This window comes from Nomascus leucogenys, chromosome 1a (genome assembly GCF_006542625.1).
Source record: "Nomascus leucogenys isolate Asia chromosome 1a, Asia_NLE_v1, whole genome shotgun sequence".
Taxonomy (NCBI): Eukaryota; Metazoa; Chordata; class Mammalia; order Primates; family Hylobatidae; genus Nomascus; species Nomascus leucogenys.
In genome coordinates, this window is record NC_044381.1 from 35,384,031 (window position 1) to 35,456,119 (window position 72,089).

The following is a 72,089-nucleotide window of genomic DNA, read 5'->3' on the forward strand; positions in this document are numbered from 1 at the left end:
TATCCAGATGGGCCCTGAGTAATCACATGGCCCCTTAAAAGCAGAAGAGGGAAGCAAAAGCATTAGAGAAATGCAGTGGAAGAGACAGTGGAGAGATGAGGCAGAAGGGGAGATCAGAGAAGTGCAAGGACGATTCAACCCATTGTTGCTGGTTTTGATGATGGAGGAGGGAACCACGAGCCAAGGAATTTGAGTGGCTTCTAGAAACTGACAACCACCCCTGGCCAACCTGTCTTACAACCATATGGAGCTGAATTCTGCCAACAACCTCAACGAGCTTGGAAGCCTATTCATCCCGAGCCTCCAGAAAAGAATGTCGCCCAGCCAATGCCTTCATTTTGACCTTTTAAAATACGGAGCAGAGAACCATCTGAGCTATGTTATGCCCAGACTTCTGAATTATGGAATTCTGAGATCATAAATGGGTGTTGCTTTAAGCCAGGGCATTTGTAGTAATTTATGGCAGCTATACAATCATACAGTCTTTTCTAGTTGTACACATATCCACCATTTCTGGTGCTCTTCATTTCATCCTGTGGATTCAGGTTACCATCTGGTGTCATTTATTTTGTGTGTGAAGGATTTAGTATTTCTTGTAAGGCAGATGTCCATAGGCAACAAATTGTCTTAGTATTTGTCTGGGAATGTCTTTAATTTCACTTTTTTTCCAACTTTCAACAAAAGCTTCATATCCTGGTGATGTCTTTATTTTAAGGAAAAAAAAATCCCTAAATCCAGCCTTCAAATTGAAGTAACTATCTCTAATGTGAGAGCAATCCTACTCACAAAGCCCCTCCCCAGAGTCAGTCAAGGGTTTGGGGACCACATCTCATCATTTTTCCAGTTCTCTTGTAAGCCAAGTTTTCATCCCCAGGAGACTAACAAATGTGCTGACCCAAAGGCAACAGAGTTCACCTGTAGACAGGTCCATCATGCCCCACTGGAAGACCCACACCCCTAAGCATGTGGAGAAAAGCCCCCAGGCACAGAGACACACCTGCAGACAGGAGGGCACTCCCCAAACATGCTATAATATTGTAACTTCCACTAGATAGGGTTAGAAAACTTCTAAAGACTCTTGTAACTCAAAGGTTCTAGTTGCCATCTACAGCAACTACATATGGCATGACTCATTCCAACATATACACTTTATTTTAAAATATGCCACTGGCACTTGGGAAAAATGCAATTTATTTGCACTGCTTCCATTCTTCTACTGTAGTGTTAGGACTTAACATAAGCATCACTCTTCTATTTCCTATTTACATTCATTTGGAATATTACTACAAATACAATATACAATTTAAAAAACTTATGGGGAAACACAGCTTATGTTTTTTTCTCCTCTTTACAGGCTTCTCAGTATCATTCGACTTAAATGGAAATTTATATGGAATTTTCTGTACATATCTTAAAGGGCAGAGATTACACTGATAAAGCCAAAAGAATTCTGCACAAATACAATACAGAAAACAGAAAGTACAGATGATGTTATTTGGGGTACAAATATAAACAATACAGTACCATTTGAGTAACTGAGCAACATAATACCCATACTTTATAGAAATAAAACTGCAAACCTGGAGAATGCTCTGACAAATATTAAACATTATATACACAATGAGGTAAATGTACCTTGGTCTCTTGAGAGGTAATTTAAGTTTAAAGCAATTGACATTTTGAAGCATCTCCTTGACATATGAAGAAATATCAAACACCCCATTCCGTTGGCACAACGTGAAAAAGGGGTATCAAAACATGGTTCATGATATTCAGTTCACAAATCTTGTTAAAAAATAAAAACAAATTCACTGAAGTTCCTTCTAAGTTGTAATAAACAGGTTGAATGCTATTAACCATATTTTTAAAAGTTAACATTTACAAACAAGATTGCATAATGGGATTGAAAAGTTTAATGTACTGACAATCATCATAATGTTCTAGAAGTCCAGCATTCTTGAGAGAGAGGGCCCATGGGTATTCCAGTAATCCAAAACAGAGACAAGAAGCTGCAGTACATGTCCAGAGATAATCCTTAGTATCTCAAAATATCTGAGTTGGCATTTTCTGCCAAAGTGTTAAGAGAACCATTATGTGGAATCACTACCATTTGGCGCCAGAACACTGCCATGGTCAAGAAACAAACAGTTGACTTACGATTCTTCCAGTGCAAGAATAAAAATAAGCTTTTGATGATGTGTCTAACAGGATAGTGATTTTGTTGTGCACTCTAATGATCTCTTTGCCATCTTGTTTTAATCTGACAGTTCTCAGACATAGAGAAAAAAGGTAACTCATGCATGGACTACAAAATCGCCAAGTGACCACTTACAGTTTGTAATAAAAACTGAAATCTGGGATTCTTGATAGCCATGGCACTGTACACCAACTCAAGGCACTTCTTGAGCACTATCATTATTACAGCAGAATTACAGGCTCAGCTCTTCAGACCTTACCCTGTCTTATAGGGGATACAACTGGCCACTGTTTCTGACACAACTCCACTGCCACAGGAGCCACCTTGCTGCCATCCCACTCCTCATCCATGGCCGAAGTCAAAGCAGGGGCATCCCAAGCCTCATCTGCTTAATCTCCAAACTTAGAGACCCCTCCCTACCACCTCTAATGACTGAAGGAAATGGAAGTAGGTCCCACAACTTCCATCAGCCGTTTTACTCTAAAGCGTCTCCAAAGCAGCTTTTCAGTCAAAAGGCTGTGGGGGAGGCAATGGTCTCTGTGTCAGGGACCAGCACGCAGGAGGGCAGGTTGCAAGAAACAGCTGGAGACAGGATGGACCAGGGATGTCTATGCCCCACTAAGTCGTATTTCCTCCGTCCCCATTCCTCCTGGCTACTGACAAAATGAATATGGACACACAATTTACTAGAAGATGTTTTAGGCAAGTTGAATCTTGGAAGGTGAGCATCCTAGGATGGGCAGTATAAACGACTGTGTTTTTAAACGACAAAACTATTACTCTAATCAAATTTATCTGCAGTTATCGACAGTAATCATGATCCATCCCACCTTTTAAGTTACTTTCATTTTCAATATCAGCCAATTGTGGTTTATCAAACCATCCCTAGCCAAAAAAGGAATTAACTGCAGTAATATGTAGAGTCAATTTAGAACTAAACTCCAACTTTAAAAAAATTCCCTGATTCATCAGAAGTACAGTTTATCCACTTAGGTAAGAAAAGTATAATTGTAACTCAATCTTTGATTCAGTAAAAAATATCTTCAGCAAAAGTGGATAACCTTACATGAAAGTGAGAAATCATGTATTATAACTTTAAATCAGACAACTTTTGGTATATTCTTAAAATTATATAAAAATAGTTTTAGTGATAAAATGCATTGGTCCCCTGGATTTCATAAAGCAGATCTGGTAGGCTTAGAAATGGCCCAGGAAAAACAAAAAACAAAAAACAAAAAACCCCACAAAAAAAGTACCTGATCACAGAATTAGAGATTATTATTAAACAAGTAATACAACACAACTATAAAAACAAACCTCTCAAACCCATTCATTTGCTTCAATGAAATTATGGTATCTACAGAAAAAAACTCAACTTTGTAGTCAAAATAGTAACCTCTAAGCATTTTTCCCATGATGTTTTTAAACACATGAAATTGACACTAAATTCCTATGTAATATGTCACTCATTCTAAAATTACTTTGGTTTTAAGACCAAATAGTCTTTCAAATTTATTCTACATATAAGAGATAAGACATTATCAGAATGCAACTCATTCAGTGTAAATGGCCACTTTCTCTTCCTGACCAAAATACTGTATGGGTTACTCTGACCCTGTATCGGGGAACTGATAGCACTATGAAGTCGAAGTCTTGCCTCACAGCTATGATAGTTTTTTCTCCCCTCAGAATAAGATCACAGTGATAAAAGGACTTCGAAAACTGTAAAAGCCCTGCAGAGACTTCACAGCATTGGAAGTAAAAACCAGTTATTATAAGCTAGTTTCAACTTAATGTGAGAAGATCATGACAAGTTTGCTTTCAATATTTGACCAAAGACATCTGTAAATGGAGAAAAACCTATACTCAGAATGTTCTTTAGCTACCACCTCTCCCAAGTATCAAGGGTGCACTGAATGCATTACATAAATTACATGTAAAGTAAGCAATTGCAATGTATGCACACATAAGGAAACACTGAATTAAAAGCTGCCTTCCTCAAAGTGTAGTGAGACCTCAAAACCACACTAGCTCTAACCTCAGTTACAAAGACAGAGGATCCACCGAATGTTTACTCCTACATACATAACAAATGTGACTTTCTTGCACATCTGTTACCTATTCAAATTATTAACTACCTTTGCCTTCCTAGAAAAAGGCCTATTATTTAATATTAACCATATTCTAATTTTAAATGTAATTCATGTCTTTAAAAAATAACACTGTCTTTGAACAGATAAAGAAAAAAATGGCTTACAGAATACCACATAACTTTTCACAAGCAGCTAGACAAACTTTCCCTTTTAGAAAAATTAGTCTGTATGCTACAAATATTAAAGTACTATAAGCATCTAGAGTGCCACTTGATTTTTTAAAAGTATACTTAGACAACACAATTAAAATGCAAAAGCTTGATGTGAGAATATTCAAACATGACCATGCTAACAATTTACTAATTAATGCCACTTCATTTCTTTAGTGGCTTAAGCACATTTTGGTAGGAGAAAGGCATTTTCAAAATAGAATACCAAATGACATACCACAAAAACTCTTCCAAAAAACAAAACAGAAAAAGTTTGGGTTACCCAGATAAATAAGCTTTTTGAATTCAAACACTATAGGTTTTAACACAGAGACTTTCAGCAATTCTACTCATTTCCATTAGAAAGACACAGAAGTGGCACTTACTGGTATAGTACAATCCCATTCTGAAGGCATGTAATGTTCTGAATAAGTGAAAGAACAATAATAGTATACAAAATACTATTGCATAAATTATGTTCCTCACTACTATATGAGGTCATTTTTAGACTCAAGATAAGAGTTTTATAAGTGTTAGTTTTAAGATCCTGAAAAACTATAGAACAGTACATTCAAAGTCTGAATCAAGGAAACTCTAGTGGTTCAGAATCCTCTGAGAATGTACTAACCAGGAGTAAATCACTTTCTTCAGTAATAAGAAATGTTTCATTATAATTCAGCAATCCAACTCCTTTGCCCTTAAAGATGATCTCCAGCACAGCAGAGTTACCTAAAGTTAAGACCAGCAATCATCTTTTTAAAAAACAAGTTTTGTTAATAAAAAATAAAGGTAGACTACACAACATTTTGTAACTGTCCTGGGAAAGAAGCGTTCATAGTGCACAGAAAGGACCCACATGGCTGTTTCCTGGGTCCAAAGAAATCCTGGGAAGTTTTTAATTGACTTTATTACACTGCTGCAAAAGGAAGCAACATCCTTCTGTTCCCTCTCAGTGAGGTAGAACAATTGACCTCCCAAATTAAAACCCAGGAGCAGATCTGAAGAAAAAAGTAGAGTTCAGGCAAAGCTGTAGAATTACATTTTGATGCCTTCCTGTTGACTGAGTTGTGATAATGTTTTCTTAATCCGCAATGCTGTAAGCCTAGCTGCTCCATTGGCATACCAACATTCTCTCATAATTTTAGCCATTACTCTCAAGGCCTACAAGAAAATATAAAAAAAAAATTAATGCATGCACCATTTTCCATTGGTCTGGATAAGAATTTTTACTGGTAAATTTTCTTTTTAAATGACATATACACTTGTTGTTTAAGCATTATTTGTAATAGCAAATGAGTAGAAATTACATAAATTTCCATCAATAGGGTACTGGTGCCAGTGCTGGAAAGCAGGTGGACAAAGAGTGACTCACTTAGCAAACCTGAAAAGGCCGAATCCTAAACCAGAGCTGGGCAAAGCAAAGAAGAAATCTGACCTCACACTGAAATTTTAAGTTTGTACTTTGAAGTATCCAGATCAAATTTTTCTTTCCTTTTTTTTTTTTTTTTTTTGAGACAGGGTCTCACTCTGCTGCCCAAAGTGGAATGCAATGGCATGCCCTCAGCTCACTGCAGCCTTGACCTCTCAGGCTCCAGCAATCCTCCCACTTCAACCTCCCAAGGAGATCAAATTTCTAAAAGACAAAATCTAGCAGCACTCTCATTTGTTAAACTATGTCACATGCAAATTCCTTAAGCATGCTGAAATACATTTTATTTGGGCCTGGAGACGTGATTTTGTTGGAGGCAGCAAGCTCTCTTGCTTATCAGAGGTTCTGCTGAGTCCTACAATAGTTTAAGATGTAAAATCAACTACTGAACTGAACAGTTTTTTAAGCTACAAATCTTCAAACCTGGAGGAATATGCCCTGCTTCACCAATATTATAATAGTAACAGCTAGCAATTAAGGAGAGGTTAAATAAAATTCATCTTACGAAATCTTTAAATTTACAATTACAAAAATGTTTCTAAAACTTTTTGTTAAAGCTGAGGTTGAGAAGCTCAGATACTGCTGGGAAAAAGCATTTTCCCTAAATTCCTGGTTAACGGTTATCTGGGCAATCAGATGAATAAAATGGAAAATCATTTGAAACATCTTTGTGATCACCTTATCTGAGTTCCTCACCTTACAAAGGGATATTAAGGTCCAGAGAACTAAAGTGATTTGTTCAAAGTCAGACCCTCGAAATGGTAGCCAGGCTGGTCTAGAATACAGGTCTCCTCATTCCTGTCCAGTAACTGTCTACTATTCTGGGTTGCCCTGGCTGAAGGGAGGCATTCATTTAAAAAGTATGTGCCTTAGTTCGCCCAGCAGATCTAAACTATGTTCTGATACACTAAAGGCCACTGCAAATGTTCCATGGCCCTTTCAATGTGCTTACAATTGCATATGAAAACCAAATTATTCTGTTTTTACACATTGGTTTGACTGCTATGAAAAAGAAAATTCTTAAAGAAGTTTTCCTTAAAGAAAAGTAGCAAACTTTTGCTTACTAAGCAGAAGCAGTTTAGAAAATTGCCTAATATCAAAAAGAAATACTCACTTCACAGCTCTGCCATCTGTTTGGGATATTTGGCCTTAACTTCTGTTCACAAACAACTTTTCTCATTTCTTCAACTGATGGGTCAGAAGGTACAAGATCATAATAAGGCAGTTGGTAATCTTCATGAATTCCTGTATCAGTTTAAAAAAAAATTAAATTTTGATCAATTTATTCAGCTAATGCCAAAGCATTAAAAAGATCACCTGAGAGACCTATTACAGTGTTTCATTACTAAAGTAGGTATGTGGAATAGAGATTACAGCTTTCTCTATCTCATCCACATCTGTATCCACAAGCCATTTCCCTGAGTTGATATTCCACCCACACCTTGAAACTAAGTATTGCCATGAGATCAATAAAGCCTATTTGAAATGACAGTAAACTATGAGCTGTGATGACCAGATTGACATTTTCCCCTAGAACCCTACTGTGCAGCAAATGAGATTCTATTTTGTAAGTGCACAGGCTCTCACTTGCACAGGGATATATATACCCTATCAGTGAGACTTGAATCCTACGAGGCAAGTTTAAGGTGCCAAGTCCCTTTCTCTACTTGCATCTGTCAATAATATATCCTATTTACTACAATACAGAGAAATACTCTGTCCCTCACTGCTTCAAAAACCTAAGGCACTAGGTCTCAGCCAAGTCTAGGTCCCCAAGCCTAAGAGACTGTTTCCTGAGTAAACATTAAAAGTACTCCATCTAAAAAGCTAGAAGTTAAAACAAAGTAACTCTGGAAAACAACACAATGGTAACATAATTGTATTCTGTGTATGTAATCTATAACTATCAAGTTGGAGAAAATAACCACAATCCAAAGAAAAAAAATAAGTTTGATACCCAGGTACATGCTACAAACAGCTTCCTAGGTGAGCCTCTCAAACAGCTGTCCATTCTAAAGAACTATATTCCAATATAACAAGGGGTTGGGTTCTGATGAGTCTCAAGATTCAAATGGAAACAGGAAGAGAATACACTAGGCTAGAGCTGTGCATGTGCACACCATGGCACTGTTCCCTCCCAAAGGTTTCATCGCCTTTGTTTTCTCTGGCACTCGGTGACATCCTGTTTCAGATAATGGATTGTACATAATTTCATTCAATTAAAAAAAGAAGACAATTCTTGAACAACTTCTGCTCATGACAAACTGTTGGGGGAGAGGGGAGCAATTTACCACCAATGGAACATCGTCGAGCAATTTCCCAGAATACTAAGCCCATTGCATAGATGTCAGCACGTTTGAAGGATTCAAAATGTTTCATATTTATGGAATCATCGAGAACTTCAGGGGCCATGTACCTAAAAAAAATTTGCAAAAAGAACTTTGAAAATCATCCCCTTATTGCCACATTTGGATGAACATCCTTTCAGACATTTCTCTATACATAGACATATGCACACAATATTACATAACAAATATTAGACTCAACAAAAATATTAAATATCCACACTGGTTTGCATATTAATGATGTCAACTAAATCCCACAAAATGCTAAAATAGCAGTTTCACGCTATCTGCCTCATGATCTTGGTTTCCAATGAAAGACGTATGTAACAACTGTGACTGTTAAAGGTGTCCTAATATACACCACCTATACATGTACTAGGTAGAAACCATGCATTTTAATCTAGAAGTCTTCTCACTGAGGATGAAAGGAAGGGCACGAATATACTCCAGGGAAGAAAATGATACAAATGAATGCCAGTCCTCATACTGAAGCTTCAAAAACCTACTAAAATTATGGGTCAGGACCCACAGAGACCTACAGCAACCACTGACAAGGACCCCTTAGCTGGTTGAGAATTGAGAGTCGTCTATGGCCATACCACCCGAAACGCGCCCGATCTCATCTGATCTCAGAAGCTAAGCAGGGTCGGGTCTGGTTAGTACTTGGATGGGAAAATTGAGAGTCCCCAGGGAATCCAGAAATCTCAAAATTATACATGCAATTTGAATAGACTAATGCTGCCGGCTCTCCGGCCGTCTCCAAGGCCAAGGCAGTAGTTTGAAGAAATGCTGTGACAGCATGTGATAAGGGGTTTGGGTCAGAAATGCCCAGGTTCAAATCTCAGCTCTTTGGCTTATCATCCACATGAAGCTGGCCATATTATTTAACCTCTTCAAGGTGGTTTCCTCATCTGTGAATTAAGGGTAATAACACCTACCTAATTAAGTTCTTTTGAAGACTCATGGACTCAACAAATATCTACTGAGGATCTACCATGTATTAGGCACTGTGATGGATGCTGGGAATACAAGGCTGCTCTCAAGCAGCTTGCACCTAATAGAATATACAGGCAAATAAATAAACAGTTACAACATAATGCACGAGTGCCTCAACGGTCCCAGTTCAGTGTGCTATGACAGTCCCTGGCAGGGACTCCTAAGATTTTTGAGGACTAGAAAAAACTTCCTACAGTGGGTATGAGGCTGAGAAACAGTAGGGTAAAGTATGCTCCAGGAGACAGCATGTGCAAAAGTTCTAAGAAAGCAAGAAAGTCATATTTTTAGGAACTGAAATATGAAAATAGCAGGGCTAGCTACTGCACAGTATTTGAGAAGGGATTAAATGAGGTAATATATGTAAAAGACCTATTAGACGACTGGCACATAGTAGGCGCCCTATAAACGTTAGTTACTACTGTTATTATAATTAACATGCCTAATGAAATTTTCTGGAAGGGCAACCTTTCATCAGCAGGCATCTTTTTAAGTCAGGTAACTTTGGCTTCAGAGCAGGCAAGACCATGAGATCTTCTTGCCTGTTGGCAATCTAATAAAGTGCAAGTTTAAGCTGAGTTTCAGCAATGATATGTATATATGAAAGAGAAGGGAAAAAAGGTGATTTCAGAAGATATTAAATATAGTTGTTCAAAAGTATACCTTTTTGTTCCCACTCTGTGGTTTGGAGCAATATCAATGGTATCTGTGGCTGAATCATGTCTTACTGCCAGTCCTAAGTCTGCAATACAGCAAGTTCCATTCTTCTTTACCAAGATATTCTTTGATTTCAAATCTCTATGAGCAATGGCTGGCTTTCCTAAAGAATCAAAAATTAAACATGACTGCTTAAAAGGTAATACCAATCACGACTCACATCTTTAGGTTCAAAAGTCTCTTCTCCTAACCCAAATTATCAAAGCATTTCAGCCCACATGACCTACAATACTTATGGCATTATTAAACTCAAGTGAATCACTACACCAAAAGTCAATGAAATTATATTTCGTTAAAGAAAATGTGGACAATAACATGCTTTAAAAGATGAACAACTCAAAGACTGGGGCAAAAAAAAGTTATCAGTTTATCTGTTGGTGCCTTATGAATTCTTTTTAAGAAACTCAGCCATAGACTGATATTCCAGCAGCCCAGGAACCAAGCATGTAGATCATCACTTCCCTATCAACTGCAATGTACTCAGTATTAAGTATATTATCTTTGATGCTAACCACTAGAAAATGTTATTAAAAAATAATTATTATAACGTGGAAAACTTGGAACCTTCATACATTGCTGGCAGGAATGTAAAATGGTTCAGGCACTTTAAGAAAACAGTGTGGCAGTTCTTCAAACCATTAAATAGAGTTATCATATGATACAGTAATTCAGCTCCTAGGTATATACCCAAGGTAACTGAAAACATGAAACTACATACAACTTGTACACAAATGTTCACTGCAGCATTAGCTACAATGGCCAAAAGAAGAAACAAACCAAATGTCCATCAATGAATGGATACATGACATATGGCATATCCATACATTGAAGTATTCTCTTAGCCATCAAAATGACTGAAGTACTCATACATGCTACAACATAAATGAACCTTGAAAACATGCTAAGTGAAAGAAGCTAGTCACAAAAGACCACATATTGTATGATTCATTTATATAAAATGTGCAGAATAAGCAAATCTATAGACAAAAAGGAGCAGTTGTTGCCTAGGGCTAAGGAGTTTGGGAGGAAAAGGGAGTGACTGCTAGTGGCTACAGGGTTTCTCTTTGGAGTGAAGATATTCTAAAATTGACTGTAGTGTTTGTTGGCTGTACAACTCTGAGTATTCTAAAAACCACTGAATTTTACACTTTAAGTGGGTGAACTGTATGATGTGAATTATAACTCAAGAAAACTGTTACAATCAATAATAAAAATAATTACAAAGATGGAGCAAAGATGTGAACTAGCACTTATGCTGTATGTAAAGTGGGGAGTGGCAGAGCCATTGGGTTGCAAGTGGACAACTGCTAGAGCAGAGAGCTATACTGGCATCTGAAATCCTACATGGCACAAAATCTATAGCATACAAATGTCATAACTAAAACTGAGTATTTAATTTTTCAACTGTAAAACTATCTCATGCAGTCTCCTTATCTCAAGGTCAAATATAGTTATTAGATGGCCAGATAACAGTTACATAGCATGCTGATGTTTACAAAGCACTTTCACACTTCATTTGATACTATACATAAAAATATATTCACTTGGACCTGAATTCTGAAACTGAGATCCTCAAAAATCATAAGATTGAATGCTACTTTTGAGAACTCAAAAAAAAAAAAAAATTCAGTTTTGTTACAATGATTAGAGAATCTCTAAACAAATTTCCAGATTCCTAGCTCTACTTGAAATTTTGAACTAAAAGATAAAATGTTCTCATCTAAAAAATTTGTTTTAAATATCTCCAGTTAGGCACCCACTGTTTTCTTTCTTTTTCTTTTTTTTTCTGAGACAGGGTCTCACTCTATTACCCAGGTGGGAGTGCAGTGGCATGATGTCTGCTCACTGCAGCTTCTACCTCCCAGGCTCAGGTAATCCTCCTACCTCAGCCCCGAGTAGCTGGGACTACAGGTGCACGCCACCATACCCGACTAATTTTTTGTATGTTGGCAGAGATGGGATTTTGTCATGTTGCCCAGGCTGGCCATGAACTCCTGAGATCAGGCGATCTGCCCACCTCAGCCTCCCAAAGTGCTGGGATTATAGGCGTGAGCCACCAGGCCTGGCCTCCACCTTCTATTTTCATAGACATTATTTATGAAAATTTAAAGCTTAAATAATAGAACTGCTTATAGAATTACCTTGGGTACCAACAATCTCCATGTGAAGATGGGCAAGACCGCTCGCCGTGGACAGAGCAAGTTTTATCATTCCTTCCACAGTAACTGTGTATCTGTTTAAGTAATCAAAAAGGGATCCATGCTCATGATAATCTGACACCAACCAGAGTTGAGTCCAAGTACCATTGTCTGTAAAACAGAATTAACATTTCAGTTGGGCTGCAGACCATTTATGATTTATTTGTTCAAAGGTTATTACTTTTCACTCTCAATCCTGAGTCACACACTGCAATATAATGCCACCGTAAGTCTGTATGTATTTCCTTCACATTTTCTTCTACATTCAGTTTGTTTTATACTTTTATGTACACATCCTTTAGTTCCTCAGAGTAAGCCCCTCTTGAGATAAGGCAAGTATAATTAATCCCATTTAAGAGACAAAGATGGTGACTTTCTTGAGTCTTCACAGATAATTAGTATCAGAGCTGGCACTCTTAAGTGCCTAGAAAAATCTCTGGGTTGGGTTGGGTGCTCAGTGGCTGTTCCTGGAAGGAGAGAAGGTTAAAAAAAGGAGGGGAACAGAGAGGGAAGGAAGGAGGTGAGAAGTCTTCAGAGCCCAGTGTGGCCACCGTGGGAATGGAAGAGTATGGGACAAAACTGAAAGTGAGTTTCAACGAAAAATGACAAGCTTTAGTGACAGATTGTGTACACAGTTCACAAAGACGCAAGAAAAGATGATTATGATTCCAAGGTTGCTAGCTTAGAAAAACAGAAATAGTGATACCTCTAACACATGGGGAAGCTGAAATAGGAACTGAAATGTCAGGAGAAAAACTGGAAAAGCTGGGACTAAACTCAAACAAATAGGAACATGGGTTCCAAAATTTCCTGTGTAAGCCAAAACACGAGTTTAAAACATGTTTTCTCATAGGAATAATGGTAAAGATACTAGCTAGGCTCCTAAGCTAGACTGGTCCACGACAATCTAATTTAACCTAGAAGTAGCTGGAAAACCACATATTTAATTAAGCCATGAAGAAAAAAAGCACTACAACATTAGGAGACAGCACAATCCCAGTAAAAGATGGACGCTTAGAGTCATTCTGACCTGGTTTGAATCCATGGCCTGCCTGTTACTGACACTTTCTTAGCCAAGGAGCCTCTGTTTCTCCTTTTATACAAGAATAACATCTTACTTTGTAAGACTGTTAAGATTTAAAAAACAGAATACTAGATTCTTTAGGTAAGAAGTACATAAACTGCACTCTTTCTTTCCCTGCTGGTTGTAAAACAAAAGAAAAAAATCCATATTGACATGAAACAGCTTCTATTTTGAAGGTATTTGGCTGAAGAAGAAAACCAACTCTGATTAGAAGAGATTAAGAAAGGAATAGAAACTTTTCAGAAGATTCTGAAGGAGATTTCTGGGTACATTTAAAAGGACTTAGTATTAATTTGTTCTTCATGAACTTTATAAACTGATTCTGTCCAAACTAGCACCCTTGCTTTTCCTTGATATAGGCACATCACTAGCTTATTTGCATGCTTCTTAACCATTACTGAATTTTGAAAAGCTCACAAATACAAGAAACAAAGTGGAAGACAGGCAGATGGAAGAAAGTTAAACCGCAGGTTACGGACAAGGCAGAAGGAAGGTTATATGTAAGGGGCCATACATATAAAGGGCTGCCGGGGTGGAATTAACTAAATCAGGAGAAGATAAAGGAACTGGGGTGGAGGGGCTAGGCTCAGAGAAAGTACATTAACCCCTGACAAAGAAGAAGGAAGGGGAGTAGGGAAGAGCCAGTAGGGTCAGCTAGTTCTCACAGTGACCACCAGATGACAGCATCAGCCTGGTTAGAAGTTCAGGGCACAGACTCACCAACATTTTGTGCTGCTGTGTTTGTAACTTGGAATGTGACAAAATCCAGACCCTGGGTGAGGTTTAAGCTTTCAAATGGAGATTTGAGTTGCCAACATGGTAGAGTTTGAAACCATGAATGTGGCTATGTTCTTAAGGAAGAAATTACCACTTATAAAATCAGTACCTTCATATGAATCAGCAAGAAGAGTAAAGAGTTGAGAAAACAAAGACAACTATGAAGAAGTAAGAAGGAACAAGGAAAGTCTAGGGTCATCAAACATAGTAAATAAAGAAAAGGTTGTTTTAAGAGTTGGGCGAGGAAATAAGTGGTGTTAGAGGCAGAAACGAAAATGAGAACTAAGGATTCGGTCAGACTGATTACTATTTTTTGTTGTTGTTGTTGTTGTTGTTGTTTTTTGAGACAGAGTCTCCCTGTGTCGCCCAGGCTGGAGTGCAGTGGTGCGATCTCAGCTGATTGCAACCTCCACCTCCCGGGTTCAAGCAATACTCTGCCTTAGCTTCCCGAGTAGCTGGGATTACAGGCACCTGCCACCGTGCCTGGCGAATTTTTTTGTATTTTTAGTAGAGATGGGGTTTCAACATCTTGGCCAGGCTGGTCTTGAACTCTTGACCTCGTGATCCACCCGCCTTGGCTTCCCAAAATGCTGGGATTACAGGCGTGAGCCACTGTGCCCGGCCTGTTTTGTTTCGAACTTAAGAGGTATTGCATTGTCAGGTGCCACTGATAATCGCTACCTACATCCATCATATACATCACTGCCCCGTCTTAATCAAACACTATATACCTCCACATATGATGCAATAGGATGTATATAATATCCTTAGTATGTATTTCGAGAAAACCAATAAAACTCCAATTAGGTTTAGCTTCTAAATCTAACTGCCAGTTTTTAAAAAAGATAGAAGAACAAGTTAAGAGACACTATGGAAATGCAATTAGCAAAATCCAGAATGTGATAGGCCCTTCAGGACAAACAATCCCATTTCTTCAACAAATAAACTGCGAGAGGAGAAAAAAGATGAAGGGGGGACCTAAAGATTTTAAGACACATAAGAGAAATATCAACTAAATATAATGTGTGGACTTAGAATCATAATTTGAATAAATAATTTTTTTAATGGGAGACAATTATAAAATTGAACCTAACTGGATATTTGATAACATTTAAAAAATTGACAATGGTAGTGTGGTTGTTTCATAAAAAATTTCCTCATCATTTGAAGATACAAATTACATTTTGTAAGTGTTTACGGATGAAAACATATTGTCTGGGACCAGCTTCAAATAACACAGTTAGGGCAGAGTAGGCGGGATCAGACATCAATTATGATTGGCAGTGACCTGACAACTGTTGAAGCTGGACGATGAGGGATCACTGTAACTGCTCCGCTTTTCTACATATTGGAAATTTTCTACAAATAAAAGTCGTCAACAACAACAAAAAAAGCAGTACATGCTTGTAAATAAATTTGAAAACCCAGAGAAGCTAAAAGAAAAATCATAAAAATCACCCATAATTACCAACTGAGGTTAAACACTGTTAATATTTGAATAAATAAATATTGCTGAAGTAAACGGAAGGTGGGAGAAGGAAAAAGATGACTACAGGTCTGGCCAAGCTAAGAGATAATGACAGCATTTTTTTTTTTAATAGGAAAGCTGGGAAATACATTTGATTCAGGGGTAGGGATGACAAGAGTGGAGCTGAAACACAAGTCTCTGACAGAGGCAGTAAAAAAAGGAATCGTGGGGGCTGGGCACAGTGGCTCACGCCTGTAATCCCAGCACTTTGGGAGGGCGAGGTGGGTGGATCATGAGGTCAAGAAATGGAGACCATCCTGGCCCACATGGTGAAACCCCATCTCTACTAAAAATACAAACATTAGCTGGGCATGGTGGTGCATGCCTGTAGTCCCAGCTACTTGGGAGGCTAAGGCAGGAGAACCACTTGAACCCAGGAGGCGGAGGCTGCAGTGAGCCGAGATTGCACCACTGTACTCCAGCCTGGCTACAGAGCGAGATTCCATCTCAAAAAAATACATGAAAAAGTAGGAATTGTGGGCATAAAGGTATTAGCGGAAGCTAAGAAAGTGGCAGCAGCACAGTCTAAGATCACTGCTTGCAGTCCCCACTCATTCTGACTCCCTGCTGACAGGCTTCCTTCCTTCTTCAGCATCTGACCTGACGCTGGGCCTCAGGCACCAGCATGATAGGCAAAAAAGTGTCCGTACGGTTACCAATGGCAGGGTGGTTGAAGAAACAATTTATCTCTTTGAGTTTGCCAGAAGATTCATCTATTTGGCCCTTGGCAACTCAGAACACTGACAAGTTATTTTTACTCTCCCCATAAATAAGGTCAATAGTCTATATTGAAACATCCTACTGGTCAGGAAGAGATTAAAAGGAAACGCCTATCTGAGCCCTATTCTCAAAATTTTGAGCAAGTTTATATATCTTTTCCATATCATGAGTACTCTCAATAACTAACTGCCCTAAACTAAACCAACGAAGTACATGGCTTTTTAAAATAGCTCTTTTATATTTTATAAAACAATAAGAGATTTTAGGAATGCTATCAAGAGTCAAGAAAATCTTTAAGAAGTTCCTAGTTCTAAAAGTGACTGATATATTGTATTTGACTTAATGGGTCTAATCTACATGACAGACATCTATGTCTCATCTACTTTGATGATGGTTAGTCACCATATCTGTAAAGACTTAAAGAGATCTTGTTACATATAACATAAGGAAAAGAAAATGTTACAGACCTTTATTGTCTGCTGCTATAAATCCCAGGATGTTTTCATGACGTAACATTACAGTTTGATAAATCTCTGCCTCACGGAACCACGAACGTTCTTCTCTAGAGGAGAATATCTTAACAGCAACTTCTTCTCCCCGCCACTTTCCTCTCCAAACTTCTCCAAATCGACCTTTGCCAATGCTTTCTTGTAACACAATAGTTCTCGCAATTGTTCTCTGAACAAGCAATGGTAAACCTAAAGGTAAAAATAAATAGTACTCAACACAATCAACAATATTACATGTTTCAAACATCATGATAGGCACTAATGAGTGACCCAGAAAACTGACACTTTAAGCTATTCCTTTAGGAATTTATCTCACCGAGGAGATATGTATTATATTTGCAATAAAATAACTAATTAAAAAAGGAAAATAAGATAATAAATATAATAAAAGAATCCAAAAACTCCTGCTAGAGGGTCAAGGTAGGCTTTGTAAAAGTAAGTTGAATTTTGACTATCCCTTAAGTACGGTGGTTAGGCAGGAAGAATGTGCAGGCAAAGGTAGAGGGAAATGAATGACACATTTTTAGGCAAGCAGCTTGGGCAATCAGAGAGAGGATATATGTGGCAAAGCAGTGAAAGAGAAAGTAAGCTGTCACCAGAAGATAAAGAGTACTGAATACCAAGCTCAAAATAACCAATGAGAGCTTTAGGTCAAAGAGGAACCTTTGAAGATTTCTGAGAAAAAGGGCCATGGCTGGAAGCAAGATAATTTTAAAATCTTATTTTAGAAAGATGAATCTCGTAACAGTTTCACTGATGGGAGGAAAAAAGGATGTGAACGCAGAAACACAGAAGTACATTCTGGCTTTTTAATAAATCAGTAAAAATCACCACAGAAACTATTTCAAGGAAAGCTATTTACTTGCTAACAACTGGCCACACAGGCAACACCAGTATCTTGAAGAACAAAGCTAAGTAACTTACCTTGGTAATGGAGCACTGTTTTTCCACTAATGGAATCTGGCTTTCTCCAAAATATGTATTTTTAAGTATTGCCATTTACTTCATTTAAAAAGGTTGACTAACTTACCTGCAACATTTAAGTGGCACTATATGTGAGACAATCACTTAATATCCTATCCCCCATCCGGTAAGTGTCATTTTAAATTACATTGACACTAACAAAGAAAATGCCAGTGTACATCATGTTCCTCACTAGTATCTTATTTATACAATCTATGTACACATAAATCGGTGTCATTTATAATCTATACTCAAAGCTGCTTACTAGATCAAATTAACCCAATGACAGTAAATGAAATTATCTGCTCTCTTTGGTTCCCTGATGTGAAATGCTTATAAATCCAAACGTTGAATCTTTAAAGCGATCAGAAGCTCTTCTTAAGTTTCTCAAACAGGTCCTTTCTTCCTCTTGCTCTACCCTCCCCACCTCCTGTAAAGTAGTTAGCAGTCTAACTATAAATAACTGTTTGTGTTTATAAGGAGGCTGCTAGTTAGAAACAGATCTGTCAGAAATCCTTATTTAAATCATAGAGCTCTTTCGCACTATGAATAATCAATTCTAATTATGTTGTTTAGTGTAGATACTAATTTATTACATTTTATGAAAGCCTTGCAGAGGGCCACACCACAGACTTAAAAGTACACTTAAGAGTTAATTTCAGGAGACTAATCTGGAAATTGCAAAGACAAGTAATAAAAAAGAAAAAGGAATCACAAACACAAATTCTGAAAACACCTGACAGGTTCAGGACTTGTGTAAATGGTATGGTCAAGAAAGGCCAACAGGACGAGGAAAGTTTTTGTCTTCCCCTTTATCACTGGATTCTAGATGTCAATTAAAATTAAAAAGCAAATCTTGATCCATTGTATTATCTATATTGGGTTACTTCACATGAATAGTTCAGCATTTTTAAAAAGTTAACAATTGGCCAGGCACAGTGACTCACACCTCTAATCTCAGCACTTTGGGAGGCCGAGGTGATTGGATCACTAGAGATCAGGAGTTCAAGACCAGCCTGGCCAACATGGTGAAACCTGGTCTCTACTAAATATACAAAAATTAGCTGGGCATGGTGGTGCGCACCTGTAATCCCAGCTACTCAGGAGGCTGAGGCAGGAGAATTGCTTGAACTCAGGAGGTGAAGGCTGCAGAGAGCTGAGATCCCGCCACTGCACTCCAGCCTGGGCAACAGAGTGAGACTCCGTCTCCAAAAAAAAACCAAACAAAAAAAGTAACGATTTTCTTCTAAAGATAAAACTGAATAGGCCTAATTTAGATCTCTATATTCTCTGCTTTACTCTTCTATACCTTTAGAACTGTTTGAGAGAAAACTTCAAAAGGGAAACAGGGACTCCACAGCCTCACATGCAGTGAACAGGAAATAAGACCTGAACAACATGCATATATTACAAGAGCTCATAAGCTGCACAAGCCCTAACAAACACTGGCCTAGAAGACTCACTTTCAAAAGCTGGCACATATGCACATGTGCACACTCACACACTTGGCGTACAGCTGCCAGAACCCAGCTCTTCATTGTATTCTCTGAAGTTCCCAAGTTAAAAGCACAGTCTTTAGAGGTAGAGACAGGGCCTTTCCTTAATTATGGTCATGGTACTAAGTAATAAACATAAGAATTCAGAATGTGAAATGCTTATACCTTTTCCTCAATTAATGAAAGAACTAAAAACAGAGTATTACAAACACATATTTACTTATTCACAGGAACTAGTCTCATGCCTAAGGTGGCATTAAGGATTTATAATGAATAGAAGGGAAACAGATGGCATTTTCTGCTATTATTCACCAGAAGATGGCTTCTGCCTGGATAGGTTTGGAGGGAATTCAGTACACAATGAACTATGACAGGCAAAGGAGGCCTTAAACTAAGTTTTGTACAATGCGGTCAACTGATACCGTATGTTAGATTTTTCCTCCAAGTATGTTTTCAATAAGAGTAACACTTGTCATTTGGACATAACTTTACAATTTACCAAGCGCTTTCATGCAAACATTTTGTCTTGTTTGAACTCACAACAATCCAATGATGTGCAAAGAGTCCATCACTTTCATTTTAAAGATGAAATAACTCAAGCATGAGACATTGGTTAACTGCCCAAAGCCACAGAGCTAGCAAGCAATGCAGACAAGTTTTTGCGGGGTAAGGCATAAAAGGAGGGAGAGAAGCTTTCAGAGAACAGAGAGCTATGGTCCCTCATAGATCTAGAAATATATATATATATATATATAAAATGGAAACAGAATTATTCCATTGTTTTTCATGTTTATATCTAAAAGGTTAATGAAGATACGCTTATTCAGTAATCAACTGCCACCCACACACCAATTCCTTTAATCAGTTAGGTGGGCTTATTCCACTGTGGCAAGTGGCATGAGCGCTGTGACTTTCTGGAGTATAAGTTTAGAAACAAGAGAACAGGTCTGAGGGATTAATTCCAAATATCTGTAGCCATCCTGATTTTCTTTGACTCTGGTCCTTGATTATCACAGTTTTGAGCAGGATGACTTCTAGAATGAGCAAAATCTTTTTGAAGATCTGAACTGAGAATAAATGGGAAGTCCCAGGAAAGCTCTAAAATAACCTCTGTCCACCACTCCTGCCCAAAGACTATCACACCTTCAGTACTAAGACTGCTTCATCTAAGTCCAAACTCTCATGTCTTCCTTGCACAACTGTTTCAGGAATCCCTAAGCTTGCCTTCTGGGACCTGAGCTCCAGTGCAAGCCTGTGTGTGTCCTAGTAGTCAAGGAGAGAGCTCTCTTACTGAATACATATGGCCAAATTCTATAGAAGAATAATTCAGGTAATAAAATCAGTTTCTTCATTCTTAAATGAATGGATATACACACACCAATATATACTCATTTCCTTAAAATAAATAGACATTTGTCATTATATGAGCTTTCTGCAACATTAGATGTGATTTTATGCTTCAGAATTATATTCTTACCCAGTCACAACTTCTGCTTTAATATTCCTTTAATATCACTCAATTATAAAATTAGTAATTTTTTTTTTTTTTTTTTTTGAGATGGAGTCTCACTCTATTGACCAGGCTGGAGTGCAGTGGTGCGATCTCAGCTAACTGCAACCTCCACCTCCCAGGTTCAGGCGATTCTGTCTCGGCCTCCCAAGTAGCTGGGACTACAGGCGCATGCCACTATGCCTGGCTAACTTTTTTGTATTTTTAATAGAGATGGGGTTTCACCAAAATTAGTGAAATTTTCATTATATACGCTTTCCAAATTTTCACTTTATTCATGAATTTAGTCCTTATTTGAAGATGACTCATACTTTTCAAAGGATAGTACATCTCATTTAAAAGTCTTAACAAACCACTTGAAGTGTTTTTTATCAACAGTATGGGTTCCATATTTTTGATGAGGAAACAGAAGCCCAAAGAGGAAACATGTTGTAACCAAGGTTATACAGCCAATCAATGACAAAGCTTGCCCTGAAACCTAGATCTATTTATTCTTAGCCAACTGTCAAATTCTAAAAACATAGGGGATAGGAGTGTTCCTCTCTTAATATTTTTCCAAATCACATGCAAGAAAAAGTAAAAGATAACCCCCTTTCAGTTTAAACATGAAGCACTGCTATGCCAAAATCCACCTTGGGATGACTCTGACAATTAGCTCATCTACTTCTGATGCCACAAATATCAACAAATAGAACTGAGAAAAGAAAACCTCATTAGGGGCCAAAACCACATTAAATAATAAGGTGGTTAGACATTTTTCTCAAGTGAGAAAATGACATAAGAGTTCATTAGTTTAATTTTAAAAAACCAGGCCTGTACGAAAGACAATTTCATATAATGTTTAAAAAGCAAATAACCTTCACAATTCTGAATACATTTCTGTCATGCCTGTTTTCAAATTTAAACATCAAGCTGCTAAACAATCCTGAATAGAATGGGTTAGCTGCAGATCATTTGAACATCTTTGACCTTCAGCTTCATCTATATGAGAATAATTGTTCTTATCCTTTCTACCTCACAGTGATGAAAAGCAAATTAGATTATACAAGTGAGAACGCTTTGAAATTTATACCACCACGGAGCTGACTTACTGACTTGCTTTGTAACAGTTAAAATTAGTAAGTTCTAATCTATTTTAAACCAGCCACAGTCATATATACATCAAGCTTAAAGATTTTTATTAGGTTCAAACCTGCAATATTATTTATACTATCTCACATTCTAGCAAGTTGGCTTATTAGCAAACTAATAAAATAAGTATCGCTTAATTTTAAAAAGATGTCTTAGGAAAAAGGAGAAACAATTACATTACCTGAGCCAGAACCTGACGTTGTCATATCATAAATTAAGTCTTTCAACGTAGTACCCTCTGAAATAAAAGGGCGATCTAATGAAGGGTCCTCTTCATTTGGCACTCGATGGTGAATGACAGTGCGGTTGTGGCAGATATAGACCATCAACATGAGTGAGATGCAGACGAAGCACACTGGTCCAGCAATGACAGCTGCCAGTTCCACGGGACCAAGGCCAGGTGATGACTTTACTGAAAAAGGGCCTTGAGTGAAATAAACATCAACAACAACAAAAACACTGTAGGTGGCAACCCCCATTTTCCTAATCCTACACAATTCCTGCAGCTGGCCACTGCCACCACTTAGCCAAAGAGTCTCATTACAGCAGTTTATAGGGCTCAAACCCAGAACAAGTGAATCATTCAGTCTTCTCCCACTAGGCCTCCTTTTATGCACATCAGCTCTGTCAGCACCCACTTACTCCTTCTGTATTCTTCAGCCATCATTACAAGGCCAGCTGCCGCCAATATCATAGGACCTTCCCCAGTTATCACATCAGGTCACTAATACCAATAACCTGTAACAATACCCATTAACGTCTCCTTAAAAATCATATATTTTTTTAAAGTATGTTTGGCTTGTCTTCTTGTTCCAAGGCCAGTACATGCTCATAGCAAGAAAAACAACAAGAAACAATAACAAAATATCAAAAGAAACGAAAAAAAAAAACCACACATACATCTTCATCACTTCCAAACAACTCACATTTCAGTATATATATCTCTCTACCAATTTTTTTTTTTTTGAGACGGATTTTCACTCTTGTTGCCCAGGCTGGAGTTGGCTCACTGCAACCTCCGCCTCCCGGGTTCAAGCGATTCTCCTGCCTGAGCCTCCCAAGTAGCTGGGATTACAAACATATGCCACCACATATGGCTAATTTTTGTATCTCAGTAGAGACGGGGTTTCACCATGCTGCTCAGGCTGGTCTCGAACTCCTGACCTCAAGTGATCCACCCACCTTGGCTTCCCAAAGTGCTGGGATTACAGGCATGAGCCGTGCCCGGCCAATAGCTCCACCAATTTTTTAAAGGCAGAACATATCTTTTGCTTTTTTTTTTTTTTTTTTTAACAGAGTTTGCATATATATACTTTTTATACTATCTTAACCTCCTGGACTTTTAAGTCCAGATCATTTTCTTGTAACTTCTATTAATAATTAAGATTTTCTGGTTGTTTCAGAAAATTACAATTATTTTGACATTCATCCTGAGTCTTACTGGTTTACTGCTTACCACCATTTCTTTCATATCACATCTTTCCCATTCTTAAGATCTTCAGTGGATTAATCTCTTATCATACAGAATCCTATTTCTAGTAATTTCTTTCAGCACAGTCCATGCATCCTTGTACACTGAACTTAGTTGTGGCAAGAAGGCTGTTGCCTTTGCATATGAAAAATCTTGGCCTATTTCAAGAATTTTAGGTGACTGCAAAAATGTTCCATTTGCCCTTTGATATTTAAGCAGAAAATCTGAACCTTTTTTTTTTTTTTTTTTACCTTTTATAGGTAACCAATGTTTATGTGTGTTAAATGCTTATATAATTCTTTTATTCTTGAAATTGATATTTTTTATTATGTGTGTTTGGATGAATATTTTTTCATTAATTTTGCCTAGTATTCTGTCTTCTTTCTGGTCTCATGCCTTTTTCTGGAATTCTGATAATAAGCATATTGGATCATCTAAATCTGTTCCCTATATCTCTTAATATGCTCACCAACTGTCTTTTCTCTGAATTGTAACAGTTTCGTAAGCTTGTCCCAAACTTGACTATAAAATTATGGCATCCAGTCTGTTGTTCGCTCTCAATAGTGCATTTTTAAAAACATTCATCAGTTGGGCTTTTCTTCTGAAAGCAACCTTTAACAACTGTGAAATGTTCTCATTTCATAGTGAATAACTGAAAATAGACCCTGGACTGTTTGAAAGTTCTTCCCTATCATGTGGTAAACCTATTTCATAGGATGACATCTAGTCTATCTAGTTCAGACTACTTCTTTTGAATTCCTAACTTTTCATTAGTAATTTTTTGCTGTTTGCTTATCCTAGAGCTGGAAATGAGAAGCTTATATATGTTCATTAGAAACATGAGAAATGAGGTGACTTCTTCACAAGGTTTTGTAAATATTTATTCAGATATGTCAAGCTCGGATGAAGGAAATGGGAAATTCTGGAATTATCCTTTTCTTTGCCACATTATAACTGCAGATGCTTTCATCAAAGTCACAAAGATATTGCAGTCCGACCAACCCTTACCACGGGGGAGCTGCATTATCATGCTGAACAGGGGGAGGACTGGCCTTTTCCTTCTGCGCTACGGCAGTGCTTCCTCCTTTAATTAGCACAATGCCTGGACCAACTTGAGTGGAAAGTGAGCAACTGTGTCTGCTCCTCTGAGCACTGAAGCCACGTGCTTCCTAAAAGGGAACTGAGAGTTTGCCCCTGTACCCTAACCTCACCCCCAATCCCTTGTCTAAGTTACTGGTTGGACTTTTCTATGACTAACCTTTCTTATATGGCTAGTCAATTCTTTACTAGTCTGGTGTCATCTGTACTGTAAATTGCAGAAGTTCCTCACAAGTGCTGGCATGTGGGTGGCATTCTACCATTAATCCCACTAGCATTAATACAGGTTGCCCTCATTTTTATATTCCTTTGGGATCTGGGGAAAGAGGTAAGAGTTAAATACATGTGCTCAGACTTCCATATTAAACCGGAATCTTAAAATTAAAAAGTTTATGAAGCCTTCAAACTGCTGGTTCTGCCAGGAAATTTTATTTATTTATTTATTTATTATCTTTTTTTTGAGACAGAGCCTCACTCTGTCACCCAGGCTGGAGTGCAGTGGCACAATCTCGGCTCACTGCAACCTCTGCCTCCCAGGTTCAAAGATTCTTGTGCCTCAGCCACCCAAGTAGCTGGGATTACAAGCATGTGCCACCATGCCCAGCTAATTTTTGTTATTTTAGTAGAGGTAGGGTTTTGCCATGTTGGCCAGGCTGGTCTCGAACTTCTGGCCTCAAGTGATCTGCCCACCTCAGGCCTTCCAAGGTGCTGGGATTACAGGCATGAGCCACCGCACCCAGCCCCAGGAAATTTTAAATGTAAACTACAGGTGAAGGACCAAAACTCTAGAAATCATGTATAATTAATTTATGCAAAAGATCATAAAACAAGCTGAAATTACAAAATGAAAACATCTAGACTGTTTAGTGCTGCTCTGAATCCCCACTCATTAAAAGACTGTGATTGCTTTAAAAGATAGGAGCATTATATAAGGAAGAAGAAATTCACTCTGAGAACAAAGTAGAGACAATCCGAAGATGTTGTTGTGGGCTTTGTCAGAGTTTGCTTTTATCTATCCTTTTAGGTATAACAGACCTCAGAGGAAGTCCACCCTGGAACCACCTTCTTAAACAACACATACCCAGGAGGCAGGATCTTGGCTACTCTTATAAGTCTATAACAATGGACAAGTCACTTCTTGCCTCTAAACGGAATGAGTTGGATTAGACAATTTCTATGATCCCTTCCAGTTCTAAAATCACAGAGTATGAAGAGTTTGTCTTGTAGTATCTAGGAAAAAAATTTTATACAACTTACCAGTAGTTGGAAGTTCTATTTTATTGCAATGGTCCTGATTGCAGCAATATGTTGTAGTCACAGACCCAGTTTTTGAAGAGGGCGCACATACAAACGGCCTATCTCGAGGAATTAAGTCAATTTCAGCTATACACATGCTGTTGTGTATAACTTTGTCTGTGGTCTCTGTGACAGAGACAAAGCAGAGCCCATCTGTCACACAAGTAAAATTGTCTTTTGTACAGAGGTGGCAGAAACACTGTAACGCTGGAAAAAGAGAAAGATTCAATTAGAAAAAAATCTCAAGGTTAACAGTTTGAAATTATCAAATATTCACTCTAATAATACATTCTTGATCCTATTATCACACAATTTCTATGCACTGTTCAAAAAACAACTATTTGTTGCTCTTAGAAGTTTCAAATTATATTAAGAACCACATACACATAGAAGCCCAAGGAAATGTAGTAACACTTGGACCCAGGTTTTTTCCTGAAGTTTTTTGCTTCCAAGTATAGAAAAATTTTGTTATGCTCAATTTCATCAAAGCAAGGCAAGCATTTGCCTTCCCATTAGAAACAAAGTACATTTAAATTTGTAATGGTTATACTTTTATTTTTTTTTTTTTTTTACCAGCCCCAAACTAAACATTCACATACTCCTCCTTTGAGAAGCAATGTGTGAAAACACCACCACCCATTAACTGTAGGCTAATGCCATTTCAGTGGCTTTCTGGATAATGGAGTAACGGAAACAGATTTGTACTGAGCCAGACCCTCTCTATTCCCCTTGGTGCAAACCCTAAAAAAGACATGTATATTCTGGCCAGGACTGGGGCATTCTCTTAGGGAAGCCAAGCAGACTACACCCGTAACAATACATACATGCTCCAACCACAGAAGCAACCTAATTACAGAAATGACTGGCGGCAAAACACTAGCTTCATGCCCACTTGTATCTACTTGATCTTTATGGCTCAACCCCAGGAGTGACCTCCTTAGGGAAGCCTTCTAATTATTACCAACACCTTCTCATACACACAGATACACCTTCAACCATGCTCTCTGATGAAGTGCGCTCCAAAACGCACATTGCTTACCAGAATTGCTAGTTTTGTTTTTCTTTCTCCTATGAAACTGTAAACTCCTTGAGGCCAGATACCCGTATTAGTCATTTCTGTCAGTCTGCCATCTAACACCATGCCTCATGCACAGCAGCATTCAAAAAATACTTGTTGAATCACAATGATAGAATGTGTGCATAATTTCACCATGGTCGCATGAAATTGCAAAGCACAGGCATGTTCTTAAATCCAAACATTCCAATTACTTGTTGGCAAGGGAATAAAAAGGAGTCTAGGTACACGGAATGGCCATCTATGACGAGAGCAGCGAGGTCTACTCTATCTAGAAAAGGAGTGGCTAGGCAGACAGGGGCAGGATAGACAGAGCTAACTCCCTGAACAGCTAACTTGCTGTACAAGAAAGGGTTAACTCAGCAGGACTGAGTTGCTCAAACCCTGCATATGCCCAAGAAAGACTTGTCTTCAAAACTGGCCTTGGCTAGCTCCTGGTAGATGAGCTCTGAACCTTTGGAATATTCTCCCTGATAAGAATATTTCTGTATGCCTGAGGCCTTGGGTCCCATGGTACCAATTTTGTCAGACAGCTTATTCTAACAATGTGATTTACAGTGAACACCTATTACTGCTGGGGGGCCAGGTAGAAGTCTGAGGGGCTGATGCCTGTCATGCAGGTGCTGCAAGCCTAAGTGACTGACCATCAATAAAAACCCTGGACACCAAGGCTCAAGTGAACTTCCCTGGTTGACAACTTCGTGCATGTTGTCACACATTGTTGTTGAGAGAATTAAGGCCATCTATGCTATGGCACTGGAATGGGACACCTGGAAACTTGTGTCTGATTTCTCCTAGACTTCACCCCGGGTGCCTTTTCCTTTTGCTGATGTTAACTGTATGGTTTTGCTGTAATACACTATAACCATGACTGTAATAGCTTTTCTGAGTCCTGTGAGTCCTTCTAGCAAACCAAGTCTGAGGGTGGCCCTGCAGACTCCCAACTCACTTGCTCAACTCAAATTCAGGAATGTCAGGTTCTCCTCAAGTAGCTGTTTCTTGGTTGCTGGCTTAATTCACATACTTGTCTATTATCTTTACAGACCAGTAAAGTTTTACCTTAATCATTATTAAAAATGCTTTCTTTATTCATAGACAGGTCAGCTATTTGCTTCCTAAGTATGAAAGAAACTCAAGGAAATTACAAGAAAGAGACACAATCATAATAAAGACTGCTAAAAGAGACAGTAAATTATTCATGACAAGGTGTGATGGTGATGGCTGTCTGGGTATAATTTCCTAAGGAGGAATTCTGAACCAGGAATTCACGGACTGGCTTCAGAGGTACACGAATCCCATAAAACTATAAGCCAAATGTATACGTATTTACATTTTCAAGGAAAAGTTTTCAAAGTCACTCACAAAGGAGTCTGTGACCCACAAAGCATTAAAACTACCACCATAGAAGATTGTCATAATTCTCTCCTAAATCCTCTTTACTCATGATTAGTCATTCAACCCATGTTTTCTAAGCATTACTTTTATCAGTTACTCTACCAAAAGCTTAGTACACAAAGATCAATAACTAATGGTCACAGCACTTGAAGAGCTCCAATGACAAGTGAAGGAGAACACTGTAATACAATGTGGTAACTGATATACATAAAAAATATTTCCCTGAATACTCTCCTAGTTCTCAGATCACCATGGCTCCCCTATGCTGATGAGATAAGGGCTAAACACCTAGTCTAACAGGACTTTTAGTTTGGGGTTCCAATTTACTTCTCACATGGCAAATGCTATCTAGGGCCACACACCTCTCACCTTTATAATAATCATGTCTTTCATGACCTTGGTCTTTACACATACCACCTCTCTGTCTAGTTTAAACCTATCTTCTTATCTGACTCATCCTTTAAGACCCTATTTCAACAGGATCTTTGCCATTATGTGCTCTAAACCTCACCCTTACCTTCACAGTAATTCGTAGCTCCTTTCAATATGTTCCATAGTGGTCTTTGCATACCTTTAGAACAGTGCAAATCAATCCATTTATAGCTTGCTGTTAAAGGGTCTTTCATTGCCTTAGGAAGGGCCAAGCTTGTTTTGTTTTTCACATCTCTGAATCCTGGCTCCTTAGATAGTGATCAGAAAAATATTTGCTAAACAATGTTTCCCAAATATGCTGGGAGAAAAAAGGTTGTATAAATTGGGTACAAGGTTTGAGAACATATTTTCATTTCAAAGATATCTAAAAACAAGGATAAACATTCAAGATCATGAGTAGCCACTGTCTCAACACTGGCACTAGGCTTTCACTGCTGCTTCTTCAGTTGTGTGAAGATCCTCTTCAGGCCAAATGTCCTTGTGGCACACTACACACAGCATAAGTTTCATGGTCATTGTAAAAGAAAGAGTAAAAAATAAAGGGAATTTGAATCGAGCATATGGCAATACAGGCATGGCATGCATATTCAAAAGCCAATAGCCTAACAGCCAATACCATATATGTACTTTATTATATGCAAGTGTTATATGGGTCCTACATGTGTAGTACAATTTGCAAACATTTGTTAGCAGTAAATATAATTGTAGGCATGCAATGTTTTTCCATTCTCATTTCCAGCAATAACTGGTTTAGAAAATCATTTAATGAAGATTTCGATAATGTCAAAAAATTAACCTTATCTTCCAATGAACAAAATGGATGATATCTCAGTAAAACTTATAAACCTGTATTTGAGGAATGCTTGCTGTCAAGTGTTTTGGTTAGGTATGATGTCTCATCCTGAACTTACCAACAAGGCCTTGAAGTCATTAATACCCTCCTGCATAACATTACTGATGAGAAGAGGCACTACTCACAGCTTTTATTATCACTGAAGTTAAAATACAGAAACAGATTTAAAATGGAATTAGACCTAAAGCTATTTTTTTCTACTGCAAAACCTAAACATCATCTGTCACATGGAATAATTGTATTCATTTGAATTTTTTTTTGTAGTTGTCTTTGTATTTAATTTGCAGATTTGGTTTATAGTGGTGTATGAGCCAAGAACATAAGGGTTTTATATCTAGTTTCATGTCTACAGAATTTAAGTAACATTATGAAAAATACACTCTGTACTTCTCCTTTCAAAGAGGTCATTACATTACGGTAAATTTGAAAAAGTCAGTGCTAAAGGGTTTTTCTTAACTACTCTTTCAATAAGAAGTCACTAGACAAATAAAAACATGAAGATAACACAAAGCTTAACTAGGTAAAGATTTCTCTCTCCAGGGAATTAAAAAATTCCATTTCACCACTTGAAGCCAGTCTTGATTGACTACAAGACTGCTGTTATGTGATACGGCAAGATCATTTAGGGAAAAACTAAAACAGGAACTTAATTTTTTCCATGAACATGAGTTTTAATTGCCATTTTAAAAAAAATTCAAAGTTACTTTAATTAATAGATAGATTTGGCCCCTGGTTACCGACCCCCCACCCCCGCCTTTTATTCAACTAGATTTTAAATTTTTAAACACATATACATGGCAAAATTTCAATCTAAAAAATGTATACGATGACACCTCCTTCCGCCAGCCCAAAGCCCAAGCTCTCCTCACTCTGCAACACATCACCTTGACTCTTTCATTTAATTCTGCAATTATTCACTAAGCATCTCTATATGCCAGGTACAGTGTGGGCTATGAGGTGCAGAAATGAGTAAGACAAGGTATTTGAACTTGAGTAGTTCACTAGGGTGGAAGGGAAAGGCATTAAACAGATAATTAAAATCCTGAGTCCTGAGGAGAATGATCAAAGTGTTTCTACTCTGCTGCGGTAGAAGAGATTATCAAGAAAAGCTTCACCAGCATTCAAGTCAGAACTTGGAGAATATGTACAATTTGTTAGATAGATAAGGGTGAGAAAGCTTTCCTGACTGGGTTTTCTTTCTCAGTGGCAGGATTTCATCCTTAGTGGCTGGCATACCAAGTAAGATGATCAAATTTAAATTGTTCAAACCACCATGTTTTATTTCATCAGGAAAATAAACATAATATCTCTCTGACCTATTTCATCATCAGATTGAGCTAATCAAATGAGATACTGTACATTATTAACACATTTGGAAACTAACATAAATGATTATATAAACACACAGAATTATCCCATATGATAAATGGCATTGTGCCAACGTGGTTTTTATTCGTAGGCCACCAAAGGTAAACTTCTTGCCAAAAGCGGTGACAAAATTCCACTGTAGAATCCCAGACTAACAGAACCACATGAAACTCTGAATATCATCTAGGCAATTCAGTTCTGTCATTTTATTAATGAAGAAACCAAAACTTAAGAAAACCAAAACGATTAAAAAAATTTTAAAAAGAAAACCAAAAAACCAAAATGATTCACATAAATATTCTACCCAGATTACAGGTGGATGTGAATCCTCACTATATTATCACCAGCCCACGAGTAAAATCTATGCAACTATTTGCTATACCACTATCCCCATGCTAAGTAACCCTAAACTTTAAAGACTCCCAGGTGGACCTGATTTGGTTTAGACTCCTACAGTTTTGACTCTTCTGCTTGATAGCAAAAATAAGAACCAAATCCCCTGTTTAGGACCTTTCTACTACACTGTCCAACTTTGTTTCCATGCCCCAATCTTTAACAGTGGGCATAGCTTTCTTAATTTTGAGACGCACATTTCTCTAAGCTTTACATTTCTAAAATCTGAATACAATTTACAATCAAAGTAAAAAGAAAACTCCGGCCTCCAGACTGAAAGGTTAAGACACGATGGGTTGTTGTAACCTATGTATGTGCAAACTTGGCTATACATAGAAAATATTACAAGTTGAGTATACCTCATGCAAAATGCTCAGGACCCGAAGTGTTTTGGATTTGGGATTTTTTTCAGATTTTGGAATATTTGCATATACATAATGAGACATCTTGGGAATGGGACCCAAGTCTAAATATAAAATTCATTCACGTTTCATATATGCTTTATATAGATTGCCCGAAGGTAATTTAATATAATATTTGAAATAATTTTCGGCATGAAACAAAGTTCGTGTTAAGTACTTATGTGCACAGTTTTCCACTTGTGGCATCATGTTGGTGTGCTCAAAACGTTTTGAATTTCAGATTGGGATGTTTGACTTGTATTCATTTCACCATCGCTGTAATTATTTGTCTTGATAGCTCCCTTGCAACTATACTTTAACTCAGGTTAAACAAGGATTTCAGTATGATTCAGCACTAAAAGGAAAAGCTCCCTTAGATTCGAAATAAATCACACAAGTACAGCATAAAGATCTGGTTAGCAGACCTGAGGAGTTTAACAACACATTTTAAGAGTCAGAGCCTTTAAAAAGTATCTTTTAATCCATTAATTCTACTACTTAGAGTTGTCTGAGGAAACAATAGGTGAGAGCAAAAATCTAAACTTGCAGATGTTCATTACAGTTTTTTATGATTGAAAATAACCTATGTGAATGACAAGACAATGACAGAATGAATCCTTATACAATCATAAATGAAAGACTATATAGCCATTAAAACTGGTATTTTAGAAGCGTTTAAGGACAAGGAAATGGTCCTACTACTAAAGGGCAGGAAGTAAAGCTGTAGAGTGTGATTACAATTATAGTCCTGTCAAGTGACCTTATTTTTGTTCCACTTCAATGAGTTGAGGGGATATTTTAATATACAGAGCAGATGTGTGCACTTTGCCTTACCGCAGGCCCTGAAAAGAAATGGAGAAACTTCTATGTCTAATGGTGAGTGCTAAAACAATAACCGAATTTCTCATTTCCTCTCAATCTAAGTAAGCTTTTACAGTTTCTTATTAGATTTTAATTTGACTAGTGGGTAGGTATTATAAGGATACGGTAGTTAAGTTGATGGAACTCAGAGACAGAAAGACTTAAGTTAAAATCCTATCTTTGCCAGTTAGGCACTGAGTAATCCTGAGGAAGTCACGTAACTTATTTGAACCTAAATTTCTTCAACTTACTTCCTAAATTTATAACATACTAACAAACAGTACCAATCTCAGAAGGTTTGAGGGTTAATGAAATAGCATACACAGAATACTTAGCACAGTGCCCAGCACATAATAAAATGTTCAAAAATTAGTTTATGCACTTTTTCAACAAGTATTTCTTTAGAGCTCCTATCACGTGCCAGTCTCTGGTCTAGATGCTAGACAGAGAATCAGAGCTAATGTTGAGACAGCTCTGGTAGGCAATACTGACATAGAACACAATATAAACCATATGCACATAAAACAGTTAATGTTCATGGTACCTATCATCTCTTTCTCCTTCATAAATATTCATGCAGTTTTTCAACAATATGACTGAACAGACCTGGCTCAAGAACTTCACTATAGTAGCATTAGGCACACACAGAAAGTATATTTTCAGTTCCAACCCAAATTAACAGTGTAGGGACACATCCAGTGTGTATATGTAATATCCCTAATAAATAAGTTAATATCTAATTAGCCATAAAACGTTCATGCTGGAAGGAATGTGAACAGAAATATCAGATCCCAGCTCCTTTAGAGATGAAGAAACAGAAATGTCCTAACAGTTACATCAACATAATCTAGATTTATTCCAAAAGTACACAAAGAAAAAAAGGATTACTTGATAATCTACAGTGATTTCCACCCCTACTCCCCACAACCCCTCACGTAGGACAAAATGAAAAATTTCAACCTTTCCCTTTGGAAAGCACGAGTGGCTGTAGGAGAGACTGGCTTGGCTGCACAGATTATAAGGCATAATAATGAATGTAAATGAAAGTGACTGATCATCCTGGGCTAGGGGAATGACATACAAAACAGAACTGTGGTAGAGAAGGAACTGTGGTCAGAGAAGGAAGTGGTAACCACTCCCAGCTGCCATTGACTCGGGGCAGAGGAGAGCAATACCTGGGCCAGCAAACAACGAAAGATTTGTTGGAGCCACAGTTGAAGAAATGAACTGATGGTCCTGGGCAGTTAGTAATTTTAGAAGCAGAAAGCAAGGCCTGAACACCTTTTCTCAGAACACAACAGTCAATGTAACCTGTGTAGGAAGAAAGAAAAAACCTTTAGGAGGATAGAGATAATTAGGATGAGATTCCTGCCCTCAAGTTCACAATGCAGAGAACACGCCACTGATAAATGATGATGCAAAGTGCACAGATCAGAGGACAGAAAAGGGAGATTTCTCTGAAATACGACACCTAAACTAAGACTTAAAGAAAGCTAGTGAAGAAAGGAAAGTCATTTTAGGTAGAGGATATACAAAAACATTGTACAAAAGATGCCAAAATAAAAGTTTGAGCCAGGCGTGGTGGCACACACCTGTAGTCCCAGCTACTTGTGAGGCTGGGGCAGAAGGATCACTTGAGCCCCAGGAGTTTGAGGCTGCAGTGAGCCATGATCAGGCCATAGCACTCCAGCCTGGGCAACAGAGTGAGATCCTGTCTCAAAAAAAAAAAAAAAAAGAAAAAAAGAAAATAGTAAGGGAGTTTGGCAGTTTAGATGATGTAAACAAAACCAAAAAACTGATAAAATTCAACAGCTATTCATGATTTTTAAAAATCTTAGCAAACTGATAAAATTCAACAGCTCTTCATGATTTTTAAAAATCTCAGTAAACTGCAGAATTTTAAAAAGATTCTGAAATAATCAGATTAAATAAAAGGCATAAAAGCAGGCATTACATTTAATGTTGCATGACTGTCATTTTCCCTTGAAATCACAAGTAAGAAAGGGATATCCATCACTACTTCTCAACATTGTATTAGAGGTCTGAGTGTAATAAGTCAGAAATAAACAAAAGGAAGATAGACTGGAAAGACACAGAACTATCATTACTTGCAGAGGACAACTATGTACATGGAAAATCCAAAAGTGACCTACAGATCAACTATTAGAATTAATTAGTAAATCTAGCAAGGTCACTAATACAAGGTTATTCACTATTCCAAAAAAAAATTACATTAAAAAATCATTCTTAAACCAGCAATAAATAGAAAACATTTTTTAAAAATCTAAAAACTAGGAATAAACCTAACAAAAGACAGGTAAGACCTCTGCAGAGAAAGCTTAAAAAATATTACTCATTGATAGAAATTACAAAGGAGATAAAATAAAATTTTAAAATGTTATTTATAAACGGAGAAAAGTGACAAATTCCTAACTGGAAGATTCAATACTGTAAAGAGGTCAATACTCCATAAAGTGATCTGTAGATTCAATAAAATCAAATCAGAATCCCCACAGGGTTTTTTTATTCAGTGGGAACTGACAAGTTGATTCTGAAATTTATATGGAAAAACAACATCACAAGAATAACCAAAGTAATCTTTGGAAGACTTACACTACTAGATATCAAGACTCCTAACATCATAATAATTAAGACAGTATGGTAATGGCACAAGGACAAATGGGCAAACAAAACAGATTACAGAGAAACAGACCCTCACATATACAACCTCTTGATTTATGATGAAGGTGATCTTATTGTACACTGGGGGAAAAAAGGTTTTACCAATAAATGGTTCCGAGTCAACCAGATATCCATATTTAAAAAATAATAAAAATCTCATACCATAATAAATAAGCATCTCCAGATGGACTATACATCTCAATGTGAAAGGTAAAACCAATCTTTTAAATGAAAACACAGGAAAACATTTTTAAAACATTTGGGTCAGAAAAAGTAAGCAAACAGGATTCAAAAAGCACTTACCCTTAAAGAAAAAAATTGAAGGCCGGGCACGGTGGCTCATGCTGTAATCCCAGTACTTTGGGAGGCCGAGGCAGGTGGATCACCTGAGGTCAGGAATTCGAGACCAGCCTGGCCAACACGGTGAAACCCCGTCTCTACTAAAAGTACAAAAAAAAAATTAGCCAGGTGTGGTAGCGGATGCCTGTAATCCCAGCTACACGGGAAGCTGAGACAGGAGAATCTCTTGAACCCAGGAGGCAGAGGTTGCAGTGAGCCAAGATCGCGCCACTGCACTCCAGCCTGGGTGACACAGTGAGACTCTGTCTCATCTGAAATGTTCATCTCCCTTGTCAAACAAAATACCAAAGCAAAGCAGTTAAATTGTGGTTGCAGTCTCCTAGAAGAACACAGCTGAATTAAACCAAGCAAGGAGAGAACAGCCCGCCAAAATGAAGGAGCTTTTGTATAATTTCTATATTTGCATTTTTATAATATTTTTAATCATTAAATTTTGGACTCCCTTGGAGCCTAAAGATATAAGCATCTAGTGTTGACTGAACTCCTTTCAGGGAAACATTTGCCCTCTGAGACTAAACTATGTGTATATGAAAACTTAGGCTTGAGATGTACCGTAAGAAAGCTAATAAAGTTTTCAGACCTCAAAATCTACATGCCGAGACTTGGCATTAGGAATATGGGTTTCCAATTGCTGGTAGCATTGATACAGTAGCATCTTGGCTACTGAAGAAAGTGGTGGGTTGGTTACTAAAAGGATCTATCAGGCTCAGAGGCATAAGGGTCTTGATGTTATTTATCCCTTGGATAACTGATGATACAACACAGAAGACTATCTTGCAGAATTATGAAATCTATATACAAGTCAATAATCACTAGGCTCTAGATAATAGTTTAGAATGGTTCACAGGTGATTATACTCATTTCTTCCACGAGATTTTCCTTTTTCCCAGTTACAGAGACTAAGCTAAATCAGATGGAAGCACCCAATCGCTTAGGGCAACTACACTATCTCCTCAGGGACACACCATCTGTTTGCAGTGCACAGCTAATTCTGAGCCTGTTGGTCCTTGCAGAGTTTCCCTTAAGACTTCTGCCTGATGCCTAAAATCCCTTAAAACTCCTCCCTCCTTTCCCTTCTCCCATGGTAAGGCAAGAGCAGGCTGGATCTGACAAAACTTAAATGATAGATGAAATCTAGATAAAATACTTATGTGGCCTTATTTATTTTTTTTTTTTAAGAATAAAGTGAAGAAACAATTATGATCATGGGGAGAAAGAGAATGTGAGAGCAGAAAGGCTCAAGTTTATACATGCATCGAAATAAGAAGGAAGAAAACAAAAGGAAAATGCACCATGGAAAGAAGGAAAGCAAAATAATGGAAAGGGAGAAAAAAGGAGCATCTCTTCCTAGGAAAGTAATCTACAATGCTGTGTTAATCTGCCAATGCTTTGGTGGCACTGGCAATCAGAAATTGTCTTTCCTCATTGACAAACATGACCAGACTCTGGCCCCTGGTTTGTAATTTTTTTCCTAAGTGTAAAATGAGACAAAACAACTAAAACTACTTTAACTTGTTTATTTTGATAAAATAATTATATATAATTATTGTCGAAGGAAATCTACAATACACAATCTTGCGTGTTTTTATTTAAATCTATTGCACATTGAATAACAAAATTAAAATGTCAGTTTTTCAATTGGAGAAAGTACTCAAATCAACAACCATGTGCTGAACAAAGAGACCCAATTAGAGCACATTATAGTTTGATTTGGAAATGAATACATCAAGCAAAAAATAAAAAACCCATACATATATCGTGTACATGCATACAAATGAAAGGGCAGTTGCTGCTTTTCTATCTCTGTGTGTCTCTTCAAGTTTAACTCTATCCTCCATATTCAGTGCTCCTAAATATCTATATTAGTCCTAGTTTCTTGCAGAAAAAGCCATTTGTTTTTGCCTTTTCCCTGGGGACCTATTTGTAATTCAATGCATATTTAAGGATCTTATAATGTAGAAATGTAACAGGATGCCTGAACAAGGTGTCCTAGAACTATAAATATACACTATTATGTAATCAGTGAGGTTTACACCTAGGAAATCTAGATGGAACGGTTTTCCTGAAGCAAATGAACAAAAATAAGGAGGTTCAGTCTTGGTGGTGAGAACAAGGAAACACTGGAACAGACCTGAAGTAGCACAGCAACTGCAGAAAAAAGGAAAAGTGAATCCTTACAAATCATGAGAGTGATAAACCTGAACTGTTCACTTTATTTTTCAATGGCCCATGTACAAAGACTTCTATAAAAGCTTTTGCTCAAGAACAGAGAGAAGCTTGTTTTTCCCAATGAAATCAGAACGCTTCTAACCAAAGAATGCCCTCATGCTAATGTACGTGCCTATCTTTTCCATGAATACTGGGATTACTGTGAGACCAGTACAGTAGGGCCACACTCTCAGAATCTAAGTGTGGTCTCTCCTAAAGTAATCATTCCCAACATCCATTACTCAGAAATGAAGCAGTTCTTCAAACAAGAAACCCAAGCAAAGACACTCTGGATCTTACTGACTTGCACCTGTTTGAAGGTAAATGTCTGGCTCTGCCTTTGGTGGCAGTACTCAGATGAAGTGTATCAAATGGAGACACACCAAAAGATAAGGGCATGAGAAAAATGTCTTTGTAAGCCAGACTGAATAGTTTCATGTTGCTCTCTATTCATTATCCTCTAGCTTTTAGCAAAGCTTGATTTAAATGTCCTAGTCTTACATCAGCTGTTCCACTGGCATTAGAGAAAGACTAATGTGTTCATACTTGGATCAGAGACTTAAACTGGAGAAGATGGAGGCAGCAGCACTAAATTGAACCCTCAATACGTGTTAAAGGGGGAAGCCTCAGAACAAGAATCAGATTACTGCCAGATCCAACAATAAACCTTTACCACTTGGAGATTCTCCCTGTATTACAATCTTGGCGTTTGGGGCTCCACTTAATTATTAAGGAAGGTGGCAGCCTCCTCATGAATTCTCGATAGGTGATGAGATCTATGCAAATTATCAGTCTTCCTTACTTGCCTTGGTTACCAGAAAACTCAGAGCTAAGTATTGTGTTCAACTTTTAAAGCTTTCCTCAGCTAAACTTACAGATAATTGTTCTCTTTTTCTTTCGCTTTTTGACTTACTGATTCTTATCTTTTGTGGTCAGTAGATTTGGTCTTACTGAATTTGCTATTATTTCACGCTTCCAAAATCCTTTTTTGGAAAATGACCAGAATACAAGCCAATCAATGGATAAACTAACTTTTCTCGTATAATACAGGAGCTACAAGATACTGCTCATCTTGAAGCCATGAATCCTAGGGATATTTAGACTATATTTGGCTAAAATCGGTAAGCAAGGAAGCTTGAATTATGCCCAAAAGTATAGAATTCTAGAGGAGAAACAGAGCTTACAGATAAACAAGTCCCACCTCCCACCTAATGTAAGAAATTCCTTCTACAATTTCTCAGACAGAAGCCTATCTAGCCTCTGCCTGAATAGTTCCAGTGTGACAGGGAACATACTACCTTACAATGTTCCATTTTGACAGCTATGGTAGAGAGTCATTCCTTACACTGAGCTGAATTCTGCCTTTCAGTCTACCAATTAATTCTAGTTCTTCATTACACAGACATGTATTTCTTCTTTCAGAAGACATTCTTTCACTTACTTAAATATATAATAATTCCCCTTTATTGAACACCTACTGGTGTCAGGCTATGTACTAAGTGTAAATACTACTGTACACTATTTTCACAATGATCAGGTAAATTAGGAACTATCCTCTTTTGAAAAGTGAGTCACAGATACACTGATTAGACTCTAATTACAGCCAGATATGTTGGGGCTTATATACTACTCCTATAAACAAAGATTTCATTAAATTTCTGACAACCGAGTCACATGAATTTAATCTGCCTTCAAAACTGAAAGAAAAACTTAAGTTAGATCAATCCAAATAGAAAAAGAGAGATGGTCTAGGGATACAACTGCACCAGTGTTTGGTTCATTGAGAAAAACAACAGGAAAAGCATTTAAAAGGATAGCCATCAGGGAGCTCCAGGAGATAATAAAGCTGACACCTGTAACATCAGCAACCATGACCTGAGGCCTAGGCCGCAAGCAGGAAACTTCCTCTCTTTTATCTCAGCCAAGAACCACACTCCCAAGAGATCAAACGCATTACTGCAGAGAAAGCAGCACTGTCTGAAGGTTAATTTCAATACAACCAGAAGATCACAAGTAATTCTGAATATATACATCTTTACTAAGAGAGGTAGGGGAAAAATAGAAAGCATGAACCTGAAAAACAGGAGAGAACCATATCCCAGCAAACGGACCAGGACTCCAGATACAAGCTAGGACTTCAAGGTCTAAATAAAAACTCCATTTAAGGTAGCGTTTTAGGACACTAGAATCCTCCCACCCCTAAAAGAGAAAGAGAGAGAGAGAGAGAGAGAGAATATGAGGTGAATGCTAGATGCTAGTAGCCATTTCTTTGCTTAAGGTTCTCTCCCATTTCCAACTAGGTTCCATTTTTTTTATCTTTGCTGACTACTAAGCAATTTTATTTGGCTACCTTCACCTCAAACTCAACATGCTTAAACCAGAATTCGTCTCCCCTTAATCCTCGTGCCAAATTACTCACTAAGTTAAAGGCATTATCCAGCCTAAAAAAGCTTGGGAGTCATTCTTTTTTTCTTTCATGGAGTCACTCTTAATTTCTGTACTCCACCTCTTTACAGCTAGGACCTACTGCCACTCAACAAATATTTAGTGAGTGCCTAGGATGCACCAGGCACTTTCTATACACTTGAGATACATTAGTGAACAAAACAAAGACATCCACTTTCACAAAGCTTAGAATGATAGGAAGGAGACAATAAACAGTAAATAAGTATATGTGATAAGTAAATAAATATAATATGTTAGAAGATATTGTTACAGAGAAGGAAAGCACTGTAGGATGATGACAATATTTTAAAAGGTGGCAGGATAAGCCTCACAGAGAAAAAGGTGTCATCTGAACAAAGACTTGCAGGAGGTGAGGGAAGAAACCATGCAGGTATGTGAGGGAAGAGCACACAAGCAAGGGAACAGCCACACACAGGCCCCTACTACTAATTCTTCTGATTTCTTTGTTTCAAATGTCATACAGTCACCATTTCACCCCGTTTCTCAATGCCATCAAACCAACTCCAAAATTTCCCTGGGTAGCCACCCTGATCCATTCCCTCTGTGGCACAATTAGACATTCTTTTTCCACATTAAAACCTCTCACCTGATTTTCAAGGCCCATAATTCTCTGAGCCCACCCTTTACACCATGAACTTCCATTTCTCCCCTTAGAAATCCTGAAACTTAGAATGCTCTTTCTCCACACATGCCATCCTCTCCAGCCAAGGAGTGCCTCCTTTCCACCACACATCCACTCAAAGCCCTACCCTCCTGCAAGGCACAGAGATCAAGTCCTACCTCCTCTGTAAAGCAGTCGCTGTGGTTGGTAGTACTGAGTCTGTAGTCGTATTTCCTCAGCATCAATTTTTTGAAAAGCAAGACTGCCTCTTACTTTTCCTGTATTTCTTATCATGTTGATCACTACTAAATATTTGCTAAGAATAGATGAGCCATTTCCGCTGTAAACTGAAGCTCTTTCCTCTGTAAACTGAAGCTCTTTGTCAATTTAAACACTTTCATTAGCTTTCATAAACTGCTGAAATAGAATGATTAAAGAATGGTTTGTTGCTTTTTTTTTTTTTTTTGAGATGGAGTTTCACTCTGTTGCCCGGGATGGAGTGCAGTGGCACGATCTTGGCTCACTGCAAACTCCGCCTCCCGCGTTCAAGTGATTCTCCTGCCTCAGCCTCCAAGTAGCTGGGATTACAGGTGCCTGCCACTATGTCCAGCTAATTTTTTGTATTTTTAGTAGAGACAGCGTTTCATCATGTTGGCCAGGCTGGTCTCGAACTCCTGACCTCGTGATTCACCCACTTTGGCCTCCCAAAGTGCTGGGATTACAGGTGTGAGCCACCATGCCCAGCCCAAGAATGGTTTTTTATACTCAAAAAAAAAAAAAGCATGGGTGCAGGATATGCCAAAATGTTAATAAGGGCTGGTGATGGCTTTTTTCTTTTCTGTAATGCAAATTTTCAGTCCTGTGCTTATGTTACTTTTAGAAGAAAAGAATTTGCTATGAATATATGTATAAATCAATACAAATAGTAAGTGATCAACTATCACTGGACACATCAGGGAGATTCAAATTACCTAAAAATATGATGTTAAAGAAAGACTGTTAGTATCTGAATAGCCTGCAGTTGCAAAGAAACAGTAAAACTGTAATCAAGACAATCTGAAGCAAGTTCTCATGGTTTGCAGAAAAGAGAAAAACTTTCCTGCTGAAGTGGCTCTAACAATGTATTTACTCTATATGAAAGTAGCATGGACGTATGTGACCCCACCATAAGTAGAGGAGCATCTGTATAGGAAAAGAGCACATATCCTGGAGTGCTCAAATGCAGGCTCCACCTTTCATTAACAGTGCAACTTCAGTTTCCTGGTCTATAAAATGGAAACAAAGAGGGTCTTCTTTCATAGATATGAACTAGCTTCCAATCTGAGCAAAATTGTGTCAATTCTGCCTACCCAGGCAGATGGGGTTTATGGTAATAAAAAAGCATTTGAGTCTCAGTGGTTGAACTACTGTTAGTCTACATCTGTGCCATTCAAAGCAGTGTCTTTCTTTTATATATGTATTTACGATTAGAGGATGAAAAAATACTAACACCTTTAGATAATGTTTAGAGTTGAAAAGAATCTTGGGGTAGAGCTGATGTTATCAAAACCTACAGTTATCTTCTGAGCACTGGCCACCTGTATCTGTGAACAAATGGACTTAAGAGTTTGGAAATTAACCAGCAAATAAGTAAGAAGTTTTGGTACTCTATACAACTACCATTCAAGGTTGGTTATGAGAATTAAATGATGGCATATTAGCCATGGTCAAAGAAAAAAAAAGAGAGAAGAGAGAATTAAACGAGACAAGACAGGTAGAATATGTAGCATATTCTTGTAACCCTTCAAGAAATTTCAAAGCAACCTGTGTGTATACTCTGCAAGTCAATTTTTTTTAAAGTTAGATTAGAAATTGTTCTTTGAGGGAGCAGCTTTACAAAAGATTTGATCTGATCTATAAAATTGGACCATAAAACCAACTGGACTTAGTCCACTAGTATTTAAGAAAGTGATGTCTGAGATGAATAATTACAAGTCTACCAACCAATTTTCTTCATGATGAAGAAGGGTAGCCACAAGAAACTTACCTGGAAAGCAATCAAAACACATAAAATTGGATCTAATTCAAAGTGGTAAACAATTTTAATGTTTATGGAGACTGCCTGGATTTGACATTGAGAAAATTCAGTTAAGAATGGCATTAAATATTATCCTAAGTATTGGAGTTAGGTTGGGTCAGAACAGACCATACATTTTGAGAAGACTCCAAAACTTTCCTCAAGCTAGTTCTATGGGACAAAGCATTAAAAAATCCCTGAGAAATATGCCAGCATCTGCCCTCAATTCCAGAAGCAGGAAGCAAAGATGTGACCCAATCACATGATATTAAACCACAGTCCATCTGTTCAGAGAACTCTGTGTTACGTAAGCCATGACCAAGGAGAACTGCAAAAGGCAAGAGGTTTGTCGACATTTATAAGGGGCTCTGTGGTTTGAAGAGACACGTTCTCACATCAGAAGGGCCATCCATAGGATAACAGCATTTTCAAAATTCCATTTATTACACAGGAACATATTTGGTGCAATAAAATGACACTACAAGAATGGTGTTGAGTCCCTGTAACTGCTCAACTAAGGCCTAGAACCTTTCAACAGGGGTCTTCCCTACATAAGCGGCCCTCCTCACAGGAACAAGATTTATCTTCCTCTTGATTATTTGTATGTCAACTCCTCTCTTAATTTCAACAACAAAGCGGATCATCTAATATTCTAAACCAAGGCCTTTAATTACACCCCAATTCAATTAACCGTACTTACTCAAGACCATCTTCCAAACTACTATAGGCCTGCTTTTCTCAATCAATAAGTTTATACTAGGTCCTTTTATCAGCAATTAAAAAAAAAATTGACCTTTCCCTTGAGGACTTAAAGGCTTTAATCATTCCCCCTCCCTTCCACCTTTAGAATTCACTTTTCATGAATTCTGTGAAGTTCAAGGCCTACTTCACTTAAGTAAGTCACTCACCCCTTCGTGGATGCCAACCACCTATCCCAACCCTGTCCCACCCCCACCTCTGAGTCCTTCACATTTTAAAGCACCATATAGGGCACGAGATGTGGAATCAGAAAATCAAAGTTCCTGTCTCTATTCTGCCCCTGAGCCACCCTAAGAAATTCACCTGAGTCATTTTTTCATCTGTAAACTGAAGTGATAATATACTTAAGACTTTCACCATTTGAATGCCCAGCCCTACTGGGCATCCCATAATGTTATTCTCCCTCATTCATTCCACTTTGATTACTTTTATGTTTTATTTCCAGCTATGTACTATAGCTTTTAGGATTGGGGAAAAAATGATAGAGGTTAATACATCCAAATTCCACAGTACAGAATAAGGAACCTAACTCTGAAGAGTAACTTGCCAGTCTGTCAGTAAAAGCCTTGTTTCCTCCCTTGGAGTAGGCCCCAGGACAGTTGGGGACACAACTTTAAAAGAACTTTCACACTCATCAAATCCCACTCTGAATTCTACCCACCCTTCAAAGTCAGTTTAAGTCCTAAAGTGTCCAGGAAGCCTCCTGCAATCATTCCAGCTTACGCTAATCATTTCCCTTTTTGAATACTAATGCCTCCCTATAGAGATGATATTAAAAATATTTAACAACTGGCACTACAAGGGTACCAACCAATCAGAAAGGATGTTTAACCAAAACACACATGGCCCAGTGGGAACTGCTTATTGAACATCAGTCCTGCTCATTAGTAACAACACAGAATAGCAACCTCAAACTCAAATACCACTTTCTCATGTGATCTTCACAATCTCATGAATTAGGCAAAAGTAGGTATTGCCCCTGTTTTCTGCATAACTGCTGGTGAAGGTGGGACAAATAACCAATTGCTTTCAACACACCATACAACTTTTCCTGATTATTTATACGGAATTATAAGTTAATATTGCATAAACTGGACTTACATAAAACAGCATAAATATTAAAGGAATGCTTAAATAGAAATCAACAAGCATTTATGTGGAATAGAATATAAAACACAGTGCTAAGTTCTGAGGCCATAAAAGAAAGAAATGGCATGAATCTTGTCCTCTGGGTACCATAACACATTCAAGTAGAGTTAAGTAGCAGCACAGGCAGTAGAAATGGACAACACAAACTGTTAAGTGTTGCAGAGTTCTGGAAGACAAAGAATTCAAGAACTAAACCAGCACAGCAAGTCAGGGCTGAGAACTTCTCACACTCCCAAAAAAGGGGCAAAACTAAATGTGTAGTGAAAAGGCTGAACAGTCAGGAGTCAGTGAGAATGAGAAATTGCTTGAAAGTCTGCAGTAACGGGAAATGAGATCCCTGGTAGGATACTCAGAGATGGCCCCAACCATAAGCTGCTAAGTGTTGTTGTAAGTGCTGAATACAAATGGCAAATCTTACAAACCTTCGTGGGGATGGCTGAGGAAGATTAGTTTGGCAGCAGCCATAGAAAGCCCAGATGAGAGAAACATGGGAAAGCAACTAGATTTGGAGGATAACAGGCAGGATTAAGCTGAAGGCTGCATACCAAGAAAGGAGGAGACATTCAAGAGGCATTCATAGAAGAGTTGGATTGGGGGCATGTTTTCAAAGAAAAAAAGTTATGAAATGGCAGAAAGGAAGCAAATAGCATTCTCAGATGCGATATACATATAGACATAGTGGTACTAAAACTGTGTACTAGGGACAAGGAATCAATTTCCCTACAGAAACCTATGTTGGAGAAAGAAGTTGGGCAGAGAACAATAAAACATACTCAGAACATAAAAAGGTGCAAGTCTTTAAAAGGGAAGCCAAGTTACAGAGGAAATAAAAAGCATTTGACCTTTTTCAGAATGTCTTTTAAGAGCGGACTGAGGCATCATCATAACCAACAGGGAAGGCAGACAAGCTGAGGCAGTCTGGACTTAGAGTAATAAGAGGACAGCTTTGTATTTTGTGCATATCATGGAGACTGTAAACTCCTCCAGGACATGGACTGAGCAATGTTCTGTATCTTCAACTAAGTCCACTACTGTTACTTGAATACATGAACGCTTCTTATGCTACTTCTGGTGCAAAAGAGTGCACTCTGTTATTCAAGTTAATAGTGGTGTGGAAATGTTACCTGTGTTTCATGCCTAACTATATTGATTCTCCCAAATGTCCACACAGTTACCTTGCCTTCCTCCCTAGGCCAATGTCAAAAATCCATTGTTTCCTCTAATGCAGGCCCACGTGAAGGGACTCAGGAATGTGCTAAGAGTTGGAATGAAGCCTATGTGATATTCAAATCATGAGGAAAGAATCCAAAGTGAATAATAAAGACCAATTGCTCATGAGACGACTGAAGAAGAAAAATGGGCTACGCCAGATAGTATGATATATACATATTTTTATATATATATATTATATATATATGACATACAGGTTTTGGAAACTGAGATGAGTGAAAATCCTAGCTTTAGCACTTAAGTTATTGGGTACTTAACGTGTCTGCACCCCACTTTTCACATCTGTAAAGTGGGGCAAATGCCACTACTCCCGAGAGTTTACTTGTGGTGATTAAATAATGTACTTATACAATAGGGTACTTTATGCATTTACATCGTAGTAATGCATAATACATAGACGGCAGCTATTAGGACTAATTATAATCGTCATCGTCAGTCTTGATTTTTAAAACAAATTTCAACATCTTTTGTCCAGTTTCAGAAACAGAAATGTACTTTCACTGCATTTTAGTTGCTAACACTGAGGCTGTGTATTTTAGCTTCTAGTGTCTCAGTTCTGCTACTAACGAAGTTTTTCACTCATTCCTTCGTGGATGCCAACCACCTACCCCAACCTGATTTACTATTTTGAAAAATCCAGCGAACATTTTTCCTTGAAAACCAGCTATACAGATGTCTGATTCAAACTATCAACTGTCACTCAAGAAAAGGAACATCGCGAGTGATGTTCCTTCGAGGAAATAAAAAGCGTTTAATCAATTCACAGTCATTCCCAAAATTTCCAAAACCCGCAGAATGAGCAAACGTTCAAGTTTCCACTACGAAAACAATCCGTAGCCTTCTGGTTACTGGACTCACTTCAACACTCCCCAGACGCACGAAAGAAGAAACATTCCGCGCATCTCCGCGCTTCCTTCTTCTCACACAAAGCCCCCCTGGCTGGAGAAGCAGCCCCTTCCAGGAGGGTCGGCTCGGGTCGAGCCAGGCGGGAGTCAGGGCGGCCTGCGGACCCGGGGGTCTCACCACACGTCGCCCCCGACTCCCACTGGACGAAGCCCTAGCGGCTTGGAGCTCACACCTCGCCCGGGAGCCGCCTTCCACACCAACCTCAAACCCCGCCCCGGGCCCGGCAGCCTCGGGCACGGATCCTCTTGGGGCGGGGGTCCCCGGAACAAGGTCACGCCGTGCCCAGGGGGCGGCGGCGGGCAGCCACGGCTCTGCCAGTCCCCGCCGGCCTCGCACTCTCCGCCCCTGGCCCTCGCCCACTCACACCCCAAAGGGCAGCCCCGGACCTCGGACGACTCCGCCCGACTCCACCTCCCCGGGGAGTCCCGAGCGGGGCGGCCTCGGGCAGCCGGACACGTCCGCCCGCGCCCGGACACACGCCCCTGCCCCGCCTCCCCTCCCCGCTTGCGGTTCGCCCGGCGGCCACCGAGCCGCGCGGGGCCACGAGTGCCCGGCCCGGGCCCCGGCGCCGCCACCTGCGCCCCCGGCCCCGCGCCATGTTTGAGAAAGAGCAGGAGCGAGCCAGAGGCCGGGCCCGGCCCGCACGCCCCGCAGTCACCCGCCCGCCGCGCCGCCGCTCACCCGCCGCCCCCGGGAGCAGCGCCGCCGCCGCCGCCGCCGCCGCTGCCAGCACGAGGAGGAGCAGCCGGGGACGCGGAGCAGCGGCCGCCGCCTCCATGGTCCCGCCGCCACTGCCTGTGGCCCGGCCCGGCCCGGCCGCCGCCTCACCCCAGCAAGCCTCGCCTCGCCCCACCTCCCCCGCCGCCGCGGCGGCCTCGCTCCGGCCCTTTGTAACTGCTCGGGGGACGCGCGCCCATTGGCTGCCGGGCTCCCGCCGGCCCCGCCTCCCCGCCGCCGCGAGCGGCCAAGCTGGACCCAGCCGGGAGCCCCGCCTGCGGGCCCGCCCGGCAGCCAATCCGCAGCCGCGAGCGCCGGTTTCTGGCCACGCCCCACGCTCCCCGGGGGCCGGGCCGCCAGACCCCAGCCCCGGCCCGATCGGCTCCCGGCTCCGAGAGGCCGCGTGGGGGCGGGGTCTGCCAGCCCGAGCACCGTTGAGCCGCTAGCCCTGGAGGGCCGGGTAGAGCGATGGGTGTGTCAGTGTGAGTCTCTTTCGGAAAAAGGCTGTGGCCGTTCGACGCTCTTTTCTTCTAACCTCCTCTAGGCGCGGAAGATCTGGTACTGCCTCAGCCCCACCCTGACCCCATTCACAGCCCCGCACCGGCAGTCGCAGCACATGCCACCCAGATCCGCTGCAGCGCCAGGCCCCTGCATCCACTTCAACTTCCCCTCTCCAAGTCCACGCATCAACTTCAGCATTCCCCCGAAGATCCCTCCTCAGTGCCCTTCACATGAGACTCACTCTCCTATTTCCTCCTGCTCCCAGCGGTCACCCCAAACCCATCTCCCCCACCCAGTTCCAAACCTAGAAAGTCCTCAGATCCCAGCGTCAGACCCAGATCCTGAGCCCAAACACACCCTCAAATAGCCTCCCGACCCCCTGCAGAACAGATCCAGGATGGGGATCCAAGCCGCACTCCTCTCAAACCCCTTCCCGATCCAGGTTGGAAAGGGAGGATCCCCACCCCAACCCCTCAGAGGGGTTCCCCCTTCTTAGCACCCAGCTCCCGCGGGGCGGAGGGGGAGCAGTCATCATTACTTTGAGCTGTGTCTGACACTGCTGTATAATAATCCTGAGGTGTCACTAAAAATCCAAATAAACTCTACGTTTTCATTCTGAATTCCTAATTTACTGCGAGACGCTCCACCCACCTTCCCTCTGCGACGCCAAAATGAGCTCCAGATTTGTAATTCTTCCTGTCAGACTAGTCCTTTCTTCAGACACAAACACAGCCAAGGAGGCTGTTACGTAGAACAGAGAATATTTTTCCGCAGAACCTTTTAAGAAGGAAGTTTTATTTTCGGTGTCATTTGAGCTTGGAATTAGATAAACCTTGATAGCAGGAATCAGAACCAGCCTCTAATGCCAATTTTTGCACTACTTTAGAGTCACTGGGTGAGCATTTTCCCCACCTGTGAAGGCTTCCTTCCGGGAGGTGAAAAGGGAAAAGGCGTGGATATTGGAGCTGGGATCTGAGACCCGCGCGCTTTCTCCCTCCTGTCTAGGACACTTAACTTAAGCAAGTCAGCTAACCTTTCGGAACCTCCAACAGGCTCAGAGGCCTGCAACTTGCTCTAGACCGCAGCTCCAGCAACCTCAGCAGCAAACTCCCCTCTTGCTTAGGCTGAGGATTCCAGAGAGACGGCTTCTGGCAGGCTCCAGTCCCAATTTGCCCTCTCAGTTCCAGTTTCTTCTATGGAGATTTGGTGGACTTCGTGCCACCTGAGGTGCCTAGACTGCGTTTTTGCTGCTCTATTTGCAATGTCTTGCATAAGATAAGAGCTAATGAGATTTTTATTGTATGAATGAATGAATGATCTCAGAAAGTGACTGCTTTTCTCTGGCCATTAGCTTCCTCATCTCTAAAATGTAAATAATAATAGTACCTACCCCGTTTATAAATAAAAGGGATTGAATCACTTGTCTTGGGCCCCTTAAATGATGTAATGTGTCTGGTACAGTGTCTGGAACATAGTAAATATTTAGCTAATGCCATTTCTTTGCCCATCCCCTTCCAGCTCTGTATGATTCTAATCAGCATGTATGTTCATGTTAGTCTGTGCCTTTGACGTATGGAGCCTAGATTAATCAGTGTTAATCACACCTCCAGTTCCTTAACATTTTCCAGGGAATTGAGTAGATTCAACAGGAAGGAAAAACAGACTATTTTTAAGTTGTATCTTCCTGATACTAGGAGGAAATTTCCATGAGCAACAGATCCATAAATAAACTACACTAGAATGGAACACTAAATTATTAGTTTAAAATCATGGTTCCCAAATTGTAAAGTCTCTCCAATTACCTGGAGAGCTTGTAATAATACAGATTCCTGGGTCTCCCTCGGCCCTAGCAAGTCTGCTTCAGTTCATCTGGAGAAGGTTCAGGAATCTGCATTCGTAATAGACATCCCAGGTGATTCTGCTGCAAGTGGCACTGGGCCTGCTTCAAAAGACACTACTTTACTTAAAATTCAGTAAATAAAAATGCATGACCTTATTTGCCTTTTGAGAAAGGTTGGATGGGCAGTAGAAAGAAGCCTCTGGCTTTGGAGGCCTACAGACCCTACTTGAAATTCTGGCTCTGCCACTCACTAGATGTGGGTCTGGGAACACTATTTGACTGCTTTGAGATTTAGCATCCCCCAGGGTAAAGGGAGATATTGTTGTGAGGTCTAAATGAGCTATTGCACATTAAGGAATCTGTCATAAATGTTAATTCCCTTCAGTCTTTACAGACTTACTTGTTGTTTAAAAGGCTTACATGTTATTTACTCCAATGTCTTGATTTAAAGGGGAAGAAACCGAGGATCAGTTCCCCAGCAAGTCAGCTGCAGAGCTAGGACTAGGAGTCTCACTCCAGTGCCTTGTACCCTGTGTAATGTTGTCTCTTAATCTTTATGCCAAGGACATTGTTTGCTTTTCCTTTTGGATTATTTCCTTAAGTAAGAGGATTTCTCCAAAATAGAGAGCAGAGACTGCTAGTCATCTAAACTACACCCATTCTTACATTTGCTTTATAACCGAGTCCTGATTTTCTTTGGGAAAGCAGTTCACCTAGAAAAAATATATATATTAATTTCCCAGGCTCCTTGTACCTAGGTATGGCCATGTGACAAGAGTTCTGGCCAGTGACATGTAAACAGAAATCTACTTTCCACAAGGTGGAGCCTGTACAAAAGATAAAAAGATACTTCCTAGTTAAAAAAAAGAAGAGACTCATCATATTCTCTCTTTCTCTCTGGAACACGGTTGCAATGCCTGGAGGTACAGCAGCCATTTTGTAAACATAAAGGCAATAGCCCAAACTGAGGACTGTAGAGAGAAAAAATGGAGAGAGTCTAGGTTTTTGATAAATTTCCTGAACAGCTGCACCAGCTCTATAATGCTTATTTCTTATTATATGAGAAACATTAATCTATTTTTTATTCACCTTAGAACGCTTCTATTCTGCTTATTTGCCCATCCTATTTATTGTTGCACATTTTATTTCTATCTTATTTTCTAACCTACAAGACATTATTGACTTCTGCCATTATTAGCTATTGCTAATTCTTGGTGCTCCTAACTGAAAAACAAACCACCTCAAAATTTAGTGGCTTAGAATAATAACCATATATCATCTTTCATGAGACTGTAGGTAGGCTGGACAGTTTTTCAGGTTTCGGCCAATTTATGCTGATTTCCGCTGAGCTCACTAATGAGTTGGCTGTCAGGTGGAAGGGGATGGAAGAGGGTAATAAGCTAGATCAGCTCCTCCATGTGGTTTTTCATCCTCTAGCAGGCTAGCCTAGGCTTGTTAACATGACAGTTCAGAGGTCCAAGATAATGAATGAAAGTCTGCAAGAGCCTTGAGTCTAGGTTTAGAACCGGCACCGGCCAGGCATGGTGGCCCATGCCTGTAATCCCAGCACTTTGGGAGGCCAAGGTGGGGCGGTGGCTTGAGCCCAGGAGTTTGAGGCCAGCCTGGGTAACATGGCAAAACCTCTTATCTACAAAAAATACAAAAATTAGCCAGGCATGGTGGTTCACACCTGTAGTCCCAGCTACTCAGGAAGCTGAGAGGTTGGAGGATTGCTGGAGCCAGAAAGTCAATGCTACAGTGAGCCATGATTACACCACTGCACTCTAGCCTGGGTGACAGAGTGAAACCCTGTCTCAAAAACAAAACAAAATAAAAAAACACCCACTGGCACAACATCACTTCTACCATATCCCATTGGTTTGGGCATGCACTGGGGCTGAGCCCAAATTCAAAGGGTGCAGAAAAAGACTCCATTTTTTTGATAAAAAAGGAACTGAAAAATCACATTGCAAAGAGGCAAGGATATCAAGAGAAAATAAGTGTGTACATGTTTACAAACATTTTTTTTTCCACCCCCATGACCCATACACCTTCTCATACACCTTCTGCCAGGCCCACCTCCAACAGTGGAGGTCACATTTCTTTCTTTCTTTTTTTAAAAATTATACTTTAAGTTCTGGAGTACATGGGCAGAACATGCAGGTATACACATGCCATGGTGATTTGCCGCATCCATCAACCCATCATATTTCTCCTAATGCTATCCCTCCCCTAGCTCCCCACCCCCGACAGGCCCCCGTGTGTGATGATCCCCTCCCTGTGTCCATATGTTCTCATTGTTCAAGTCCCATTTATGAGTGAGAACACATGATGTTTGGTTTTCTGTTCTTGTGTTAGTTCTGAGAATGATGGTTTTCAGCATCATCCATGTCCCTGCAAAGGACATGAATTCATCCTTTTTTATGGCTGCATAGTATTCCATGGTGTATATGTGCCACATTTTCTTTATCCAATCTATCATTGGTGGGCATTTGGGTTGGTTCCAAGTCTTTGCTATTGTGAGCGGTGCCGCAATGAATATACAGGTGCATGTGTCTTTATGGTAGAATGATTTATAATCCTTTGGGTATATACCCTATAATGGGATTGCTGGGTCAAATGGTATTTCTAATTCTAGATCCTTGAATATACAGGTGCATGTGTCTTTATGGTAGAATGATTTATAATCCTTTGGGTATATACCCTATAATGGGATTGCTGGGTCAAATGGTATTTCTAATTCTAGATCCTTGAGGAATCGCCACACACACATTGTGTCTTCCACAATGGTTGAACTAATTTACACTCCCACCAACAGTGTAAAAGCATTCCTTTTTCTCCACATCCTCTCCAGCATCTGTTGTTTCCTGAGTTTTTAATGATCGCCATTCTAACAGGCATGAGATGGTATCTCATTGTGGTTTTGATTTTCATTTCTGTAATGACCAGTGATGATGAGCTTTTTTTCATATGTACACTTTTTAACCACTTTCTCTGATCTTTGTTTCTTTTTACCTCTCAGATTGTCTACTTCAAATCACTGTTATTATTCCTGAAGTTTATATTTTAAAATTTCTTTTAGCAAGAGTCTACCAGTGGCAAATAATCTTAGTTGTTGTTCGACTGAAAATGTTTTTATTTAACCCTCATTTTTCAACAATGTTTTCACTGAACATAGCATTCTAGGTTGATAATTGTTTTCTCTCCACAATGGAATGTATCATTTCACTGTCTCTGCCTTCCATTGTTGTTTATGTGAAATTAGATGGTAGTCTAATGGTTTCTCCTTTGTAAGTAATCTGTCTTTTCTGTCTCTTTTTTTTTTATAGACTTCATTTTTTAGAGCAGTTTTAGGTTCACAGCAAAATTGATGTGAAATTGCATAGAGTTCTCATATATTCCCTGACTTCACTCACACTCACAGACTCTCCCACTGTCAACATCTCCTACCAGAGAGGTATGTTTGTTACAATCAATGAACCTACACTGTCACATCATTACCACCCAAAGTCAGTAGTTCACCTTTGGATTCACTGTTATTGTCTATGGGTTTTGATGAATATACAGTGAGATTATCATGCAGAATATTTTTACTGCCCCACCCTCAGTCACAAAGATTTCCTCCTATATGTTCTTCTTCTAGTTATTTTATAGTTTTAGCTGCTTCATCTAAGTCTTTAAGCTATCTTGAATTAAATCTTATGTATGATGTGAGGTATGAATCAAAGTTCAGTTTGTTCTATACTGACATCCAGTTGATCCAGGATAATTTGTTAAGATTTGTTAAGAAAATTTCCCCAATGAACTGCATTGGTGACTTTGTCAAAAATCATTTGTATATTTGTGGATCTATTTATGGACTCTCTTTTTTCCCCATTGGTCTGTTTATTTTAATGCCAACATCACTGACTTGATTACTGTACTTTATGGTAAGTCTCAAAATCAGGTAGAACAAGTTCTCCAGCTTCGTTCTTCTTCAATACTGTTTTGCCTATGCTAAGATATTTATAGTTCCAAGTAAATTTTAGTGCTAGTTTGTCAATATCTACAAAAACCCTGCTATGCTTTTTATTGGAATTGCACTGAACTATAAATCAATTTGTGGAGAATTAACATCTTTACAATATGAGTCTTCTCATCCATGAGTATGGTATATTTCTTCATCTATTTCAATCTTTAATTTTTCTCAACAATGTTTTGTAGTTTTTATTGCTAGGGGTCTTTCATAACATTTGTTAAATTTATTTCTAAGTAAGTTTTATCAAGGATTTGCATTTATTTTTGCCACCTGGACCACTACCAGTCTTCTATTACTCTAAATTATTGACTTGACTTGTGTTGTTGTTGTTGCTGTTGCTGTTGTTGTTGTTGTTGTTTGAGACAGAGTCTCACTATGTCCCCCTGGTTGGAGTGCAGTGGCACTATCTCGGCACACTGCAACCTCTGCCTCCCGAGTTCAAGCAATTCTCATGTCTTGGCCTCCTGAGTAGCTGGGATTACAGTCGTGAGCCACCACGCCCAGCTAATTTTTGTTTGTTTCTTTTTTTAGTAGAGATGGAGTTTCACCATGTTAGCCAGGCTGGTCTTGAACTCCTGACCTGAGGTGATCCACCCGCCTCGGCCTCCCAGACTTGAGTTTTTTAATTTGTTTATTGTTTGGACCATATAGGTAACATGAATTTGGGCTTTAAGCACCATGAGGGACAGAGAGCTTGTGGTTCCAAATTCTCGCTGATGACATTATTTCTCCTTTTCTGCTAGGCACCTAAGTTTTTACACCCTCCCAGCAGTTGAAGATTAGTAGTTGTTTCTGGTTCACCCTTTCATTGGAAGTGTAAACCTTGGGGGGTCTCATCTTTATGGGGGAAGTGTCCAGGGGCCTTGGATGGCCCTGATCTTTGTCTCCCATTTCCTGTGCCCTGTGAGACCAGACAACAGAAACTCAAGTTCATCTGGTTCAGTAAATGCCATAAGAACAACAGCCAGTTGCAGTGCTCCTGAGTTCTTTCTTTCACTTAGAATTTTGGCCTGAGTGTCTCCTATTTTCTTGCCGTCTCATAAACGCATTTAGGAAGATACATTTCCCTGTATTTTTACTTTTCGTCTATGGAAAGGTCGATCAACTAATGACCAGGAACAAAACTACTACTACCTAACCTCCTCCATTACACAGATAAACTTAAAAATCACTACCAAGTTCTCTGCTATAGCAGAATACAATTGTAACTGGCATCAGGTATCAAAGAGGATCGAAACAAAAGCTATTTTGCCAATACAGTACCAGAGAAATTCAACTTCTGGCATTGTCTCTGCAGCTTCTCAAACATTAAAAATATGCTCACAGGCTGTCTATCCCCATCCCTGTCTTTCAAGCTGGTTTCCCCAAATGCTTGGGTTACTTTAGGAAAATGTTTTGTTTTATTTTGTTTTGTGTTTTGTTTTCACACAGATTTTTGTTGTGAATATCTAATTTTAAATATGCTATGGATATAGAATTTGACCTGTGGATAAATACTGTTTTTTTTTTTTTTTTTTGGCTTTGGGAAGTATATTTCTTATTTTAGGATTAATTTTTATAAATGTCCTATGGATACTAGAAAACAGAAGTGGACTCTATTTTTTGTGTACATTAACATGTGTGTGTTTGTATATTTAATTTGTGTGTGAATGTGTATGTGTGTGTTTATTTAATCCTAGTAGCTAATCCTTTTTAATTTTTTGACTGCTTGATCTGCCAAAGATGGAAAGAGGTGCATTAAGCTCTCCCAACTCCCCACTGCTTTACCTGTTTCCCTGGAGACACATCCTCTGACCTTCAGCACCCTCCCTTCCTCATCAGAGAACTAAAATGGGATTCAGACTTCCTGGACCCTGAGTTAGGGCTGTGGGCCAGCAGGCTTGAGCATCTTCTCTCTTGTCCTGCACAGCTACAGGCTGTGGCTCCATCTGTAGCAGTTCTCAGCACTAGTCCTGTCCTCAGACACCTGGACATTAAACAGTCTCTTCCTGCCTTCCTGCGACACAGCCTCCACTAGGCTTCTGCCTGTGTCCTACACTTCTGCTGTGATCCCTTGTGTTATCCACAATTCCGCAAGTTTGGCCCAACCTCCCTCTTACCATTCCCGCTCCAAGACTGGAATCCCAGGCTCAAATTGTGCACAGTGTGGGAGTTTTTGCTCCATGCAGACCAACCTCCCTCATGTGCTTTTCAAGTACCCACTGCCACTCTCTTTTTGTCTGTTGAAACATCGTGCTTTCTTGGTAGAGTTTCAGAGCTGACAGCCTACATGTCCTATGTCAATCTGCCCTTGTCTGCTGCCTGCCTGGCTAGGTGCAACTCTTCCTCCCTGTCAGTCGGCCCTATTCAGTTGCATTGTCTCAGGGAGAGCCTGGCTTTTCCCTTGGTCGGTCAGCAAGATTCCCTTGTGGTCAAGACAAATTGAAGATTTTCAATAGGTTGCCACTACCCCTTCCTCTTGGCTCAAATTTCTGTTTAATCACATGTTCTGAAAAAGTGTAAAGAAAGAAAACAAAAACATAAAAACAAGGCCATAAGACATGGGGCACATGGCCATGTGGCCTCTTTGTAGGAGACCTAAACAAGTTTAATTCTACAAACATACACACACATATTCACTTGCACATTTAAAACTGTACATCCAAACAACAGCATTCACGTCGGATGAGAGAATTCAACAGAAGCACAGCAGTACTGCAAAGAGCTTAATACAACTCTGTTTGGCAACTCAAGCACTAAAAAAGCAAGAATAACTACCAAGATTAAATGTACACACACATATACACAACTCTTCACACACAAATTCACATGCACAAAAAAACAGAATCTTCTTCCTTTTTCCAGTATCCATGGGACACTTACAAAATTGATCATAAATTAAGAAACCTCAAGAAGTCCCTCTGAGGCAGAAAATAGAGGATAAATCCATAGTTCCTAGTGCATTGAAAGTTGGACATTCATAACAAAAGTTCAAGTGAAAACAAAGCAAAACAAAATATTCAAAAACACTAAAAAAATTTCCTGCAGGAACCCAAGCATTCAGAGAAATCAACTGAAAGAGGGGAGAGGAAAGAGAGCCTGTGAGCGTATTTTGGAATTTAGAGACGGGGAGATAATGTCAGAAGCTGAATTTCTTTGTACTGTGTTGTCGAATAGCTTTAGTTTGAATCCCTTCCATACCTACAACAATTAAGACTTTATTCTGCTGCAACAAATGCCTGACAGTGACTTTTGTCTGTGTAATGGGGAGGGGGAAGGCAGGCAGGGCTGGTGAATAGTGGGCATGCCAGAGGATCCAGGAGCTCTGACAGTTCAGTATCAGAAAAGCACTTAAAGGTGAGCAGGTTCCCTGCTTTCTGCAGCACGGCCTCCCCTCTATCTAAGTCAGGCAAGTACCAGCCTTGCATACATCCTTCCAACTTAATGGTAAGGGCAGAAGATCCCATCTTCATCTAATTATAGAGTCCTGGCCATCAGGACCAGCCTGGCCAACATGGTGGGAAACCTCGTCTCTACTAAAAATACAAAAAAAAAAGCCGGGCATCATGGCACACACCTGTAATCCCAGCTACTCGGGAGGCTGAGGCAGGAGAATTGCTCAAACCTGGGAGGCAGAGGTTGCAGTGTGCCAAGACCGCACCACTGCACTCCAGCCTGAGCAGCAGAGTGAGACTCCGTCTCCAAAAAAATAAATAGAGTCCTGGCCACAAGGCACTGCTAAGAATGCTCTGGGCCAAAGAGGGATGCCAACTATCTCCTGATGGTCTTCTGTGGAGGAAATGGGAGGTCTCAGAGAGCAGTTTCACTGCCTCACCTGGAAAACCCAGGAGAAGGAGGGTGAACCGCAGCAGGCTTGAAATTCCCTGCCCTTTAGTTTGAGCATCCTGTGTTCCCAGTTTCATCTGAATATCCCACTTTTTAAGCCAAATCAACAGGATCTGGGCAGCAGTGGTGGCTCCAACCAGCTTGAAAGTTCCCAGTGGACCCAGACAAAGTTTCCTTTTGTGTATCTTCCCCTGAATGCCAAATGGGGTATTAAGGACATAGTTACACCCCAACCCCGATGACAGGAGCTTACATTTGATTTTATTAAACAAGAGTAGTGCATTTGTTCCAAGCTCTGAGGCAAGAGACCTGACTTCCAATATGATTCCTGCCACTAGTTTGCTGTGTAATCCTTCCCTGGAGCTGTTTCCTGCTTGTAGACAGTGTGGAGGGAGGTTTGGGAGAATATAGAGAGCTGAAGCTGCCTTCTAAAATTTGTATTTCCTACATCCGTCACCAGAGAGAAGGAACATTGCTTCCTGAAGCCTCAGAATTATTAGAATTCTTTAAAAAAAAATTTGAAGTGTATTTTTTAAAATTTCGAGACAAGATCTCTCTCTGTCATCCAGACTGGAGTGCAGTGGCACAGTCACAGCTCACTGCAGCCTCAACCTCCTGTGCTCAAGCCATCCTCCCACGTAAGCCTCCCAAGTAGCTGAGTACAGGTGCATGCCACCACATCCAGCTATTTTTTTTTTTTTATTCTTTGTAGAGACAGGGTTTCACCATGTTGCCCAGGCTGGTCTCGAACTCCTGGGCTCAAGTGATCTGCCCACCTTGGCCTCCCAAATTGCGGGGATTACAGGTGTGAGACATCACACCCAGCCATGGGACTGGATTAATCCATTCTTTGGGTTGCAAGAGAAAGGAACCTGACTCGAAAGAGAAAAAAAAAATGTTTTGGCTGTCATAACAGAAAAGGACAAGGGCAGATGATGTCACTGGCTATCTCACACTCTCATCTCCATCTCTCATCCCAGCCTTTCTCTGTGTTGGCCTTGTTCTCTCCTTCAGACATCTTCTTGTGTGCATTACAGAATAGAGGGAAGGGCCAAGGTGCTTCAGGCTCATCTTGAGCTAGGGAACCCAGAGAAAGAGGCCCTTTCTTGCCAGACATTCTTAGACAAAACCTAAGGGATAGACTTGGGTCCAGTTGGGACCAGGGCCCCATCCTTTAGGTGAGGGTTTTTCAACAAAGTGTATTGGCCTTTGGAATAGGACAATTCTTTGTTATAAGACACTGTCCTGGGTGCTGCTGATGTTTGGCACCCTGGCCACTAAATGTCAGACATGCTCCCCAATCTAATAACAACAAAAATAAAACTGCCACCCTGCTTTTCAAGCACCAGAGGTATGGGGTTCAGTACAGCCTTATGTTGCGAAGCACTGCCTTGTATCAATGACCGAAGCGAGGGTCTTGAGGCACTGTGATTGGCTGAACCTGGGTCATCTGTTTTTTACCATGGTGGAAGTCAGGTTGGACATGATACTGTGTTTGGCAGCCCCACCAGACCCATACGGCATGGGTGGTTGGGGTGGAGTCATTTTTCAAAGGAACCCTCATTCCCAGAAGGGATGCTACACAAAGACCAGCAGCTGTTGATTGCCCCATCCCACAGGGGAAAAGTGAGTGCTCCCACTGGGAGGAAGGGATGATCACTCTCCTCTTCCCAGCTTTCCTGCATGCCTCAGCCACTCCACATGCCAAATCCTGGAACTCCAGCTCAAAACCATACCTCCTTATTGAGGCATTTGAGGCCCTCCTGATTGCTTTTGTTTTTAACCCCTCCACATGTTCCGTGGTCTATAATCTCCAAGAGGGTTGAGGCCCGCTATGTCTCTAGTGCTCAACACCAGGGGTAGGGTGGCAGGGGGGTCAGCTCAGAAATGCTCGAACAAACGAGAGCCAGAAGGGAGGTTCTGTGGACTCATCACATCCAAGGCAAATGTCATTTTCCATGTGAGCCCATCAGATCTAGGCCATATGGTGTTTCCAGGAAAGACAGGAGAGGCCCAGAGCCCCGGACATCTCTGCATTCTGAGAAAAGAAGGTGGGGTTTCTTCTTGAAAAGCCCCAGTGTCTTCCTGGCACCACAGCTGAGTTAAGCTGAACCAAGCTGGGGAGGAATGTGGCTGCAGGAGTGGGACTCTGGGAAACAACCCACCCAAGTCAAAAGCAGAGGCCAAGATGAATTTTTAGGAGAGATTTCAGAGAGCCTGGGCATATGCTGAGCACTGCTCAGATGAGGCAGACCATGCCAGCATCTCCAACTCTGCCCTGGAGTCATATACCCAGCCCCTTGAAGCACAGCTCCTGACTCCTCCTTCATGCCCCAGAATGAAACCAGAACCCCTTCCTCATTTCTGATAAGATAGTGAGACAATGAGGTACTTTCCAAAGGAACTTTACGGTGAAGCTAAGGGAAATGAAAGAAGAAAATGCTGGGACTCCACCATCCTTATAGAATGTGTGTCTGAGCTCCTGGAAGGTTCTGCTCCACACCTGATCTTAGCGTTCCATTTACAGAGGACTCCATGTTATTTGAGGTGGGCTCCTGCCTCTCGATTCTACAGGCCCTGGGGCTGCACTGTTGTCTCTCTCCCAGCCCTCCTACGTAGGGTTAGGTGGGAAGGGCAGGTGCCCCTGGAGGGACTGGACTAAATAAAGCAGGAGATCTTTCCACTCATCCTTTCTTCCTTCCTCCCTCAAGCATTGCTAGATCCCCTGCTCTCAGCTCTACTCTTTTTTTTTCTTTCTAGGCGCTCACAGTTTAGTGAGGGAGATGGCTACCTACAATTAATTACCTATTCTAGCATTGTATTAATAACTCCAGTATAGCTGATCACCCCAAGCCTTCTCATGTTTCATCAAAAGAAAGAACAGTCTAACTCCTCCCCCTACACACTAAAAAGTCACTTAAGTTTTTATTGAAAATAACATTATTTTTATTATTATTTTTTTGATACCGAGTCTCACTCTTTCACCCAGGCTGGAGTGCAGTGGCGAGATCTCAGCTCACTGCAACCTCTGCCTTCTGGGTTCAAGCGATTCTCCTGTCTCAGCCTCCCAACTAGCTGGAACTATAGGCGCACGCCACCAGGCCCGGCTAATTTTTGTATTTTTAGTAGAGATGGGCTTTCGCCATATTGGCCAGGCTGGTCCTTGAACTCCTGACCTTAGGTGATCCACCGGCCTCGGCCTCCCAAAGTGCTGGAATTACGGGCGTGAGCCACCATGCCCGGCTGAAAAGAACATTTTTAATGATGCCAGGGGGTTTACATTTAAACCTTCTTTCAAAATGTGGTTTATGCCACCCATCCTCTTTCCTGTATGTCTTCTTTCCTTCAAGAGGTCATCTGCCCATTAGAAAGTGTATCCAGTTTGCCTTCTCCCTCCACTTCTCCCACTGCCCAGAACTCCAACGCCAGGGCCCTGGAAGTCTGGCAGGCCAGCGTAGACCAGGTCTTGGTAGACTAACAGAGGGGAACAAGAGGGAACACTGTTTTCATCTGTGTCCACCACGCTGCAACAGGACAAGCGCTGTAGTATCTGTCTTATCTCTGACCAATTTTTTCTTCATCCACTCCAGGCACTATTGCTCCCCAGGGTCTGCCCCAGCTCTTCTCCCTTTGGCTAGAATCTCTCCCTGGACAGCCTCAAATGTGCCCCTGGCCTTCCCTGGCATGGACATGCCGATGATTCTCAAATCTGTTTCCTTAGGCATTCAGCCTCCTAAGTGCCCAGTCTTTTCCATGTGTAAACTATTCCTTGAGGGAACCCAGCGCTTGAGAAGGACTTGTGGTCACCTACAAAGCTCTCTTTAAGGTAGCAAAACCATGACTTTTATAAGTAGGTTATTAATGGTGTCACTTAAAATTATCCTGTGTCTTATTTGTTTGTTTTTTGGTCTTTTCTTCTCCCTCCCCAGCAGGCTCTGGTCTGAGGGTGGGGTGGGATGGACAGTGAATAGCTTTTTTGTGTTTCAGACAAGACACGGCCACTCCAAAGCATGTCTTTGTAAGATTTCCAGGCCCATCAAAGGATGTGGTTGGATTTCCTGGAAGATGGATCCCTGGATTAATTGGGTCATGTGTCCCTTGACTGTGGCCAGGGAATGACATGTCCTAGTTGGTCTAGGCATTGGATTGCTGACCACCCCTGAACTGATCCTGGTAGCAACTGGGTTTAAATTATGGTAATTGGTTCAGGCTGTTCATGGCCACTCCTACAGCCCATCCAAACCACAGAATTATTCTACCATAGGGAGAGGTGGAATAGGGGGTAGATGAGCAAGCAACCAATGTCTCTGGCAAGGTTCCTCTTGAGGAGTGGCTTAAAAACATTTTTTGAACATAATTTACAGAAAGAAATACATTTTACATTGTGATCCAGGACACACACACACACACACATTTTTCACAAAATAACATTTATGCCTTGCTACCTTGCTACTGGGAGCACATTCTGATCTTTTTGTAATCCTGGCTGCTTGATGAGGTAATGCCCAGTTCTATTTCATTTTTTAAAAATCCTGGTCTGAACCCACTAAGTTGGCTTTACCATTCATTAATGGGTCATGACCTACAGTTCGAAAAATGTCATTCTTAAGACTTGTTCAAACTGCTTGCATTGTTGAAATGATTGTTAAAATGTGGCATAAACGCTCCAAGAATTCGACAGGGAAATGTGTAAGGAAATGGAAATTAGGTTAGTGGCAGATCATTAATGGTGAGGGGGATGGGGGTGCTTGTCACCAGAGACTCAGAAGCAAGGGCCAGAAAGAAAAGATTTTTGAGCTCCACAAGTAAGGCAGTCACTAGGACTCCCCTCTGAATCGATGTGACTTGTGGCTACAAAGTTAAAACTGCCTTTGTAAAAATCATGACAGCAAGAGAAGTCTAGCATAGCCAACTCCATCTTGCTTCTAGCCTCACAACCTGGCTGTTCTCACTCATTCCTGGGTGTAGGTCAAGCTAACCATGGGAATAATTGATTTCTAGTTTAACTTGGAAACAAAGAATGATAATGCTTCCTCCCTAAAACTAACTTCCTCCTTGCTCAGGGACCAAAGCTACTTTTGTAAAACGAATGAAAGGCCATGAGATTAGGATTATGGGAGGGGCCTGAATTCTGCTAAAAAGTAGATGTAGCTTCTACAATCCCTTACTGCTCAGGAGTCATGAGGCCAGAAGTCACAAGATATGTGACTTCCAAACTTGCCCCTATAGGTAACATCCCTATTGTAGAAACTAAAATTGGTGTTTTGAGGTGATTTTTAGACTTTTTCATTCTGGCAACCAACTGATCCCTCCTTGACCTGTGACTCATAAGTAAACTGGTCCTATGGCCCCCACCCAGAGGAGGATTCCATGCATGAGGATTGTTTTTCATTCCCCTAGGATTTCAACCCCAACCAATCAGCAGCACCCATTCCCCAGCCCCCTGCCCACAAAATTACCCATGAAAACCTTTACTGCAATAATGCTCTCTCCGTGAACTGGCTTTATCTGTGCAGCAGGCAAGAAGAACCTGTTGAACAATTACAAAAGGACTCCACTGGAGTAGCAGCATGGGCATGCATTGTAGCTAGGTGCTCCAAGATGCTGTGTTCCCATGATTTTTTTCCCCCAGAACACAATGCCAAACTTTGACCAGACTTCTTCAAGCCCTTGGAAATGATAGTGGGCAGTCAGTTGCTTTCTGGTCATGCTAGAGCCAGGCCAGGCCAAGGACCTACTGTATGTAGGACAGTGTGTGTGTACATGGAGGGTATGTGGGGACAGAGGATGGTGGTGAGGATAAATAAACCACTTACCCATTTATTTAAACTACATACACAATTGAATAATATAGATACATTCATATAATAAAGATTAAATTCAGAATAGTGGTTGGAGGTCAAGATATAGGGAAGGGGCACAGAGAAGCCTTGGACAGTACTAGTAAAATTCTATTTCCTAATCTAATTGGTGGATACATGACTGGTTGTTTTGGTATTCAGTAAACATTAAAGATGCATTGTATACACACATATACACATGCACACATTTGTTGGAATGTAGGACAAAAAATATAAGTCATGGACTCTATGTTTAACAAGCTCACAGACTCAAGTGGAAGGTAGACATAATCAGAACGAATATATTACACAATAAGGTCATATGAAATCTAAAGAGGCAATTCATTCTGAGTTGTTATATTACCTTGGGTAAGTCATTTTCTTTCTTGAAGTCTTGTACTTCTGACACATTATATAGAGAGATACAAAAATTTTATATATGTTAAATATGTATATTATATATAATAGGCACACACGTATATATACATGTGTATAACAGATTTATTGTGAGAATTAACTGATATATAATACATGAGAAAATGACAAACTGTGAAGCACTTTGAAAAAATGTGAGATAATATGAACACTTTGGGCATCTTTGCAACTATTTCTTCTGTGAAACTGCCATCCCACACAGTTTTGGGCTCAAGTGGCAGTCTGTAGCAAGCAGGTTGTAAGTGACTGTAAACTACTCTTAAGCTAACATATTTTGTGTCTAGCACAATGAGGGATAGAAATAAAGAAGACACTGGCTATTATTGAATAGCTTGCGATTGTCAGAACAGGGACTTGGAGCTTAAGAGACCCATGGGATGGCTCAGCTAGGGGGTGTAGGAGTTTGAACCAGTGGGCTATTTGCAGGGGGCGGGGTAGTGGTTAATACTGAGAGGAGAGTACTGTGTTTCACCTTCCCTGGGGGCTCTCTCAGTCCAGTTAGCAGAGCCTCACTACCATCATCATGCTGGGCTCTGGCAGGTGCTCCACTCCTAGTGCTCTGGCCTAAGCACGGACATAAATCCCTCCCCCTAGTTCTCATCAGCCCAAAGGTAAGGAACGCTCTGGCTTCCAACGTTGCCAGAGTGGGCTCTCTCTCAAGATCCCCAGACCCCCTCTTCTTGTCCCTCTGCTATATGAGACACCTAATGTCATCCCAGACAGCCAGCACAGCTCTGCAGCCTCCCCACTCAAGGTCCTGATTTCCTGGCCTCATGCCATCTCCATGTGAGAGGTTCTACTGTAAGTTCTTGGGGGCTTGTTCTCAGGAGGAAGGTGAGAATTTGCAATTCAGACTTAGGAGTTCAGGTTCAAGGAACTTGCAGACACACTGACTCCTGAAAGTAGTCTCCAAAGATTCTCCCTGTTGGGATAGAATATGTTCCAGAGACTAGGGAAGATGGAGTCTCAGGTTGGAGTCAGGTAGTATATCAGTCAGAGTCCCAGATGAACAGGTGGCACACTCAAATGGGGTAACTTCAGGTGAGTTTAATAAAGGGATTATTTTAAAAGGGATGGCAGGGTATGGGGAAACCACAAAAGATAATGCAGAACCCCAAAGGGCTCATCAAAGCCTGAGGAACAGCAGGTGCTGTTACCTGCCCAGGCCTGAACAGGCAAGTGGAAGGAGAGCTACTGGTACCAGGAGAGGGAGTCCTGTGATGGGAGGAGCCACTTGGTGGGAGCTGAGGTTTTTAATGGAGGGATGCAGCCAGCCCTTGGAAATCCCACAAAGAGGGAACCAGGCAATAAGCACCTCAACCTTACCCTCGCCCTCTTCTTTTCCACGTCTGGTCAGTTGGCTGAACCCAACTGCAAGCTGCAGGGTTATATTCCAGACAGCCCAGGTTGCAGGGCACAGAGCAAGGGGGGTGTGGAGGAGAAAATGGCCCCACACAGCCTTGCTGTGATGAGGAAGTTCCACGGGGATCAGACTTGAGCAGCATAGCCTGACCATCAAGATGGGAAACCGGGAAGGTACCAGAGATGACAAAAACATGGTCAAGTAATCTCCTCGGTAAGACAAACTTCAGACCGTGGAATTCAGAGACCAAAAAGGCCACTGGAAGGCAAAGGCACTATGAGCAAAGTCATGACCTTGATGTCTGAATCCAGTTGCCCACAGCGTTTAAACCAAGACAAATTCATACCTTTGTAGAGATATTTTTGGCATGCAAGAATCAAATTCATTTAGCAATTTCACTTGCAGCACCAGGTTGAATTTTCCAATCAACTGCTTTCAAGGACATTTAGAAGCAAATCTGTAGCAGACACTCCGTTATTTACTTTATTAAGCATCCTTGAATGAGTTAATGGAAACATCCTTGTGCAGGGATTTAAAAAACCTCAGTATTAGGCTTTGCACTTCCTCTAACTCACTGGGTCCTTTAAGTCACTCCATTTTCCTCTTTGGGTCTCAATTTCCTTCTCTGCAGTGTGAGAGGGTTGGCTGTGATCTCTTCTGATCCCTTCTGATTCTGGCATGGTAAGATTCTAACAGACACTGTTCAGAACAAGTCATGATATTTCAGCACAGCCGACTTGGTGGTCGCTACATGATCCAATTTTTTTGTAAATTACAATATTGTTTCTTTGAAATCCCTCTTTAAAAATGCTCCATTTCTCTGATGCAGCAAAGAAACAAGAGAAAATAATTGCTTTCCCGTGGACTCATGCCCATGAAAATAAACCCAAGTGTACTGCTACTAAAAAGAATTCGTCTGCCACACTTCCTATTTATTTGGCTTTGGAGAATTGGACAGAGCAGAATTGAGGGAGGCATGATCCACCACACTGAGTCATCACCTGCAATGGCTTCCCTCTCCAAGAGCCTCCAAGAGCCCAGCGAACAAATGTAGGGCCTGCTCTTACAACCTCCTGCCTTAGTACACTTCTCCACAAAGGAAGAAATGCTCACTTCCTCGTTACGATTCCTGCCCACCAACTATGTTTCTTGTTTAAGTTAGGAAAGAAAACAAAAACAAGCCTTTGAATGCTCGCTCTTTTTTTAGGTCCTGGCATTAAATCTGACTCACCGTAAGAGGGATCTGTTGTCTTTGCCTGAGCAGCTTCTCTCTCCTTTCTTAATGAGGGCAACCATCCTCCCCTTCTTCCCTTAGATATCTGCTCCTCCCCTAGTCCAACCATGGGGTTGATTCTGGTGGGAGTGCCAATCACAGATTCTTAGCACCTGGCCACAAAGACTATCACCTGACCTAGGCGTGACCATCCCCCAGCCACTGAGATTGAATGAGGAAACTGATCAAAGCTGGGATAATCAGCTGGAACTTATGTCCAGTAAAGCATGGGGAGAAGACAGAAGCCCTCTTCTTGCTTTGGCAGAGCTGAGCTACATAACATGAACCAGGAGATTAAGCCCTGCCCTTGCCAAGATGAAGCCATCTGCAGTCAGATAAAATGAAGCCCAAGCACAAAGAAAAGTTGAGACCAGTTATGGAAGGAAAGGGATGGGAGAAGGGAGGAGAAAGACTTGACAATATTATTTGTTTATCTGGACGCAATGATCCAGATTCCAGACTCATCTGGCTTTTTTTACAAGAGCCATTACTTGTGCTTTATTAGTTAAGCTAATTTTACTTGAATTTTTGTTCCATAACTAAAGAGGTCTGAATAATACAGAAACTGATATCTGCAATTGAGGACTTTTAGGTAATGGTCCCTGAAATGTGGAACTGTCTGAGGCAAGGTAGTGAGGAGCTGCTTCAAGAGATCTAAGATCAAAAGATGTCAAAATGGGTTGACTATTTCTTATGCCCTTTAATGAGGCACTGCCAAAAAGGATGTTTCCATCCAAGCTGGGTTGTTTGAAAGCAGAAGAGGAAGAGCAGGCAGATAAAAGAAAGACTGCAGAGAGTTTGATGGTCTTTTTCCTTAAAGAATTGCAAAAGCAAATTCTGTAACTGGGAATAGGGATCCCTGAGGGAGCTGGAGTAAAGAGGGAGCACCTCATCTTGAAGCAACATTAACAGCAACACTGCTCAGGCCTGTGTTCATCACTCAGCTCTCCCTCATCACTCAGAGCATCAAGGCAGCTGAGGCCAGGAAGCTGAGTCCCTGGAGAATGAACACTTCTCTAGGCCTGTGCTGAGGAGCAGAAATCCTTCTAGAATGGTGGCTATTTTACTGCTGCCCTTAGAGAACCCCAAGTTCTCTAAGGGGTAGGACCCATAGGAGGGCAGAAAGAACTTGCTCCTCTGGCAGCAAAGTAAGTCTGTACTGTCCCTATCCAGAAGGATGGGACATAGGTTCTTAACTGATGGAAACTGGAATTGCTTCCCCATTCCTCCTTATTTATTTTATTTTATTTTATTTTATTTTATTTTATTTTATTTTATATTTTTTGAGAAAGAGTTTTGCCCTTGTTGCCCAGGCTGGAGTGCAATGGCACAATCTTGGCTCACTGCAACCTTCACCTCCCAGGGTCAAGCGATGTTCCTGCCTCAGCCTCCCAAGTGGCTGGGATTACAGGCATGCACTACCATGCCCAGCTAATTTTTTGTATTTAGTAGAAACGGGGTTTCACCATGCTGGTCAGGCTGGTCTTGAACTCCTGACTTCAGGTGATCCACCACCCTCAGCCTCCCAAAGCGCTGGGATTACAGGCGTGAGCCACTGCACCCAGACCATTCTTCCTTTTTAAGTGGAAATCTTGCAAACATATATAGGTGTCCCTCAACATACCCTGGGGTTATGTCCTGATAAACCCATTGCAAGTTGAATATATCATGTCAAAAGTGTGTTTAATACCTAACCTAACATAACGTAACATGGCTTAGCCTAGCCTACCTTAAATGTGCTCAGAATGCTTCCATTAGGCTACAGTTGAGCAAAATCATCTAACACAAAGCTTATTTTAGAATAAAGTATAAAATATTTCATGGTGGTTTGCCATTGTGATTGTGTGGCTGACTGGGAGCTGCGCCTACCACAGCTGCCCAGCATCACAAGAGAGTATCATACTGCACATCACTAGCCTGAAGAAAGGTCAAAATTCAAAATTTGAAATACATTTTCTACTTAATGTGTGTCAGGTCAACACCATCATAAAGTCAAAAATCACAACTTGAACCATCCTAAGTTGGGACCATGTGTATAGCGTGGTTACATGCATCATTTAGTCCTAGGTGGCAAGAGCATGAGTATAGAATTCTCAATGATTACCTGATCCAACGATTGCTTTTGCATTTATTCAACACATATTTGTGGGGTACCTACAAGGTGGCAGACACTCTTATAGACCCTGGGGCTATAATCACGAAGAAAAAAAGCACAGCAACTATAAATGAATCTTGCCTTAACGGAGTCATTCTCATCCCAGGAGGGAGCATCATTCTCCAGGCAGTCGGCCAGCCAGGTCCAAATCCCAGGAATCATTATTTCATAACTGAGACCTTTCAGCAAGGCTCCTCCTCCTAAATTCATCCCAAATCTGCCCACTTCTCACCACCTCCACTGCTTCAACCAGTGCCCAGGACATGATCATCTCTCAGCTGAATCACTGCATCAGTTTATTAACTGGTCTACTTGCCTGTAGCATTGTCCCCACAGTCTACTCCACACACAGAGCAGTCACAGTGGTCTCTCCAAAACAATGATCAGTTCATACACTATTAACGTAATAGATCTGTGGAGAGCAAAGCTCTAGATCATTGTATCCATCTCAACAATAAAATGAATGCTAGCCAGAAGAGGTGAACATGCCTTCGTCAGACTCTCTTTGTGTATGTAGTCAATGTTGGTTTTATTTTTTCTGACAGTGGAAAATGTCGTAATGATCCATCCACTTACAGAATCTGCTGCCTTGAAAAAGTAAAATCTGTCCAATTATATAAGCTACATCCAGTAGCTTCTCAGAGCAACCAGACATAAAATCTAAACCCCTTACCTTAGTCTACAAAAGCCTAGGTATCCGCAGCTGCCTACCCATCCTCCCTTATTTTTCTGTCTCCTCCCACAGATACTCTTGCTCCAGCTTCTACCAGCGCCCTTCTGCCCCTGAGCCACAGCAAGCTACTTTGCATTCAAGGCTTTTACATTTGCTGTTCCTCCTTCTCGGGACCCTCTTCCCCTAGATCTTTGCAAGCTCACCTCCTTTCCATTGTTCAAATGCAACAGGATGTTTGATGAGGCTTTTCCTGTTTGGGAATTCCAGCTAAAGCCCAGATGTGACAACAAAGAGGCTCTACGCATGCCACCTTCTCAAGACAGCTGCCCATCCTGGCGCCAGATTCCTCTCCCAGGGCTTATCATGGGAGGTGGCTATCCTTACCAGATCTATCCCTACCAGGCTTCCCCCAGCCTTCCTTCCCAATCTTCATGAGATGACTGTAAAGGGGGAAGGAGGGGAGTTCGTGTCAGAAGCATCTGTCTTGTGGAAAGTGCAGTGTTTGTGATAAGAAGTGACTCCTCCCTGCTAAGCTAACTATTGGGAAGACTCCAGAGAACCAGGCATAAAGCAAGAGATCCCTAAAAGAAGGGGCAATGGGTATGCTCTTCCCTTCAAGTTGGGTATTATTTTCTAAACTGCCCTTGGATTTATCTGGTTAAGTAGGAGATAACTGGAATTATTTCAAGGTGAAAACAGGGGCAGAAGGGGAGCTGCCTATACATAGCCCTACACTTGCCCTGGCTCAGGAAACATTGCAGAAGGTGGTTGGGCTTGGACCCATGAGTCCTCCAGAGGACTGATCAGCATTTGAATGCCTGCCACAGTGAGGGTATCAGTGGCCAGCATTAGACAGAGAAGCAGTAACAGCCAACCCAGAAAGAACTACAGCCATGGCCAGATGAGTAAGACTTTTTTCCAGTTTCTTCTCCTTCGGCCCACCTCAAATACACAGGAAGGGCTGGGCCTTGAAGAAGGAAGGGGTGCGGATATCTCAGACCTAGATCATACCCCTTTTCCACTTTCTTTTCTAGAAGTCAATATCCCAGCTCAAGAGTGCTCCATGTGAGGGCAAGAGAAGGGAAAAAAGATTTAAGTGGAGTTTGAGATTGAAGCCTTAAAGAAGACTGGACTTTTAATAATCAGAAAGTTATGGAATCCTCCTTTGTCTGCCCCGGACCTGTTTGCCCTCACCCTTTCCCACCCCTGCTATGTACTGGGGCTGGGACCTCATCCCTGCAGGCTGTGCTTCCATCGGTCAGTTACTTTTGGTTATGTGGTCAAAGGCAGGCACAGGTGAGGGACTGGAAAACAGGAGGAAGGAAAATAATCAAGGTATTCATTGTCCACTCTCTCTGTCTCCAGTGGAGTTTCTGACCGTGGGCTTTTCCTCTTGTATGACCCTAGGCCTCGCACACTCCAGCTTTCACTCTTTTTTCACAGTTTCTGGGCTCTGGTCACACATCCTCCTCCATTTGCCCCTCTTCTGACAATATCTGGGTAGTTTTACTGTCCTCTGTTCAGTTTCTCACCTTTTCCATCACCCATGTAACTAGTTGTCTGCATCAAATTCTGTCTGTTTCAGATACTTTTTTTTTCCTTATGCACAGAGTCTCATTCTGTCACCCAGGTTGGAGTGCAGTGGTGCCATCATAGCTTATTGCAGCCTTGAGCTCCTGTGCTCAAGCAAACCTCCTGCCTGAGCCTCCTGAGCAGCTGGGACTACAGGCAAGTGCCTCCACACCCAGTTAATTTTTAAAAATTTTTTTAAATTTTTTTGTAGAGATGCAGGTCTCACAATGTTGCCCAGACTGGTCTTGAACTCCTGGCTTCAAGCGATCCCCTTCTTCAGCCCCCCAAAATGCTGGGATTACAGGTGTGAGCTACTGTGCCCAGCCCCATTTCAAATACTGATAGTGCTGTTTGTCTTTTGGATGGACCTTAACTCATATACTTCACCAGAGTCTATAAAAGTCTATGCTCTGAGGGACTATGCTATAGGGATAGCATAGTTGGGATAGCAATGGCAAGAAATCAAATGATTTCATATTTATACCTCAATCAAGACATCTTAATAAACCAATGACAAACATCTCAACCCAAGTGTCATCTCTTCAGATGAGATGACATTTTTGCTCTTCACGTGAGCAAAGACAGCACATCCATCTCCCAATCACATTCAGCCCCATTACCTTTATCTTCTTTTGGCAGTTTTTAGTACCTGAATTCATCTTACCTGTTTATTTGTTTGCATGTTTACTATCTGTCTCCTCCCATTGGAATATAAGATATTTGAGGACAGTTACACGTCCTTTTCTGTACTCTTATGTCCTCAAGACATAATTACTAACTGACCAGCATCAGGGTCTGATTGAATGGAATGTATCTCACCCAGCGACCCTTGACTTGCAGCTGGATATGATAGTTGGATGTTGCTTTGGTTGTCAACCCTTAAGGACAAGGTGAGTGCATTGTATTATGTTTGCCTTC

At 40.5% G+C, this 72,089-nt stretch overlaps 1 protein-coding gene across 2 annotated transcripts; it reads right to left on the bottom strand.

Annotated features, from left to right (window-relative positions):
* Window positions 1-633: 633 nt before the first annotated feature.
* Window positions 634-47,843, bottom strand: TGFBR1 (transforming growth factor beta receptor 1). 2 transcript variants are annotated; one of them, XM_030794741.1, is made up of 9 exons: window positions 33,718-33,828; window positions 25,726-25,971; window positions 22,081-22,311; window positions 16,758-16,988; window positions 12,125-12,292; window positions 9,930-10,086; window positions 8,220-8,344; window positions 7,043-7,173; window positions 634-5,660 (listed from the first exon to the last, which is right to left on the bottom strand). In XM_030794741.1, the coding sequence occupies exons 2-9, from the start codon at window positions 25,859-25,861 to the stop codon at window positions 5,535-5,537; spliced, it is 1,305 nt and encodes a 434-aa protein (XP_030650601.1). In that variant the 5' UTR covers window positions 25,862-25,971; window positions 33,718-33,828; the 3' UTR covers window positions 634-5,534. The 2 variants fall into 2 exon arrangements, with proteins under 2 accessions (XP_030650601.1, XP_030650541.1); XM_030794681.1 differs by lacking the exon at window positions 33,718-33,828 and adding an exon at window positions 47,641-47,843 and having other exon boundaries at window positions 1,131-5,660.
* Between the last annotated feature and the right edge of the window lie 24,246 nt (window positions 47,844-72,089).

What these genes read in the sequence shown, in the direction of transcription:
- TGFBR1 (XM_030794681.1), bottom strand. Translation starts at nt 47,737, where the DNA reads ATGGAGGCGGCGGCCGCTGCTCCGCGTCCCCGGCTGCTCCTCCTCGTG. An exon ending in GCTGCTCCCGGGGGCGGCGG is followed by an intron (nt 25,972 to 47,640) that starts GTGAGCGGCGGC and finishes CTCTTTTTCCAG; the next exon opens with CGTTACAGTGTTTCTGCCAC. An exon ending in TATAGCAGCAGACAATAAAG is followed by an intron (nt 12,293 to 16,757) that starts GTCTGTAACATT and finishes TCTGTTTTACAG; the next exon opens with ACAATGGTACTTGGACTCAA.